The sequence below is a fragment of the Diadema antillarum genome, unplaced genomic scaffold, assembly GCF_040938485.1.
Source record: "Diadema antillarum isolate AM-2024a unplaced genomic scaffold, OU_Dant_1.0 seq00001787_RagTag, whole genome shotgun sequence".
NCBI lineage: Eukaryota > Metazoa > Echinodermata > Echinoidea > Diadematoida > Diadematidae > Diadema > Diadema antillarum.
The window spans coordinates 113441-185529 of record NW_027272465.1 but is presented as its reverse complement, the minus strand read 5'-3'; the positions used below and the strand labels follow the sequence as shown (position 1 = coordinate 185529).

At 38.0% G+C, this 72089-nt stretch overlaps 2 protein-coding genes across 2 annotated transcripts in view; one reads left to right on the top strand and one right to left on the bottom strand.

Annotated features, from left to right (window-relative positions):
* Window positions 1-4562, bottom strand: part of LOC139712293 (nuclear cap-binding protein subunit 2-like) — a 4951-nt gene extending 389 nt beyond the window's left edge. The window contains exons 1-4 of the mRNA XM_071624131.1: window positions 4467-4562; window positions 1512-1693; window positions 855-993; window positions 1-74 (exon numbers count right to left, since the gene is read on the bottom strand). The exon at window positions 1-74 is cut by the window's left edge and continues 389 nt beyond it. Of these exons, the coding sequence (XP_071480232.1) occupies window positions 1-74; window positions 855-993; window positions 1512-1693; window positions 4467-4526 (455 nt within the window). The 5' untranslated portion in view covers window positions 4527-4562. The remainder of the gene's footprint in view (window positions 75-854; window positions 994-1511; window positions 1694-4466) is intronic.
* Window positions 4563-20476: 15914 nt separating this feature from the next.
* LOC139712290 (uncharacterized) lies at window positions 20477-47062 on the top strand. Its single transcript, XM_071624129.1, has 4 exons — window positions 20477-21054; window positions 43113-43276; window positions 44575-44695; window positions 45834-47062. Exons 1-4 carry the CDS (start codon window positions 20808-20810, stop codon window positions 46256-46258), a joined length of 957 nt encoding a protein of 318 aa, XP_071480230.1. The 5' UTR covers window positions 20477-20807; the 3' UTR covers window positions 46259-47062.
* The last annotated feature ends 25027 nt before the right edge of the window (window positions 47063-72089 follow it).

Here is a 72089-nt window from a genome sequence, read left to right as displayed (position 1 = left end):
GACAGCTGCTTGATGGCAGCCTTGCCGTAGCCGCCCCGTCCTCCGTCGTAGTCAGTGCGATACTCGTCACGAACCTTGGTTAGGGGAGCAAATATCAAGCGTGAGAATAATCAGTATTGATTTGTCAGTTTGTCCATAGGTGATCTCATCAATTTATTTTCTGTAAGGCTGATCAACACATCTGTTGATTACAAGTATCAGTAAAGCTACTGAAATAGTTATATCTTTGTGAGCAAGAGGTAGGAAAATGACTCCCAATGGCGCAAGGATCACTAGATGCAGTCATCGAACTACAGACTGGGCTTGAAAGTAAATTGAAGATGCTGCTACAGACAGATTTGACTGTAACTTATAATCTGCGGACACAAATTGGTTTTTTTCTTCTTCTTTTATGGGCAAACTTGGGGAGTTCCTTTACATGTACGACAAGCAGTCATAATGTAAGTGTGATTTCCTGGAAAATGAGCACTACTCTCTCCTTTCCATAAAATATCACAAGATAATTTGTGAAGCTATATATAGTAATTCTCAGGACTCAGTTCATAACACATCAAAACATCATCTTGTGTAATACCTGAATTAAACACGAATCCTCTGCAAGTCTCCATTTCAACAAATTCACAACATATTTCTTACGCAAATATGGAAGGTGTGTTGCGCTGTGCATGGTATTGACACCACAATTAATACGAATATACAGATAACACTTTTGAGTTCTGATATCTTACAACAAACACATTTATAATGGAATTTTTGTTATAACCGAGTTTGTTATAAAATAACAGGACTGCACTGTATGACCTCAAGAAACTTGGTTGATGTGTGATCTTCACTTGACTTGTTTCTCATCTCACCTGCCCTCCACTTTTGCCTCTGCCATACTGGCGACCTTCTGAGAAGCCCACATCCCAGTCTGTACGGATGATCCGGTCGTCCAGGCGGGTGCCGCTGACATACCTCATGGCATTGCTGGCATCTTCACGATGGTAATACCTTGCAAGTCAGGGGGTCAAGGATTATGAATGAAGTTGTCTATGTACACACTACCGGACTGTTATCCCATGATACCTCCAGAAATTCACCCCATTATATTCTGACGAATCTTTCTCATTTCTTTACCATAAATAATTGAGAAATATTTTGGGAAGAACTCCGGGAAAGACTGTTTCCAGGTTTGTCATTTCTTTTTATTGTTCAAACAAACATTTCACCAGTGACTTGCACGAGATATGTTTGCTTGCCTGTAATTCTTAGTCACAATCAAGGAGTGCATGGGTTTAGAGCTAACACATGAAATATGAGATGCATGAAATTCTGCTCTGTTGTAATCTATTTCTTTTGTTGTTAATGGATTCATTAAGCTGCCAAACTACAATAAAAATGAATGATAACTCTGTGTTAGATAAAAAAGAGAGAGGGGGTTAAAACATTAGATTCTTTGAAAAAGCGCCGACTGCTACATAGTGAATAATAGAGAACACATCTGGATGACACTGGACAATCAAGGATACTCCACGAAACAAAAGCCACAGGGCGTCCGTTTGATCTTGTCGAGCCCCATGACGACTCGTTTGAGGTCACCGCACTTTGCAAAGACCTCGTAGATCTGCTCCTCTGTGGTGAAGAATGACAGATTTCCGATGTACAGGGTGGCGCTCTTCTTGAGGCGTTTTTCTTGCTCCTGCATAGAACCCTGCAAAACAAAAAAGATATGTTGGTTAGTTGACTTTCTAAAATCATGAAAAAAAGAAATGTATAGTACACAGGAGTACAGGACAAATGTGCATCATGAAAACAGCAAATATTGCTTCCATGCACAAGACGTAATTCTGCTTCGTTATGAAGGTAGGAACGTGCTTTTCATCTCCTTCTTGTTTGTGTAGAATACAAATATTTTTATTTCCAGTGATGTACATGAGTGTAGGTGGGTGGGGGGCACAGATAGAATTAGTCTCACCATAGGGGACGAACCAACTTTCATGATTATGATTGTTTATTTCCTTGACATTTTGCCAATTTTCTGAGATCTGTTACTTCAGTTTCACTGCTACAAGTGTAAGTGCTAAGCCTTACTTGTAGATCTAGTACATGAGAAACTCGGTATAACGAACACTGCTATAACGAGATATCGGTTATTTCGAGGAAATTTTCCCGGTCCAGAATTCCCTTCCGCACAAGTCTATGTAAAATGCTACTCTTATAGCGAGATCGGCTATAACGAAATAACTGCTATAACGAGATAAATTTTGTGACTTCCAAACAAAGAAAAACATAGCCAATCAAACCTGTTATAACGAGGTAAAGCAAAATGTCTTCGGTAAAGCCTTACTTCGCCTGTGCTATCATCTTCAGAGATTGTAAAGCTCGATGCGCCAAAAACTGTCTTGTACACACAAAATTATTTTCTTCAGTGCACTCCAGCTAGCACTGCATGTTGTACGTGTATGTGTGTGTGTGCGCGCACACTGATACATGCAGAAAATGTGGTGGGACGGCCATATTATGTATACATGACATCATCATGACGTTTAGCAGGTGTGAGGCAATCTGATGCTGTGATTGGCTTTCTACGTAGGGAAATCCCCATCTTCACACACACGCAGTCATTATGTACAATACATACAGAATGTGTCACATACACACACAGCATTGTGCAGACCATATTCAATCTTTCCACACAACACACACCCATACTTTAACCACATACATGTGTACCAATCCACAGACAATCTTGACACAATCGCAAGCTATATAAATTTACAAATTCAAACACCTACAATTAATAAGAAACACATTCTTGATATTGGATTTCATTGGTGAAAAACATCTTCTTACCCATAAAGGCGAGTAATTCCCTCACACGCAATATCAAGTTATCAGTATTGATTGAAATATGATGGGTAGTCCCACATGTGGAAATTAATGTCTTTATGTTATGCTCTCTTTTATGCCTACTGATATAACGAGATATCGGCTACATGTATAACGAGGAAAACGACTCAGTCCCGACCATCTCGTTATATCGAGTTTCCACTGTAGTACTAGGCTATGGCACCAGCACCAAGGTTCGACCTCCTGTGCCAAAGGTTCGACCATACACAAAAATAGGTTTCTACAGTACATGTACATGTAAATGTAATTTTAGCTGGCAGTCGAATTTTGGACAGTGTTAACTGTTATGGTGGAATCATGGGTGGCTTGAGTTTAAGTAGTACTTAGGGTGTCTAGTAGTACACTCATTCATTGCATTGCTAAGTCATGTAACTGAAAATACACTGGTAGACTACCGTAGTTATGGGTAAACTTGGCCTAGCGGGTAAAGTCAGCCCCCAGCACGCACATTACAAGTAGTTGTACTGTGCGCGCTGGGGGCCGACTTTACCCGCTAGGCCAAGTTTACCCATAACTACGGTACTTGTAGTAAAAAAACAACAACAACAAAAGGATGAGTATTAAATTTACTGGTAAATATTCTTTTTTTAAAGTTCAACCTTCTCAATTGACAATTCAAATTCTCCTGTGGCTATAAAACTAGAGTCTAGCGACTCTAGATACACGGCCCTGTTGCTGTTTTGGTCGGACTACTGTGGTGGCTGTAGTATAGATACATGAAACGTTGATCCTCTAGGGATTTTTCTGATAAGTAACATATTAAGTTAAAAGTATAGCTAATGTCAATGATACCAGCTGTCAATTATCCAACACGTAAAGTGGTTATAGGACTAGATCTACAAACATTGATATTTATTTTTATTTTACAGCTAGTGATCTACCAATACCGACTGTGTAACTGTTAGATCTAACGTTAGTATGGTTGTGTAAGAATACACAGCCCAGCCAGTCGCTGTATAAAGTAGCGACAGCGTACTAACCAGTGGCCCGTTGCATAAAACTTACCGTTGAATTTCAATAGTAACTACTGTCAAAATTAGGTGTCACAGCCAATCAGCATCAAGGATTATAAAATTTACCACTAATTTGAAGACTTACCACTAGAAAGGAGCGGTAAGTCCAGCGGTAAGGATTTTATGCAACAGGGCACAGGTTAAAACGTCTGGACTCTGGTCAGGCTAATAATAATGTGTAGATTCAAGATCATAATTAGCTTCTAGTCTAGTCTAGACTATTTTCTATATGTAGCATGAAACGTTAATCCTAGATTTTTACAGTAAGTTAAAAATTGTTGATAGCTACCCATCATTCAACACGCAAAATGATAAATGATAAAAATTGCAATGTATTAACAAACATTGGTACAGTTCAAATATTCTTAAGAAGAAGAAGAAATTTGGGGGACATGATTACTAGCGGGTGGGACCACAGTAAAGTTATTTTATAGAAAATACAATGACGGAGACACGGGGCTGGCTCTCACTCCATAAAGGTCCATCAGGAAGGGATACAAAACTCCTTAAATTATACAAAATATAAGAGACAAAATCTTCTTAATGTAACAACACACTTACCCTAAAATGTTGGTCTCTGTATGAGCTGAGCTCAGCCATACGATCCGTTTTGGTCGCCATTTTTCTTGGTCTTGTCGGGTACGTTGTAGGAACGCACGGTGATCCGTGAGCACACGGATCCGGAGAGATGAATACAAAAGAGAGCTATTTTGTACATTACTTCGTAGGATGCACGCACGGCGTCCCATCGTACCAAAAAGCGTTCCCAACAAGCGTTCCACTTTTAGCGATTACTAGTATTATATGTTGTACTTCTCCTTCTTTCTTTCTTCTTCTTCCTCCTCCTCCTCCTCCTCCTCCTCCTCCTCCTCCTCCTCCTTCTTCTTCTTCTTCTTCTTCTTCTTCTTCTTCTTCTTCTTCTTCTTCTTCTTAATTCTTCTTCTTCTTCTTCTTCTTCTTCTTCTTCTTCTTCTTCTTCTTCTTCTTCTTCTTCTTCTTTTGTTATAGGAACGCGTCAAGGAAGAAATACTGGCGCGGGTGAATGAATGAATGAATGAAAATTACTAAATGTTGGGACGCGGGCGGGGGGGGGGGATGCACCCTACAAGCTTTGAATTGCTTCTTCAGCATTCCTCCCCATCTCCTGCATTTTCCTAACTTCCGATGTTTTTTTGTGCTTTTTCTTTTTCACCCTGTCATTTGTATATCCAATTCCATTTATCATTATTTGTAATACTGACATATATGTAGGACCTACTTATATTTTATGTGGAAAGCAAAATGTATTTACAAGTTCTGTTGGAGATGGGAAAAATAAATGAAATGAAATGAATGAATGAATGAATGAATGGATGAATGAATGAATGAATGTATTTTAATGAATGAATATTATTTCTTAAATGGCTCCTCAAGGGGCATGGAAGAGAATTACAAACATAGGGCCTACACTGTAAATATTATAAATGACAATACACTGTAGTTGACATATCATGAAAATAGTTACAGAGAATGATTTAATGAATGGCGGTTTCAGGCACGGGCCTACGCGAACATAATGGAGTACAGTGCACCTTCTGCAAGGAGTGAATACATAATATGAGAGATGTATAGGGCCTATGAGATGTGATTGGCGAAATCGCTTGAGAAGAAACATACTCTTGTTGTTGTTTTTTTTTTCTCTGTGCGTTGCATTGTTCATTTAGATATCCTTTTTTAAATCAACTTGAAAATCAGGGTCTTTAAGATAACAGAAAGTGAAACCACCAAAGTGACACTCTTTTATTTTTTATCAAAAAAATTCCTCTAATGATTTGCTGCAAGAACAAGCTGTAGAATGGATAGGAGAGCATGTGGAATGTATTGGCCAGCTATAACCACCAAAGGTAATCGAAATGATAAAATCTTAAACGAATACAGTGAATTTGCTGTCAAGGAGAAGGTTCTGAGCGAATGGTTCAAGATGAAGACGTGAGTCATGCAAGGTGACGTCATGTCCAGTTTCATCTTTCATATTGTGCAATGGACTGGTATACTATACAGAGGAAAATAATGCCATGATCCGGGGTAAATTTATGTAAAAGTTAGAAGATTCAGAGATTTGCTGATTACATTGCTCTTTTCTCATCAAACATTCAACATTACGCAGTCCAAAGTTTAATCAAAACTAAATAAGTTTGCAGCCCAAACTGGGCTCATTATTGATTTTTAAAAAGAAGAAAACAGACAGGGGTACTGAGAATACAGTAAATATAGCAGCAGTATATTCATAGGTGGGCAGTAATTAAACGAAGTAGATCAGTTCACCTATCTAGGCGCCAAAGTAAGCAAACACAAGATGGAGTGGAAGATGATAAAAGCTATACAATTCAAAAAGCAAGGATGTTTTTCATCAAGCTCAAGAAAATTTGGCATTCTACAAAGTTTGCTCTAAGAACCAAGCTATCTAATCAAATCACATGTCGGTTCTTTTATATGGATGCGAGACAAGGAAAATTAATGAAAGTGATGACAAGTCATGAGGATGGTCATATTTCAGTCCAAATTTATGAGGAGAATCTAAAGGAAAACAAAATCCACAGAGAACATTAATGTGGATTGAGTGAAAGCAGCAACATTAGTAGAACACATGAGTGAAAGTTTGAGGAAAATCGGATAATAGATGCAAAAGTTATGAAATGTTAAAGTTTTGGTGGTGGAACCGCTGGATGAGGAGACTACCTGAGTTTATGCCATCATGCCATAAAAGCATTTCTTCAAGCTTTCACTGATGTGTTCTACGTTGCTGCTTTCACTCAATCCACATTTCTCATTGGGTTTTGGTTTCCTTTAAAGTCAGATGGCCATATATGTCATAATTTCCAATGATGACATATTCAAGAAAACCGATACGACACGGATCACTGAAGTCACGCAGGAGATGGAAATAGATTGGCCACGTGCTAAGAATGAATGAATATATTTATTTAAGAGGAAATTGAAAGTTTCTTTGTTGCAACCTTATTCTACTGAATAGAATTAACCAGCTGTTATAACTTCTTTTCTGAGAACCTACGTTTTCACATATTGATTGCCAAGTATACTCTAGCTCTTGTATACTACATTCATATAATGCTACGATATTTCTCCGATCATAGGCATGTCTATTGCCCTGTTCTTTCTTGCGTCACTTTTTCTCACCTTCTCGACATACTTCTTACGAGATCGCTGTCTGTAGAACGTTTTTGTCTGTTCTGTTCTTTTCTATTATGTTAGCTTTGCCTCATTTTGTCTCGTCTCATAGTCAACTCTCCACTGTATTGTTACGCCTACTCCAGTCTCATTTCATGTTTATTTGTTTGTATATCTGTCTGCTTTTGTTGATCTATCTTTCTAGTGGGCTTCCAGACTATTACTTTTTTTCTCAACTGATGTTTTTCCTCTGAGGGGCCCACAGTCTACAAGCTTTGTCTTTTTAGTGGGTCCCTCCATTTTTCGAATTTTGCATACTGTATAATTACTTCTAGTCACTTGAGTTATAGCTCGAAGGTGGTACAATCATTGTATATACATTCTTTCATGTTATACTTTACGCACCTTAATTTCTGTTATCAAAAAAGTGATGTTCATATCTTTTTTGTCGAAAAATGAAATAAAACATTGAATTGAATTGAATTGACAACAGTCGCTGTATTATGGCAGCCCTCATATGCATGGTACTATTTTTTATCTATAAGTATGGAAGAAAAGTAGGACGCCCTTAAAGAAAACATGAAGACAAACGAAAGGGAAGGAAACGGAGTCTGGAGGTTGGGGTGGAAAATATAATCATGGAGCGCAGACAAGCCAATTACCGAAGACAAGATGCACTGGCGATTTGATTATATTCATGTTTTCTTCTCGAGCTGCTTCCATGTATAGCTGTGTATTAAAATGAACGTATTTGTAAGAAAGTTGAGCTACAATAGGCCTACGAGCTGCTAAAACAATGACAGTTTTCAGAGAAGGGATAGATAATTCAATGTGATGCAGCCCTCTGTCGTCAAAGCATATAGGCCTACTGATAATTCTATGTTATTGAATGTCGTCCTGTCTTGCAGTTGGTTTGTTTTCGTCATTGTTTTTTATTCAAAACCATTGTGTGTGTTTTTTTTTCTTGATTTGTTTGTTAACAATAATGTCAAGAAGTGATTTTTGTACAAGCAAAATGACCCTTAATCAAGTTATTAATTATGATTATTTTGAATTAAATTGAATGAGGTCAAGATTATCGATAAAATCACTGATGATCGCTTACAAAGTCTTCTAAGCTAAATCAAACTTTGGGGGGAAAGACAGTGATTCCTATATCAAACTACCAATGAATCCCCTTAACAAAACCCATGGCATCCTATATGAACGCTTTAATTAATTCCAAAATCTTGAATGGATAGTCACACAAGTGTGATGGCACTGGTCCATTACTCTTCGTTCATTATGCACATGGGTTTACACCAAGTTTAAAAACTTTGTTTGAACATGTTGAAGGTGCTACACTGCAAAAACAGTGGTGTTAGATTTAACACCACTGGTGTTGAATCTAACACCGGCCGAACTTCAATAAAGGACCACACCATCTGGTGTTGAAGTAACACCGTCTCTGGTGTTAAAATATCCAACACCCATGGGTGTTAAAGGGTGTAAAAATATACCAACACCAGCCTCGGTGTTTTTTCAACACTTAAGAGAGTGTTAAGAAGTTGACACCATAATGGTGTTCATTTGACATCCCAACACCAGTTATGGTGTAAGTTCAACACCCGTGGTGTTAAAATATACCAACACTAGCTTTGGTGTTGCTTAGATTATTGATAAGTTGACACCACTTTGGTGTTCTTTTGACACCCTTTAACACCAATGACGGTGTAACTTCAACACTATTTGTTGTTAGAATCTATACCCCAACACCTGTCATGGTGTTATTCTAACACTTCAAAGTGTTATAAGTTTGCATTATTTGGTGTTTATTTGACACCACAGAAGTGTTGATTCAACGCTTCAGGGTGAGAAATAAATTCCAAGTGATGCCAACTTATTAACAATTTGAAGTGTCGATACCTCGACATCATTTCACACTCTCCACATTCAATCGCACAAAATAACACAGTAATGTAAGTAGGTGAAAGACAGTCACGTGCTACTAGGTTGATCAAAATATTTAATAAATTCTGTCTGTCACAACAAAACACAATAATTCTATTACATGTAATGAAAGCCTCATCTCTACAATATAAGTATCAAAATGGAATACCTTTGACCCTGTCAGTTGGTTCTTTGATTATCTATGCAAATGAGATACATTATGGCTATTGTAGGCTAAAATATCAAATTTAAATACTCACTCTGAATACCTTTGGCCTTCTTGGCACTATCAAGTTGAATTTTCAAATGAAATTGATACTAGTATTATATCTTCTTGGCTCTATCATTCAAATGTTCAAATTGAATTGCCTACTCAGCTGTGTAATTCAAATATTCAACATAGATCATCCAGTCTGGTTGTAAAATGTTATACATAAAAAAAAAAGATTGTACTCTTTCTTTTGATCAATGCTATTGCAAGTGATGATACAAGCATGTGAAATTCGGATCATTTGAATATTCAAATGACACACATAAGGCCTTCTTGGGCCAATATTTTCAACTCGAACTGGATGTAATTGATACCCCCACCTAAAACTTAGAGAGTTAGCTCAATTCATGATATTCTTGTATGCCTTTTGTTGAAAAAAAAAAGTACAATGTAACAAAAGTTGTTACCAAAGCAAGATTACTCAACAGTGAGATCAGTGTGCGACTCATTTTAAGATTACACTGGTTACATGAGCGAAACCTCAAGTCAAATGCTAGAAAACTGAGGGAGCTCACCCAATTCACAGTATTTTTTGTTTGATTTTCATTTTAAAAGATGGTTGCCATTACATTAGCACTCTGTTCAATATTTCAGGCCAGATGCTCAGAAACTGAGGGAGATTGCATAATCAACTGTTGTGTAAGTTTTTAATTTGAAAATGTCACTGCCATGATAACACTTTCTTTGACCGATACAAAAGATGACATTTGCACATTAGCGCACTACAGTGGTCACGTGCCAAATTTCAAGTCAAATGCCTAAAACATGAGGGAGTTATGAGTCAATCACAATATCTTCGATTGCTTTGTATTAAAAAAAAAAAATAAGTTAGCATGGCAACGCATGGTTTAACATTGACGAGAAAAGTGTTTTGCACATCTAGAATTTATCTTGTCACAATATATAGGTGTCATATCTCAAGGTTATTGCTAAAAATTGAGAGAGTAAGCTCAATCCACTTGTAGTTTATACGATTCTCATTACAAAATACCATTAACTTGACAACATACTATTTGACAATGACGAAAAATAAAATTTGCACAGGTACATAATACAGTGGTCACATGTGCCAAATTTAAAGTCAAATGCTCAAAATCTGAGGAAGTTAGCTGAATCCACATCGTACTTGTGGATGATTTGTATGAAGATGCTGTTGCCATGGAAACGGATTTATGACCCCCACAAAAAGTGTCTTGCACGATAACATATTATCATAGTGACCATATGTATCAAATTCAAATTTAAATGCTAAAAAAAAAAGAAACTAAGAGAGCAGCGTGATCCACACAATTTTGTATGATTTGTTTAAAAACTGCAATTGCCATGGCAACAGATTTCTGGACAATCGAATTTCAACAGAATTGATTTAAAATTGAGTAGCTTGATCCACATTCTGTATTTGTAATCTTTATGAAAATTTGATGTTACCATGGTAATGCATTACTCCATACTGACACATGTAAACTAGGACATGTAAAAATTACAAGGTCGTTGTTCAATGTCCTCTTGACTAAAGGTAATCACCTCCTCATCAAAAACTGTCATCGACTAATGGAGAGTACTGCTTCATCAACTGTATACAACTTGTATCATCAGTCTCTATCTCGGTTCCTCCATAGAACTGGACTTGGAGTATCTTCACAGTTTCATTGTCACAATGATGATTCTTCAAGTATCTTCTAAAACCATTGAACGAATCAAATTATGTCCGTACACAGGCCCCCTGGGCGAAATTTATTGTTTGTCCATCACTCAGTCCATGTTCGTATGGCAAACAGTGAAAAAAAGCAGTTTCAGTGGGAACTCCTAAAGAATACATCACTTCATTATCTATTTGAAAGTTTAGATCTCGGTTCACGAACTCGGGGTAATTCCAAATGTCCAAAGGTTGATGAGAGGTTTTGCATACCGTAGACAAAACACATATTTAATGTGCTTTGAACAATGTGTCGAAGGCACTCTGAATGATATCACCAGGGCAGGGTAGTACCAAGTGGTCAACAATGAAGTAATATTGGTACACATGTATGTTATCCTTCTGACGTCCTCTGTCAAGCAAGCTGCATCTTCTGATCTTCAAGCAAGCAAGCTGCATCAAGAGCTGCATCTTCTTCTGCTTTCCCTCTTCAAGTGGTGATCAAAACTAGCATCAGGCTGAAAATGTAAGGAAACAATGAAAAACAAACAGACATTGTATGAATCTATTACAAAGAAAAACTAGACAAATTTGACTGTGACCTTTATTTCGATTCCATAATGCAATTTGATAGACTCAGTCATACATAGGCTTAACACATTTTATTCACATTTATGATTATTTTAACAGATTTCAAGCTATCACACACACGGAGGGATGGACTACTCAAAACCATAACAATTCAGGCACCACTTCTTGGCAGAGGATAATAAATGGATCTTATTCCATTTTACTTAAAGATCACTATAATTTCACAATTAAAACTCACTTATACCTATTTTTTTCTTAAAGAAGCTTTGAAATTTATCACTTTTCTCTTATTCGTGACTGATCAAAAAGCAACTTCAAAATTTCAGCCTACATATGGGGAAGACAATCTTTAAAGTTCAAGGATCGACTTTGAAGCATTCATGAGTAAAGTTCTCGTCGACATCAGGACATAACCCTGACAAAGGCAAGTGCGCAAAAATATTCACAACATCCAAAAAAAAAAGTTAACCTGTGAAACATGGAAAAGCAAGTGATCTTAATAAATTACATAGTCCAACAACACAAAAAAAAACCCCAGAAAATTTCCCTTGACCTCTAATTTCTTTTCTAATACAAAAACAGATCATAGAAAGTAGAAAATGCAAAATCAATTAAACTCGTAAAAATCAATTTCATTTTCAGAATACCAAAGTACTGTGAGTTCTAATTGCCTGTCCAAAATGACTCATAAAGGCTTGTTCAGATATGATGAGTCAAACTCCGGCAACATTTTAGTGCACAAATCAATGCGATATGAGATGGTAAAAAACAAATAAACAGATCAAAATGCAACAAAACAAAACAAAAACACTGAGGCAAGAGGAATATATTTTGCCACACAGTGGCAAGAAGTTATGGTGCAATCAAGCTCAAAAGTAAGTGAAGATACAATGTCATGAGTTTATCTTTATCTTATTTTTTTTTTTTTGAGTCATGTGCATTCATAAACATAATGAAAGTGGCGTGGTTCGGCGCACCATATCTGAACACTAAAAATGTCAGGGGGTTTGTCGCATCATATTTGAACAAACCTTATAGTCATGTAGACTTACCTTTTGAAATCGGATAAGGTAGTCTATAGCCAAAGCCACAGCAATCTTGCACAATCCTTGCGCCCTGGTTCACAGGTGGAAGCAGATAGAGTACAAGAAGGATTTGCAGGTTACTTACATTCTATGCTGTGTTGTAAGAAATGCATGTTATATACAATATATTCTACGACTCATTAACAAAGTATCCAGGTATCAACAGAAATTATCAGTGAATTGCACTGCATAATCAGGGAGCATTAAGTAAAACATATGATCCTTCATGTAGGATGAACCCATGGGTTGTTGTGTGACTTCTTTAAAAAAAAACAAGAAAAAAAAAACTCTTCTTTATTTCATCAGCATCTCCAAAATAACAAAATTACATTACATATTGATTTGTGACTGTGAACTTTTATATTACAATTGAGTTTGGTGAAATCCATTCATCTGCCTTTGAAAAATCAAAGTCACAAGATATTTCCTGCATTTTTTTTTCATAATGAAGGGCTCCTGACCCTTGATTATTGACCTCATGACCCTTATCGACTCCAGGGAAACGTTTGATAAAATGTATTGTCAGATGCAAAGATTTCAGCTACTTATAACAGTTGTCACCAATGACAAGTTTTGTGGAACGCCCCCTGGATTTACATAGCCTTACCAAGTTTCATTCACAGATGATTGTTTTCAACTTGCGGCATGATACACAAGAAACGATATTGGATGGATAGACATCTAGAACATAAAAAAAGGGGCTTTCAAAACCTATAGTATTGTGCATACCCTGACTGCTACCAGGTCTGGTGGTACACTATTTGATGATTGCTCCAAGTCTCATGAATCCACATCAGTTTTCCGCATGTGTTCTCCCAGCAATCTCAACAGCTTGACTGTGGTTTCTGAAGGCTTTCCTCTTGCTAGCTTGACAAGACCTTCCACCAAAAACTGGCCACTGCTCAAAAAAGCTTGGCATCGTTGCCTGGGAGAAGGAGTGAGAAGTACTGTTCAACCTGCAAGTGTAAGGACCATGAACATACATAATTATCAAGTGGCTACAAGTCCACAAACTGTCAAACTGGTGCGCAAGGTGTGATGCACTGGCTTAGGACTCAAAGTACTGAACATCCACATAACTGCACTAGTGTATTTACTGTATACAAGTGCATGAAACAGATTTATCTTGTGTGCATGAAAGATTTGATCAGAACTGCAGAAAACAAAGGGTTTTGTTCAGGTGGCTTCAGATTAATTCAGTCGGTGATTCTATTATATATACCTACTTGAGATATGCTCATAATTTCAAGTTCGTTTTAATTAGCCACCGGGGGGGGGGGGGGGGGGGGGGGGGGGGGGGGGGGCAATAATATCCTGCTTCCAGGTATTCATCATCTTTATGCAGTGTACATTTATGCAAATATTATTTGAGGAGAAATGGAAAAATCAAATGCCATTTTGCAATTGATCTACTCTCATTTTCAAGGTTTTTTAGATAGATAATAAAAGGTCTTTTTGCAATTCTGTCATTTGCAAGATTCTCAAGTGCACTATTGCCAATATCATTAAGTGTGGCAATAACATAAGTATGGGGAAGAGGCATATTCCAGAAGGGATTTTTTTTTTTCAAGAGATTATTTCAACAAATACTACCATCAAAGTAGACGTATATTCCCTCACCTGAATCATGAAAAAAGCGATGATACATGTATTCCATTTTGACTCATTTGTGAAATTTAGGATCAGTTCTCAGACAGAGAACAACTGCCAGAGATGGGCTGTGATTCTGTTTCTCGCTACCCTTGAACTCGCACCTTACAATTAGATCTAGAGTCTAGAGTCTTAACATGGACTCGGTGGAAATACCGGTTTTACATGCATGTGACGTCATCAACTTTATAAGAGCATATTCTTATATAATGTAAATTTGTAAGCGGTTAGCAAACTCATAAATAGTAGTACTCATATTAGAAACTAGTTAGTAGATTCTAACGTAAGATCCACACGCAAACACTAGCATCCTATATAGGCCCCTACGTTCCTACGTGTACACTGTAGCTACTGAAAACATCACGTAACCTGTTGTGATAAACAAAAATCGGGTCGGGAGAACCCCCCACCCAGCCCCTTTAATCGGGTATTTACGCTCTTTTTAGAGCGATATTTGCTACTAGTACCTAGTACTAATTCACACCTAACAGTTTGGACCTAGAACAGTTACAGTAGGCCCTACAAAAAATATAGTAGGCCTAGGGGCCTACCAGCCTACCAGTATACCTACGAACATGTACACACAAACATTGTTCGAACTTCGTCTTCGTGCACGTCAGTAGCGGGTAATGATTTGCGCGCTAACAAAGATCCGCACCAGAGCCTCAGAGGTAAGAAAACTACATCAATAACAATACAAAATGCCACGGAACCTTTTATATTTAAAATCTGATGATATTTTTAAAATGCAATTATTGGACAAAGGAACCCTCAGCGAAATTCGGACTCAATGCACCGCTGTGCACAGCGCGTTGGTGTTATGGCCTATTATGTATGGCAAACACTATAGGCTACATGTACTTAGTATGCTGCGCTACATAGTATACTATAGTATTACGTGCGTGCAAAGACAAAGTTGTCTATAATATGCGATGAAATCCGTGAAAATCATGCACATCGTTTATGATAGAAAATAACTGGTACAGGAAACAATTACCTTAAAAGATACTTATCCCCGTTGACAGACTTAGCAAAGTCACCATCATAGATTTAATGTCATTTTTAGCCTCAGGCGACATCGAAAACCTGACTATCGCGATGACAGACGTTGACGACTCCGCGCCACAGCAACAAATTTCAGGCATTGGCATGTGTAACCAATGAGATCATCGGACTGCGAACACGTGACTTTCTCTGGTGGACAACTAACACCGATACGGTGTTATTAGTGAAAACCCCCTTTTCATGACAAAACTATAACACCACTTGGGTGTCATTTTAACACCGAGAATCTAACACCTAATGAATGAGAGAATGTTGGTGTTAAATTAACACCGAAGGGTGTCAAATTGTGTCAATTTAACACCAAATTCAACACCCACAGTTTGACACCCGGTTGGTGTTACACTTTTAACACCGCATTTTTTGCAGTGTAGCTTTCTCTAATGTTGCGCGTCCATTGTCTCCTATCATACGTCGTTTATGATATACTATTTCTGAGTATTTTGTGGAGGAAAACATCCTAAAAAAGAAGGCCCTATTTTCTTCTGAACATGATCTAAAGTATTGTTACTAATTGTACTATTAAATCCAATCGATTTGCAGGTGTATAGACCGACAGAATATGCACCATAATTACTGTTTGATAAAAGGTGTCCGTGCGAATTTTACATAGTTCTTTTGTTATCTCTCTAAGTCGTTCTCTCCCCCCCCCCCCCCCCCCACCATCCTCAGTGGCGGATCCAGAGGGATCACACCGAGCGCGCGAACCCTCTTTATTTGTTGTTTTTAAAAAAGAAATAAAATGAGAAAAAATGAAATTAAACCCGGAATTAGCACCAGAAATATTGTTTGCCCCCCCCCCCCCACCCCTTTACGGAATTCCTGGATCCGCCCCTGCTACTCCTCTTCCTCTCTCTGTTTCTCCGCTATACCATGCCTTACCATCTACTGTCTACCCACCTACCCATTGCATTTCCCTTTTCTGTCTTTCTGTCTGTTTTTTTTTTTTTTTTTTTTGTCTATATACCACCACATAATTGGTATTATACTTGCCTAGCCTATTTTGCAGAATGGGTGCGCTCGTATATAGTATGTGTGTTCCGGCGTATTTGCCAAAGTGTAATGCGTATATAAAACTCAAACAAAATAAATGATCGACAGTAGTATTGTCTGATGTCTGCAGTTGGAACTATTAGCTGGATCGGTGCTCCATTAACTATGCTCGACTAGTGGTATCTTACATTGAAATGAGAGAGAGAGAGAGAAAAAAAAGAGATAGATGAAATCTTGCCGCCCACTCTATGGTATGTGGCCCCCTGATTGCCCACCTGTATCTATATTGTGAATCCATTCATGGTAGCCATGACACGGAAGACTGGTCGATTAAATCGGGTCAGTACTGGTGATTTTATATAGGTGAGCCTCTTTTAAAAGAGACCACGACAATACTTTTGCTGCTGTTGTTGCCGTTTGTGATTTTAATGCATTACTGACTACGTAGCTTTAAGTTATAACTAGTTGTCCATTTTATGAACATTTATGACGCTAAGTGGATCGATAGAGGCGCCTGAAAGTCATAAGATTATTGTCCTAATTATATATCATGTATGTTAATTATGATCGGGCGTAAACAGTGAATGTTCTGCAGGTTCAAATCAGTGTCCTATATATTGTTAATAATGAAATAATGTGCCCCTTTATATGCTTAGATTACGTGAAGAGATGGTCATATTCAAGATGCTATATTTTACCTACGCTGTTCAGCAGATACACATAAGTATATTCTAATGAGACCATAGTCGAAGAAACCACACACTATTACATTAATCTATGTAACAATGAGAAAGGGTGTCCCATTGGGCCTATCAGCTGCCTATATGTGGAATAGACAAACTAGAGGTGACTCAATGATCTGGTATAACTCATACACCTCACGAGTAATTGAATCTAACCCGTTCCAATATAGAAATCCTTTAAGTCCTCAAATTTGCACATGACCCACACCAGTTCCCCACGGGACAGAGGGGTTATACAGTTTGTTATTCCGACAGGGAAATTTTGTTATTATAGAAGTTCGTTAATCCGAAAATGAATTAAGATTCGTTTTTCCGAAGATTCGTTAATCCGAAAATGAAACAAGGGTCATAATTCCGAAGGTTCCTTTAGTTTGAATACGCACGGTCTGTTCGTTTCGGATTAAGGAAACTTATTTCATTTTCGGATGAACAAACCTTCGGAATAACGCTACAACCCAATGTTCGGATTTACGAACTCCTTCTTTTTCATTTTCTGATTAACGAACATCTTGGTGTAGGGAATTTGCGTGTTTCGGAATATCAACCTTCGGAATAACGAACTTTATTTTTCTTTTTTTTTTTTCATTTTCCGATTAACGAACCTTCGGAATAACGAACATCACCCAGGCAGGGAGTTAACTCAAGAAGATGAATCCACGTGTACCATCAGGACATCAAGAACTCTTTCAAGACACACATCCACGCCTGGTGCAACGAACGTAAACGTGCGGAAAACACATTGATTCATGAACTATCTCAAAGCACGAAAGAAAATATCATAATAAGAACTAGAGACCAGTTAGACCAAGAGACCACGGAGATCGCAATTTCATTAACAATAATAATGATAAGAATACCATTGATTATACCAAACCCGTAACTGGGATTCTTACGGGGGGAGGGGGGGGGGAGTCAAAATTAAAGATATTACAGAGGATCTCTTATTAAAAACAAACAAACAAACAAACAAGCAAAAACAAATAAATTATATACATAGATAGATGTACCCCCAGTAGGGGGTATATCTTTTAAAACGTCAAACTCAATCAAATAAATTAATGCTTACCTTTTCTAGTTGAGTTTGACGTATATCTGTATAAGCCATAAAGAAAAGTCTTAGACTTTCTTCGTGCCTAAACTAAATCATTCTAACCTATTGCCTGTACCAAGTTCAGCATCATCCTTCTTGGATTAGTGTTGATAAAGATGTATTAACCATGACCTCTTTCAGGTTGATCACTTCCGGGTAATGAATGTGAAGGATTTCGAAAGACATCAGTCGAGTTCGTGGCAGTATCACCATTGTAATAAATACCCAGAATAGGTGGTGGTGCAAAAATTATGTTCAATATTTGTAAAAACAAGCAAACGAGAGGAGTGTGAGTATAATAAGGGGCTTCCATCCACTCGAGGGAGCTGTGCATTTTTAGAATTGAAATTCATTGATCTGGTGCATTCTTTCGGAGGAATATAAAAAGTATAAGATGATACATCATCTATATAATCAGGTTGCAAGAAAAAGCGTCAAGACAGACGATCTTGATTATACATTCAAGTTACCAAAAACAGAGCCTGATAAACTAAATTCTGTGATTTTGCGTGATCTTCTCTTTTTACATATCCATATGTATTCGCGCAAAGATAACGACAAATATAATTAGCGAATAGAAGAAAATGCAAACAAAATAAATCTTGTTATTGCTGCGTGATTCTCTTATTTGCTAATCAAATTACCTGAAATCTAAAATCCGAGTCTAAAGAAGCGGGAATTGGAAAACCCTTCCTCCAAACTGGGTATATATACATCCATCGTCGATTCATCGATACTGGCCTCAAAATATCTCGCTCTGTAAGACGTTCACCTAAAGTCAAGACTCTCAACTATATGAATATGAAAGTTGATGAAGTAATCAGTTTGAGGATGAATTCGATGTATCAAGATTATTTGTATGGACTTGGATTTTTTTTTAATTAAAAAAACATTCCTCTGTGCATTTGATGCTTTAGGAAGACGTTTTCACCTTTATTTTCTTTCTTTCTTTCTTTCTTTCTTTCTTTCTTTCTTTCTTTTTGTTGTTGTTGCTCGCCCAGAGGGGATTCGTTCGAACTCTCTGAACACCACACGGTTCAGTTACGGGCCTGAATACTAAAACTAGTACTAATACTTGTATTGATATCAGCATTAATATCAAGCCTTATACTAATATTAATATTAATGCTAACGCTAATGTTAATGCTAATGCTAATGCTAATGCTGATGCTAATGCTAATACTAACAACAATTATAATACTAATACTAATATTAAAGGGACTGTACAGTACTGGTTGAGGTGGGGATTCAGGTTTGTAACATTCCTAAGTGAGATAATGAGAAACCTCTTATGAATATGAAAGAGCATGCAATTCTAAGAAGGATTCAACATTTATTTGATGAAAATTGGTTTTCAAATGGCTGAGATATCCCCCAAAAAAGTGATAATGATAAAAGGCGACAGGCCACGCCTTTTATTAGGATCTCTTTGTTTCCCCTTGTTTTTGGATATCTCAGCCATTTCAAAACCGATTTTCATCAAATAAACTTTTGATACCCCTTAGAATTGCATGCTCTTTGACATCTCATAGAGTGATTTCTGAACATCTCGCAAAACGTTAAAAGCTAAATCCTCACCTCAACCAGAACTGTACACACCCTTTATTGCCAATACTATTTCTAATTCTGTGAATACTTTATAATATTGGTAGTACTTATAATAATAGTAATAAAAATAATAACAAAATGACAATAACAATGATAATTAAGGGATAACAATGTCAACTTTTAGAAGCCACATGGCGCTTGAAAAAGTTGTTCTCTGTTTTGGCCTACATCGAAACAACAGGAGAGGAAGCTGGGCGGACAAGTGAAAAGCCTACTTTTTTTTAGGAGGCCCAAAACTTATTTTTTGATGGCCCCATTTTCTGGAGGCACATTGCTGGCTACAAAGAGGATACTACGCATTTAACACGTCTTCACTGAACCACTGGTGAACAGTCCCAAACACACATTACACTGTCGCTATTTTGCATGTGGAAAGATAGTTCACCCCGGCTCAGCGACCCCTTTGAGATGCAAATTGGTGTGTGGTTTCAATGAGCTTCCTCATCCGTACACGATTGCCGCTGCTTTTGTGGAGAGCCTCGCTGTGAAGTGAAAGACTGTCCAATAGAGCATAGCTGAAGAAAATTTGACGTGAAATGCCTATGCCACAAGGTGTGTATGTGTGTCTGTGTGCGTGTGTGTGTGTGTGTACTGGTGTGTGAGTACGTGCCTCATAGGTGTCCCCTTTTTTTCTCAAACAAAAAGAAGAGGTAATTCGGTTTCTGAACAGGAACAAATCATAATAGAAATCTTTGGGTAGAGCCACGCTGCGTTGGAATTGTGTGTGCTTGCATCTACGCGAGTGAGTGAGTGAGGGATTGTATGTTTTGTGTGTGTCCACATTTTGCTGAGTGTGTGCAATATTCATATGCTCGTTAAATAAAGCGACTAACCGTGTGTATTGTGTGTGCATGAAGTTATTTCAAGTTCAGGAAAGGGCGCGGCGATCGTGAAGTTTCCAACGCCATATGCACTGGAAGCAAAATCTGGCTTCGTGGCTTCACCTTCTCGACGTGAGCGTTACTGATACGGATCTCCATCTACTGCCGACGGAAAGACGCCCTATATCACCCCGCCGAAACAGAGACGAGGAAAGACTTTCGGTGAGGCGGTTTTTTCGGCTGTAATCAGGAATAATGTACCAGGGACACCCAGACTATGGCGTCCAAGGGTGGCTGGCGCACCCCAAGAATGGGCACAGCTTTTCGCGGGTCCACTACGTGAAGTTCCTCGCCTCACGTAGAATGGGCGAGGAAGAACCCAGTCCACAACAGGTGCTAAACGAGGTCAGAAAAGTCATCCACGAATACAAATGTTTCAAGTACAGACCAAGGAAATACTCCATCTGTATATCTTCACGAGACGTCCTCGTCAGGGAACTTGGTATGTATGACTACAACAGGCGACCATAATTATAACCATAGGCCTGTATATCTACAGTGTCAGTGAAGATATACTAACATTACATATTTGATTAAATAGCAGATCCAGGCCTTCATATTCATTACATAAAGACATTTTAAGTGTACACTGCAAGAGTTTGTCTTCATTTTGAATATGTTTGTCTTCAACCCTCTACGTACCACATTGTTGTTACCTGCTCATATAGGTTTGGATGTGAAATTTGCTCATATCCAGTTTGACGCATTGGCAGAGAAACGGTTACAGAAGTAGAGTTTAATATTGTACCTCCATTATTCCACCATGATCAACTCATGATTTGAAGATCTTTATAGTTTGCAAAAGTTTCGTTGTTGGTGGCATTTTATATAAATGAAAAGTCTGATCATATAGACTGCATGGATCACAAGATTATGCAATCAACTTGTACGATATTGTACGACATCAGTGGACATTTATTTGTACACTGAGACGCCATCAGCTCTGCATGTGACTAATTGGCACTCAGCTGTCACAGAAAAAGAGCCATTGTCAAAGAGGTAACTCCACGCCCTTGTTAGGTGTGGTCCTCGATCGGTTCTCTGGGAAGTTCACCCATAAATCAGAATATTACTATGAACTTTGACCTTGGTGAACGATGACTTAATACTGCTTGGAAGCGAGAAGTACAGTATGACTGTAGGCCTACAGTTTCGGGCGCCAAACGGGCGCTTATAGAAACACCACAAGACAATAGTTGAATGCATTATTCCCCTTAGATCTTACCCAAATTCAAATTTTGATGTCAAGATGAAATATTAAAGTCAAGAAGTGAATAATCCAGCCTTGATTTTCACAAAGATTTATTAGACAGACATTGGAGGGGGGAAAAATTTAAAACCTCTGCTCCTCAACGCACATAAAGCAACAAAGTTGAAGATGATTATATTATGTTGAGACCGGAATACTACAGGACCAGTCCTCTACTTCCGTATCAGATGTGATGTGATGTGAGGTGATAAGCACTAAATATTGTGTTCATTACGATCAATACACCATAAATATAGTTACATGTACGAAAAGAATAGAATAAGATTTCAACCTCTATTTCCCAAAGAAATTACAGGGCTGGAAGTCACTTTGAAAGAATGGTATAGGTACAATGTATTGGTTGAGGCGAGCATTCAACTTTTAACTTTATGCGAGATACTTAGAAACTATGCTATGAAATGTTAAAGAGCATACAATCCTAGAAGATGTTCAAAGTTTATGTGACAAAAAATCGGTTTTGAAATACCTACCTACCTATGGAATGGAAGATTCTGAACGCAGGCTAAGCCTCTGTATTCAGATCCAGGTTTAGTCCTTGAGATGAGCTGGGTCATGACCAGGTGGCGTGGCATCGAATTTAAATTTAACGGGTTCATTGTCCAAAAATTTATCCAGACCAACTTCAAAACTGAAGACACTGGGTGCATCTAATCAATTACTTGGTAAACTATTCCATGGTTTCCTGATACGCATGTAAAATGAGTTTCTTCTTATAGTGGTATGTGAACGAAAAATATATAACTTTTTACTATGTCCTCTTGTACATTTTTTTATTAAACCCAAATCAGGCACTACTTCTTGATCATATTTATGAAATAATTTAAAAACTTCAATCATGTCACCTCTCGCCCTGCGGTATGCTAGAGTTGAAAGTCCGAGGTGCCTCAATCTTTGTTCATAAGATGGAGATCTTATTTCACCTACTAATTTTGTGGCCCTCCGTTGGACATTTTCTAAAGCTAATATATGTTGTTGTTTTTTCAAATAAGGACTCCATACCGCATGGGCGTATTCTAAAATGAGGTCTTACCAAAGCTTTGTATAACAATAAAAATTGTCATTATTTAGATAAACAAATGTGCGTCTTATTAAATTCAAAATTTTTACATTGGCTTTGTTTATTTGTTCCTGAAAATGTTGTTCAAACTTAAGTTTTGAATCAACCGTGACTCGTACAGTAGGTCCTTGCATGAATCGACGTGTGAAAGGTGATGTATACTTTTCAATATTCATAGTGTAATCATACAAGTTGTCTTGGTTGCCAACCGTAAGATCACACCGTTTTTGGGGTGACACCTAGGAAGCCACTTATTCGACCAGGAAATAAGACAATCAAGATCTTTTTGCAGAAATGACCGAGATATGCAAAAACAAAGTAAAGCAAAGCAATCCTAATGAAAAGGTGGGTCCCTTTTAATAGGATCGCTTTACTTTTTACATCTAAGCCACTTCAAAACCAATTTTCATCAAATAATCTTGAATTCCTCTTAGAACTATATGCTGTTTCACATTATTAACGAGATGTTTCTAAATATTTCAAGAAATCATCTTCGAAAAAGTTGGAAACCTGAAGCCCCACCTCGAACAAAACTGTGCCACCCCTTTAATTCCTGTTCTGTGAATTGCATGTTCTCATATTATAGAACCTATCCCTTTAATTCCTGTTCTGTGAATTGCATGTTCTCATATTATAGAACCTATGTATGTATACACCACATACCGTCATGCTAATGATTGTGATTACCATGGCGTGTGGACACACAATAAAACACAACGCTTCACATACACTGTACCCCTTGAAAGCAGTCATGTAAAACAGCTGTATAATATTATGTTTAAAAAAAAGCTGCATCGCACACCTAATTTGCATGTCAATGCAGAAAACAAAGAAGCTAATTAGGCAGCATGATAAAGCGATGATTCCACGAGTACAAATTTACTTACTTTAAGCCTTACTTTACGAAAGTTTATGCGTAATTTACATATAAACAATGATAATTTATTTTATGAACAAAATATGAAATTGATATGCTCAAAATGCACAGCATACACACGATACAGATTGAGTTTTACAATCTGTTTTATTATTTGTTTTATTTTCATTTTTCGTCTGACAAGGTGGCTTTAAAGCCTATATTCAACTGCACTAGCTGGTCTTCCATGGGGTCCACTTGTATTTTACTAGGGCGGACCACTTCATCTTTACTTCATTTTCACTTCATTTTTATGATTAATTATACAGTATAATATAGAAACCCAACACGTTTGACTTTTATTCATTGTTAGTTTTTTAGAGGTTTATCTTGTCCATGATCCTTGCTACATGATGAGCATGCAGTTATTGTAAATGATATCGACACTGCTTATTTCTGTTTTATTTGAAACAGATTCCTTAATCTCTGCCCAAAATATAGAATGTCTTGTATACTATGTAATGCAAAATCATGTTGACTTAATTGTGTCGATTCCTGATACCCTCAACATTACGTGAAGAAACAAATATTTGAATACGTTCCATATACCTTATTAAAAAACAAATCTACAATATTTCTTCAGGTTACTTGGATACGCCTACATCGAAAAAAAAACAACAACTTCCAAACAAAGATTCTGCTCGAAAGAACATCATCTGTCAATCAATATTGTCTAACATTACTAACAGATTAAGGCTCGAATTATGATTTGTCTAACAAAAGACGTTGGAATGCACCTTCACTGGACTGAGCATAACCTTCATAATATTCCCACGTTTAACTTACTATAAATGACTAACAAAAGACGATGTAGGAAAACAACCAAGTTATGTTGGGACGGCGCATTTCAACGTCTTTTGTTAAAAGAGAACTTTAGCAATAATTGACAGATGAGTTCACGGGCAGAATCTTTGCATTGAGGCTTTTTTGTGGACGTATCCATGTAATCTGAAGAGAAAAGAATAAAATTACAGTAAAATTTATGGAACGCATTTAGATATTCGTTTCGCAGCATAAGTGATATTGAGAGTGCCATGATTCAACACAAGTAATCACGCAATTCACCGCATATACTGTACTGTAAGGTCCTTAAACGGCTGCCCCAAGTTAAATCTTTGAATTAATTCCCTGATATTGAAACAATGATGATCGAGTGCTGAGATTTTAAATTGGCTAGATCGTATTTTCTTCTCTTAAACGTACTACACCAACAATAACCTATACACCGTAACAGAAAGAAATTATTTTCAATCGGGTATGTGTCTTAAACATTAAAGGGACTATGCCTTGGAAATGCATGTTGACTTTTATTGATTCATAATATCATGATTATCACTTAGTGGCCGAAAAGAATATCTAAATATGTGCTTTGTATTTTATAATAACATTTCTATTCTTTTTTTTCTTCCGACTACATATACTTGGTCCCCCCCCCCCCCATAAAAAGAAAAAAAATCAAAACCTAGATTCTGCTTGCGTCATCATCAGACCATCATTGCTATTCTTGATAAAGTACTATTATGAAGAAAAGATACTGGAAGTAATGCACCTTTCCTTAATACAGACCAAGCATAATTTTTCATGTGCCCCTGCAATGTCTTTTTAAAATAATATTAATAAAACGGAACATGCGAATTATGCTCATTCTATAATTCAGGGGAAGATGCATTCCAATGTCTTTTATCAATCATATTAGTACTTTACCAATGATTGACAGATGACGTCAGTGGCAAAACCTTGGTTGGAATGGGATATTTTGTGGGCATATCCCAGGAATCTATACCCGCTATAGGTACAAAACTGCCAAATTACATGCACTCAACATTTTGGTGCGCGCCTTGGGTGTTTCACATGGTCGTACACACTAAGGTGTCGTTACCTGTGACAGTGTAATTTTGTATAGCTGCTATGATAGTGTTCATGTACATCACGTCTGTCAAAATTCCCACGCATCACACGTAAAAGTGCATTAGTCAGATTGACTAATCAAATTTGCATCGGTTTCAATGTAATGACAACGTTAATCGCTTTCCGGTTAATGTAATGGACTCATTATGTTAATGTCCGAGATGAATATCTTTATATAAGGTGCAGTATGTATACAAACATTTGCGATATATCTCCTGAGCCACCGTCAAAATAACTTCTCTATAACAATATTTCATTCTTTTTTTAGTATTCGCGTTAACATACAATTGTACATGGTACTTGTACATGGTAGCCTGCATGGTATCCGAACTTACTTCCAAAATGTAAAAATAGGAGAATGCTTACGTGTATGTCCTCATACATAATGAAAGAGGGCTGAATAATTCTAGATATTTGCAGATAAATCGATCCTAAAAAAAGATATGAATATTAACGCAATTTGACAGGAGATATGAAATTACCTTGATACAATCTCACGATACAGTACACCTGTCTTCATGGTCTTTCCTGTGTACTTAGGACGGTAAAAGTTTCTATGATGATATACAACTGTGTACACATTTTTATGCATGTAATTTTACAAGCTGATGAATGATGAATAATGGACGCTATCATACAGTGTACGAATTCATCAGATTGATACAGGCCCAAGCTTATAAGCAATGTATGTGTCCTTCATTAGTTATTCTCCAACTTTTCATTGACATGTTTCAATCTTTCGTGAAGTGCGTGGGATAAAAGTGCAGGGAGCAGGCTTCCGTGATTTATAATACATGTATGCAGAGCAAAGCGAAGTTGTCAAATTATTAATAACCATGGCAACAGAGTCATTTTCTTAGGTTAACAATGATATTTGGCGATAGAGTTATAAAAGTAGTCGACAAAATAGTACAAGATTGACTTACAATGTAGTGACGCGAAAACTGATTGAGACATCACATGCAGTTGAACGTTTATACAGCGTCATTTTATTGCGTAATTTTTGGTTTTACGAAATCCCATGGCATCAGGAGGCAATGTATAGTGCCGTACAAATACACACTTCATGACTGGTAGCCTACGCTACATGCTGCGAAGTCACATATTTCCTAATTTTTTTCCCGCTTCTGGATTTTATAAACATGCAGGCGTTTATGAAATTTTAAACAAGAATTCAGATTCAGGAGGAAACGACTCAGTCTTGTATGGGAATGCCAAATGAGTTAATTTTGTTTTTGTATTCTCATATCTCCATCAAGAGCTGACAATGTGCTCGAAGTTAAAAAAGTATTTTTCCTTCCTGTTGTTAAAAGAGCATTCTGAGGAATACATTGTTTTAGTTTGTTCCTTTGGCGGTATTACATCGCTATACAGCATGGCCTCTTCTTTTTCTTAAGAATATCAAAGAAACAGAGAAAGACAGAGTATAGCATGCTAGCAATGAGCAACAACCTCCATCATTAAAGGATAACTGTATAGTGACGATGATGACGTAATCAAGTCGCTGATGATGTCATTGTTTATACGCTATTCATCCATTCTATTGGTACAATTGTATCACGTGATGGGAGTAGGCCTACAGTGTTGCCACTTGAACAGTTCAGAATATGACTCGAAAGAAAGACTCTTCGTTGGGAGTTGAAAACGCGCCATCACCAGAGGGATGTTTGGATCCATCAAAATTGAATCTGCTTTCTACTACCACTAAAAGTTTCATCTTGTCTTGTCTTTCTTTCCATTCATGAAAAATGTATATATTCGTTAACAATAATCTCAGTGTATAGAACAGATATGAACTGTCATGTCTAGTTTTGGTATATGTAGAGCCCGTGAGATAGTTAGAAATTACTTATGAAATATCAAAAAGCATACACTTCTAAGAAGAGTTCAAGTTAATTTGATAAAACTTGATCTAGAAATGGCTAAGATATCCAAAAACAAAGAGGTCCCATAATATAAAGTGGGACCCACCATTTATTAGAACCACTCTGATTTGTTTGGCTTTGGATATCTCAACGACTTTCATCATAATAAGCTTTGCATTCCTCTCAGAAAATATTTTGTATGCCCTTTATAATGTTCATGTAAGTATTTCCTAATTACCTCTCCTAATATATCTCATAGAATATTGAGCTAGAAATGAATGTACAATATACCATATTAAAAGTAATTGGCTATCGATCTGGTAGATCCATAAAAAGGGAAACTTTACGCATAAATGATCACATTCGTTTTAGACACAAAAGTAAAAATTGCAAAAATGATTAAATTTTTATTCATGCGTAAGTAATCTTCCATGAAACATTGACAAGAAAAGACAAATTTATCACAATTGAATATGGACATATTAAAACATGAATTAATTTTCAAAAATAAATCTATGATTTCTTTTATGTCTTCGGAGCCCAAAAGAAAAACAAAGGCTAAAAATGGTAAAAGGAAATGACGAATCTTTTGTCAAATTCAAAATCAAATGGCTGCATGAGGGAAAACCCAATGTTAACATTATTGGTAGACATTTTAATTGTTATTTAAAACAAGGACACTTGATTGTAATAATGAGTACTTGTATTTATCTCATGAATTCTTAATTCCTAAATTAAAAGAAAGCAATAAAGAAATGTCCATTTAATCACCTTCTTTAGCTTTACTCCCTATGCCATTGGAAGTTAGAATTGACAGAAAAAAATCTTGTTTTCCTCTTTTTATTTCCCAGTTTGTTTTGGTTTGAGGCTATAAAGAGATGCAAGATAACGAAACCTTACTTTTGCTATTTCATCCATGTCTCTCATTGTGTTAAACTGGCCTTTTGTTTTCATTGTTATCTTGAAAGGCATTTGCATTTGAATGACAACATGTCAATTTTTGCAATTTTTACTTTTGTGCTCTGGAAGACAAAAACGAATGTGTTCACTCATGCGTAAAGTTTCTCTTTAAATTCACCTACCCCGTTGATAACCGATAAATGATAAATTGATCTTTATCTAAATTTCTATGAGAAATATGAACTTGAAAAAGTGTTTCCTTTGTTGTTGTTGCTGAGCACACATTGAGCCATTCACACTCTGCTTCCAATGTTCAAGTCCAAAGCTATGCACTAAGTCTACCCGTTACAATGTCTTCATACATACATACATACATACATACATACATACATACATAATATCAACGTAAATCAAGACTTTATTCCCAAACCGTTGCAATGCTAGAACTAATATATTGATGATAAGGATGCATTTCCATGCATTCACAGAAAGAACAAATTTTGTGAATATGTGCGTGCAAACGAACGGAATAAAGACTTGGGAGAGCATATAACGTCACCTACGTTTGTATCTCACATGCATATATTTATGCAGTTTTCACTGTTTCATGATCAAATTTTCAGTTAATTCCCTAACTTTCTCTGTTTTTGTACTATTCTAGTAAAAAATAAAAAAAGAATAAATCAATAATCCTGTTCATTCGATATCACTCTATGAGTCAATTTGATCGTCGGGGTGAACGTTTACTTATAACACACACACACACACACACACACACACACACACTTTGTGTGATCTGGCATAGTGTGCACACCTGACTTTCAGACGTTTGGGACAAAATGCAGTGTTAATTTGGACCACTATCTATGACTCATCCATTGCACACCACCATAGTGGACCACGCCCTATACGCCCACGTGCAGTGGTTATCCGTATGTTAACGTTGTATACATGCATACAGGACCTTTGTTCAATGGTTGTAAGTGCACGTTACGGTCAGCGTAATCCAGCGTTTGGTTTACGTATACGAGCGTATAGACTACGGAGAGGCAAATCAATGGTTAAAGAAGAAATACACTCCAAAATTTGTTCAATTTCATAAGAAAGAGAGAGAATTTCCTACAGAACAGTTCAAAAATTGTCAAAATCGGATAAGAAACAAGAAAGTTATGACATTCTGAAATTTCAACATATTTCGGAAAACACTTCTTGACCAGTCGTTAGAAATTAGAATTAGCAAGTTGATGTCATGCTCTCACAAATTTTTATACATTTCATGTACAGAAATCCCCCAAAGTCTCATATTTCAGCTGTATCAATATGAAATGACCTTAAAACCACCTTACATGTGTACTTTTCATGAAAACTGACATTTTGTGGAATTCTCAAACTTTCACTGATGTGTTCTACTAATATTGCTGCTTTCACTCAATCCGCGTTTACATAATGGGCTTTGGTTTTCTTTCAGAGATAAAGCGTTTATAACAAAAATTTAGGGCAAATAATGATTACCACTGATGAGGTCACAGTATTTCTTGAAAAAGCCTCTGGGACTGAAAGAGATAATGAGCACATCATAATGTTTCCTGGTTACGAAAATATCTCCCAAAACATCTGGTTGAAAAACGAGTCAAATAACTTCAAGCCCCTTTCAGTCCATTCTTCATTGTTGATCAGAGACTTACCAGGGAGTAAGATTTTGATTATGTTAAGACTGTAGAATGGAGCATTGTTCCTTCGTTTTTAGACAGTGTTAGAGATGCATTCAACAGAAGTTGAATAATGTCTCGCTTACAATTCTGTACGTCTGGCTCTTTTTATTTACCAATGCTCTTTGTTGTTACTTAAGCTCACTCTTCTATTGAAGCTATCCTCTCAAGAGGACCATTATATTGGTATAATGCTCTACTTCTTAGAATGCGTGAATGTTTAGGGGGTTTTCGGGCACGACAGACGTCTCGGTTGACGATTATCGACAAAATCAGGTTCTGTAACCGAATTAAGATTGTTGCATCCAAATGAATTATTCATGATTATCCTGACCCTATCGATGTCTGTGGAACCTAATGTATAGATTTAAACATAGTGAGGTTGATCATGTTGTCCAGAGCATTAACGGCATATAATATATCTATATATCTATATATACATGTATATATGTATATATATATATATATATATATATATATATATATATAATATTATATATATATATATATATATATATATATATATATATATATATACACATTCAATACTCGTATATTTACATTATCTATATATATTAGCCTAATCATACATCAAGCACCTGATGTATGTATGATGTGCAAGAGCGACGGAATGGAATGCAGATCCCAATGGTTGTACACACTCTAGTTTCTTTCTACATGTACGAAAATTCATCTGAGATAAAATCGAAAGTGACAGTTGTGTACATAAATGTAGACCATTCGATCTATATCATATAAGAGCGGACATATATGATGGTGTGACATTATCTTTTCCTTGTGCTCCCTTTCTCTGAACGTTAAAGTAAAACAACACCAAAGAAGGAAACGCGATTTTATTGAAGAAAGAGAAATCGCCATATTGTTCTGCCTTCTCGAACGATGAAATTACCTATAATATTAAGCCACATTTACCTTTATATATCACCCAATCGCCAGGATATAAAGATCTAAAACTCTAAATTCGTGAACTGGAACACTAAATATGATATTTGTAGACCAAACAGGAAAACTGCAAACACGCCCTAGATTCGTGTATATGCTTCTTGTACATGCCTGTCACACGTCAGTAGTGCATAATATCACATTTCGATGAAAATGCTTAGTCGTTTGCAAATTAAACAAGGGCAATCACATTTTATCATGTTGAGTCCACGAATGATGGGTATTTGTATGGTATTGGTATATATCGTGTCTTATTCTAAGTATATGTCTCATTTGATTAAAAACATACACGCACACGCACACACACACACACACACACACACACATACACACATATGGTTTATTGTCTCAATGTGTGCCAAGGGTCGTTGAGACAAATTGTATAAGAATACTCACGAACATAAATGTATAGGCGTATGGATTTTTATGCAAATGATAGTATTGGATATCATCATTATCATAAACAGATAAGGTAATTATACGTTTCAACTATATAAAATATAAAAATCTGCTGAAGTTGACCTGAGTGGATGTATTTCCTCCGATCAGCACATCTATCTCGAAACATGCGCGACAGTAAAAGGTGTAAAACCGGCTGATATACAAAACTTTAGTTATCGGTGTTTATTTCTGTTACAGCGTGGTTGAATGTCATCTTCTAACGTCAATGTATCTAGATATAAAGATGGGGATTCCCGAGAAAATGAGTCCAAATTTTTTCGAATTATCCACAATGTTTACTTACTTCAAATCACTTGAGTTTTATGATAATGTGTAATTATTGCAAGGTGCTACAATTATTGTATATTCTTTTCATCCTACATAGTTTTACGCACCTGATTTTCTGTTAACAAAAAAAGAAGTGATGTTTGTATTATGTTCTTGTCGAAAAATGAAATAAAACATTGAATTGAATTTAATTGAATTTAATTAGCACTCTCTCTGGATAACGTGATTGGGTTTTAACTTTGAATACGACAATGCGGATTATGCATATATTATCACGATAATCATTAGTCATAGTAGATTAAAGGGGATCAGTGCTATCACCCTCTTCGCCAATATCACGACTACCGTAGATTGTGATGCGAAGAACACATTGAATGTAAGTTTGTCGCTTCTGCCACACCCGCTCGAAGGTCGTGAATCCATCGCATGATTCATTGAAGGGTGTTGCTCTAGAGAAGGCAAACAAAAAATCTTTTCCCCACCCTTCCCAGTGAAAAGAGTTATTTGATTTAAAAAAAAATGAGGCAGAAAATATTATTTAGGCAATAAACAAAATCACTGAATTATACGAATTTCCCCCCAACTAAATTCACATGTTGCCATCTTCTATACTTATTTCAAATAGTTGTATAAAACTTTGAAATAACGTATCGCTTTCTTTGATGTATGATTACAATCATTATTCCAACATGAGATTGAGCCTGTTTTTCTTTAGTTCAGGAACATTAAATTAACAAAAATATATTATCTTAAAAGCAATCAATCTTTATGATTCATTTATGTTGTCATGGCAGTAGTTAGTAAAGCAAAATGTAATATATCGTTAATACTAAGAAAAATATGTATCAGAAGACCTGTGATAGGCGTGGCTCTCATACATTGTAGTTTGCGTATGTTTGTGTAGGGAGAGAGAGAGGGACATACAGACAGACAGACAGACAGACAGAAACTGACACAGACACTCTTACCTCCAATACTGTATGTATGTTTGAATTGTCGATATTTATTGTTAAATGCATGTACAATATACGTGTATTATATACGCCTACATAATGCCGCTATTTTTCACATGTCGAATGGTTAATAGCGTTCCACATTCCCGCAGGATTCTGAACCATTCTAGCGGAGCAGCTACTTGATTTTAAGTGCTCTCGACTTTCTGAGGTTTTTATAGGCACAGTTATAGAAGGGGGGTCAACTTTGTGCATACTTCATATTCATGGGAACCGTCGCGATGGGTCGAACAATCGCAGACGGTTTATCCCCGCGGCAAATACCAGTCTTTGTTGAGGTTCCCCCAAAAGGAACTCCCAGCACTTGCCCAGAGCAAACGAATAATTTAGTCTAGGAATGATAAATGGATAGGAGTGGATGCGCAATGGAGACTCCAGCGAGGGAAACAGTCCATTGTAGATGCGATGATAATATGTAGACATTCATCTATTCATTTTCTTCTTTACATGAGCTTCTCTTTGTGCTGGCTGTGTTGTGCGTGTAATGACCTCGAGGTGGCATATCCAATTTGTTATGTCTAATGATACAAGGAAATACGTTTGAAAGCACGCACGCGCAAACATACACACAGGTGTCTATGTATATATATATATATATATATATATATATATATATACTATATTATATATATACATATATATATATATATATATATATATATACATATATATATGATATAATTATGACCATACAAATCATGTAGTTACACATGAATGTACTTACGTATACATACACTGTTAAAGGTATGAAATCTGTTACGCGTCCATCTATCAAAAATTATAGTGACACTTTTCTCAGGTTTTGCGATATAGATTAGCTTACGCATTTTGAAATTCCCGTCAGCTACATGCAAGTGTAAAATCGCTCTGCCTGCACCAATGAATAACACTCACAAAAAAAGAAGAGGCTATTTCCTTTAATATTGTGTCAAATATACGACGTTTCTCCCATGTTACTAATTATTATTTTTAACAAAAGGCATAACAGGGACACATGCAAGTTGTGCTCAGCATGTACACTTGACGGTGCATTTCAGTGTCGTTTGTTAATCATATCGTAACTTCATGAACTCAGTAGTGAATGACAGATGCCGTTACTGACAGAGTCTTGGTTTGGAAGGTTTTTTATGGGCGTATCGAGGTGGTCTGAAGAAAACTTGTCAGACAAATTATCATGAAATATATGGCACGTACAGTATCTATAAATTCATTTGGCCACTTATACATAAGTAATATTTAGAGTATCATAAATCAACACAAGTCAGCATGCATTTGTAGAGCATAGTGTCTTTGGACAAATCTACCAGCAACACCGCACAATGACCGTGGTCATTTTCTTTTAGTTACACGAGTATGATTATTATGTATGCAAGTGAATTTTTTTAAATGTATGTTTCTTTTCTAAAGCTGGTCAGTTAAAAGGATTACATTGCAGAAGTAGGAAAAGAACAGTCCTTTCTGTCTTTAGAAATACTCGACTGGACTGGGCATGCTTTTAGTGCTGCTCAATTTATCCCTGTGGCCACCGAGGCCAGCTCTAAATGACACCCAATATTGATTTCAGTCTATTTACGCTACAAGAAGCTCATTCATCATTCATTATTTTCATGAAATTGATCGATGGCCCGCTAATGATTACCGTCACTGGTTGGTGATCAACAAGCCATTGATTTTCAGCCGCGCATGCAGTATCGATCAATAGATTTGTCCACACTCACCGTGTCTCTGTATTGATTAATGGAGTGTCCTCGTTTGTGACATGCGAAGGGGGGGGGGACATTGTAATGTGTCGAAATCAAAAGTGGTCAAAGATATGTTCGTCTCAAATTGAGATGACAACATAATAAATTATATTATACATTTCTTTCCTTTTCTGTGTGTGTCTTGTTGCGTAGTTATTCTTGTTTACCGATTGATCGTCATTTCCGCGAAATAAAGATCTCGACAAAACAAAGCAATCAGAACAACGAAGGACTTGCACATGTAAAGTTAGTGCCTTCAGTGTAGCCACATTTTCAAACCCATCACAATTATGATATCAGTGTAAAGCAATATAATGTTGAAACAGTCGCCAGATTGTCAGATTGCCAGATTGCCGTACCTATATACCAGAAATGATGATGTAGGTGATGATAACAAATACAAATGATAATATTCGCTATGTCAACAAACTGTCATGGTAGTTATTGTATCTTCCTTGATAAAAAGGAAACAACTTTATCCCAGTTTCGAGTTTCTTTCTTTTCTCATACTAATGTAATAAGGGGCTCAAGTTTAACGGCACTATTTCATAATGCTGCCAATTTTGAAGATTGAAGCTGCATGGTCAACACACCATCAGTTCCCCTTACATTGTGTAAAAGGATGCTCAAAGGACATTGTTGAAAATTATTGATAATTGCTTTAAAATGGGAACGTCTTGGAGAGATCGGATTGACCGTACTCAATTTTGACTCATCAATAGTGTTACGATAAACCTTTTTTAGTGACGGTTAATGATAGTGATATGTTTTCATAGATACATTGAAAGGAAAAGAAAGCGTTTCGTTATGCTTCACTGTTCCTTTATCAATATTGGAATATTAGTCAGCAAAGTTCAACATTTTTTGTGTTTTTAAGTGAGCCATGACAACGTAATTCAAGGTGTGGTATTTTACCCCGCGAGACTGACTCTGTGCAGGGCGTATAGAGCTCGTCATATCTGAACCATTATTGTTGTTATGCTTTCTTTTCTGCATAGAGATGTCTCATTTTCCCACACAGAAATATGTAGAAAGTAGAGTAGTCTCCTCCTTTCTCTCATTGTGTGTGTGTGCGTGTGTGTGTACGTGACATGTGTTGTTGTTGTTGTTGTTGTTGTTGGATTGTTCTCCTCTGTCGAGGACAAGCTAGCAAATGCGTCTATGTAATACACAATATGGGCGGCGCATTTTGTACGGTGATTGAAATTTAAAAAGAAATCAAATATCATGAGAACTTGTCCTTTCGAATCAGTACCGACGAATCGAGGTTGTTGCTACCTTGTAGGTCACCATCAAAAGAAGCCCATTAGATGTTGCTCAGCATGCCAAGTTCGGGGGAGGGAGAGACGAACAAACACAAAAAGAATACAAATAATGAAAAGGATCCGCAGTCCTGCGCCGCGCTGAAGCAAGACCACGTACCGTCTATTGAAGTCATGAAAATTAATTGAATATCTTCATTGAAAAGGTTCTGTTGTACCGAACCACAGGAGGCCTCAACGCAGTGATTTCAATGCATTCGTAGGCTCCAATGCCTTTTAAATGGCGGGCTGTCCGTCCAGGAAGTTGTTCCATGCAACCCAATGTAGGCCTTATCGTTTTTTGTACAATGACAATTCGTGCTGGTGCAATGTATAAATTTATTCCAGCATTCCACGCTATACAGTCATTAAACCACACTCATCACCATTGGTATGTCAACGTGGTCACATCTGCCTTATAACGCCAATTTGTGTATGTGTGTGTGTGTGTCTATTTGTCTGTGTCTGTGTGTTACAGGTCTCAAACCTGCAACCAAAGTGGACGCTCCCAAGCCCCAACACTATGCAACTCCAAAATGGCGGACCATCGTCTTATTGCATTTTGTATAGAAACAAGGAAATGCCGCCTTGAGAATGTTTAGTTTAATGTACAATGTAATTCATGATCGTAAATTCCATTATAGATTCAACTCCAATTCGAATGTTGGACATGATTTCCATAGAATAAGAGGGATTAAATCCTAAATGTATTTGATAATAAACTGGAAGAAGGGAAACGGGCATTATTTTTACATTATGCATTGAAATATCTTCTTCTATCATTAAATGAGTATGTGGATATTACAGAAAGCATACCAACACAAACTTTCATTTTCTGAGATGTATGTCACCCGACAGAGCAATGTCAGTAGGCCCTACCGCACTATTGTAGTTTCATCCATTCCGAGACAATCACATCTGTGATAGTTACTTTAGTGTCTTGTTCTGTGATAGGAATCGCCCGGGGATATTGATATATTTATATATTTAGACGGTATAGTTATCCTATAGAAACATCCTCTTTTGTCATGGCTGATGGACAAATACGACATTTCTTAAACAACGTCAATCATCACTTCTTATAAAATGGGTCTTAGAATATCTGCGATCTGATTGGTCATCATGCACTAATTTTACTGCTCCATACTGAGCCATGCGTCCTGTAAAATCCGAACGCATGTCTCAAGCCTTGTATAGTATTAGAGATGTACCGGACGCATGATGGGAAAACAGGCTGAATTTCATTAATTTACGGGCACATAAAAAAAAAAAAACACGAATGATACACAGATCTATTTCGTGGATCAGTGAGAATCTGATGCCCTCGTTTAACTGTGGAAACAGTCTAAAACCCACTCGCTGTCTCGTGGCTTTAAAGGGCCCCTGAATGTTTCTGTGATATTAATGTGACTAACAAAAGACATGGCGAGGGAACATGAGGTTATGCTGAGTCGAGGGGAAGGTGCATTCCAATGTCTTTTGTTAAACATTTCAGTGCTTTAGCAATGATTGACAGATGAAGTCATCTGAGGAATATTAGTTTGGAAGGATTTTTTTTTTTTTGGGGGGGGGGGCGTTCCCAAGTAATCTGAAGAAAAATAGAAAAAAAAATCGTTGAAAATATATGGAATGTTTCTAGATATTCGTATCACCGCAAAAAGTGATGTTGAGGGTATCACAAATCAACACAAATCAGCATGCATTTGGATTTCAGGGGCCCTTTAAACAGTTCCAAAATTACTGATAAACTCGCGCATCCAAATTTCACGGATCCACTCTGTCCTGTCCCTGCTTGTGCATCATGTTGTATAATAGACAGTGACCCTCGTGATGGTTACTCCCTTGTCCTGCGTGTAATAATGGATTTATTCAAACGGTAATTTACTCTTTTTTGTGTCATGGCAGATGTTTAAATGATAAAACATTCCTTGAACATCTTCCATCGTCAGATCATCCTGAGTACTTCAACTCTTTCTTTGTCCTCGTATTGATATCCGCAATGGCGATAGATCCTACTTTCTGATTTGACCCGCAAGTATAGAACAATTAACCCACTTGTCTATATATCCATAATTCCCGGAAAGGAACTATTCAGTGTAAATGCATGTTGACTTGCATTTATTCATAATATCCTCAGCATCACTTCTGTTACCAAATGAATATCGAAATATGTGTCATTTCATGATATAATTTCTATTTTTCTTCAGACTACTTGGATACGCCCACAAAAACTTCCAAACCAAGATTCTGCCAGTGACATCATCCGTCAGTCATTGCTATTATAAGTACTAATAATCATAATGATTAACAGAATAAATCGAGCATAAATTACTAGTACATGTTTCCATGTTAAACTAATGTGATCAACATATTGCAGGGAGACATGCAAGTTATGCGCGGTCAAATAACGTGAATAATGTGCATTCCAATGTATTTTGTAAATAATGATCATAATCAGTGCCTTAGCAATGATTGACAGATAATGTCCTTGACAGAATCTTGGTTTGGAAGCTTTTTGTGGGCGTATCCAAATAATTTGAGGGAAAAAGTCAAACATTATTATAAGTCATATAGCGCATAATCTAAATATTCCTTTGGCCACATACATGTAAGTGACGATCGGGTTATTATAAATCAGTACAGGTTGATATGCATTTGCACTGCATAGTTCCCTTCACGTGACAATATCAAAACAGAAACAAATAAAGTTCCGTAGTTATCCTTGGGCATATATTATTTTTATCAACTTACGCTATGATAGAAACATTAAAACAATGTCTATAAAACGCGTTATTTAATATTTAATCCAATTGTTATCATAACTCTCATCTTTTTCATTATACCATTACATCACTAATGGTTGAATATCACGTTGAACGGATTCAAAATTCAGCATATATTCAAGACGGTCTAAGGCTTTGTTTTTTTAAACAGACCATGTAGTATGATAGTTTGTGTTTTTAGAATGATAGCGCCTTTCATGCTGCTGTAAAGCAGGAGTTTGTTTGAAGAATATGAGGTATTCATCAATATATGAGCTCCCTCGTGGAGACGTAATGAGCTCCTTTCTGGAGACAATATCAGCTCCCTCGTGGAGACGGTATGAGCTTCCTCGTGGAGACTTGGTATATAATATTTAATATTCTTCTTTATATCTCTCTAAGATTTATACTGTTTGTTTTATGTCAAGTGCTGTCTGGGGCAAATTATTTGTATAGGGCCCCATTTTCTCTCTCTCTCTCTCCTCTTTCGTTCTTTAAAACAACAACAACAATAAAGCAGGAGACCGTGATGTGAAAAGCTACGATATTATTGATATGATAAAACATGGGTTATGCAATAATGAAGATGGATTTCATCTCTATGATGATTTAAACAGCTGTCAAAGCACTGACAACAATAATGAACTCCTTTGTATAGTGGCGATGATTTTTCCATTTTAACGCCTTGTTTCTGATGTCAATGCTAACATTTTACATCTAAAATCTATCATATCTTACTGATAATCTAAGGAAGTCGATAGAGATGTCAAAAATGATGAAAAGATATGCGCTTTTTTTACATCTTTTTAAAATCGTCCTTCCTTTCTATCAAGAGCCCAAAGTATCAACTTTTAGTTCAAACTAAGCCATGTATGACATGAGCTGGGAGGACAAGACCTATACCTCAAGCATACTCCGTTTTCATTGAAGACTTCCAGCAGCTTCAACCTATATTAACACAAATTATATGACAAAGTAACTCTCAATATAACGTTTACGTTGTCGTCATGAATTGTTGAGAGTATGGTTGTTAAACATGCCTACGTGACAGATCTGTTAAATCTGCAATGGTGTCCATTCTTTCGACACCTAAAAACCAATATTTGTTGTCGACGATCTGTAACGTTAAGAAGGGAACACTGAAATTCAGTACTGGTAGCGTCCATGCAAGTTTCTTAAATCGAAATCATTTCATAAAGCTTTGCACAAGAAGTTGTTCTGGTGACGTATCATGGTCACAGATGCATTTAAAAGGCGAGTAACCTGAAATGACCCTTTACGTTACTATTAAATACCATGTCCATAGTAGCCATGATCTATGAGCTTCTGAATTACTCGTCACCTGTCATTTAGTAAGTGATTATCATCATTTATGCACTGTTTATGTTGGGTAAACATAAGAAAAACAAATATTTTAAAAGCACATACTTTACTTAAATTGTACTCGAGAGCACTTATGTAGTCGGGATACGAAAAGGCAAGATTTGGGCGTCTTATACGTGGCAAGCAGATGTCTTTCGTGATCTTTTTTTAACTATCAAAAAGATAAGTCTGCGCGTGACTGTAATATGGCCTACGCGACTTTTCAAAAAGGGGAGAAAAAGAAAGAGCCACTTATTTCATCCGTCATCAATCAAAGGTCATTTTACTGTGTTAATTCATTTTTGGTTGTTGATGACTTTTTGGGTTTGTTATTCTTCGTTTGAAATGTATTTATAATGTAACAACATGTTTGATCATTGCTGAGAAGTATTGAAGACACATATTCGTACACTTTAGTTTATAGATTATGCTTTCTGTTCTGCAGCAGACGTGTAATGTCAGGCTCCTCGACGCATAGTGAACGTTTAGTAAAACCATGTTGATATAAATTTGAAAAAAAAAATCAAAAACCCCTCCTCGATTCAAATAATTTGTAATATTCTGACTAACTGAATGACATTTTGGATTAGTTTCTACCCTTCGCTCGTCATGTTTTGCGATTATTGTGAGCCCCCACTATTTCGTTGACTTCTTAGCGTGATTTGAAGATTAAAAAAATCCCAGAGGAGCGATTCCTACATTTAGAAATGAATAACATCAGCAAAAAGCAATATACGCACTATGATATACTGCTATTTTACATCAACAACGTATACGCCCGAAAAAGCAGGACCTGCGCACTTCCGTTTTTTGTCAATGGTAGTGATCATTCATTTCGATTCTTTTTTTTTTTTTCTTTTGGGCGATGTCAGATCAGCTCTAATACTTTTCTACCTGGGCGTCGCCCTCTCCGCGCCCCAAAGTTTTATTGACAAATCTCCTGACGTTTATGATATCTTATTATCGGCACAGGGTTCTTTGTGATAGCGCTTGTCCTTGGCCGTCCCGCTTTTGCAAATAACTTTGATGGGAAAGGTTTGTAAAGTAAATATGAAACGTCCACACGTTTTTGATGCATGGGTCCACGCATTGGATTTGACAGATTGCAGAAATGATTAAGCGGCGACGTGGAAAAATAAACATATTTGGAAAGCGTCGGAATAATTCCGACGATGTTCTCGATTAGAAATTGTTCACTATAGGAACAGACTGAAACGAATTACTCTTGGAAAGACAACGTGAATCTGCGTAGAATGACAGATAATCTGTGTTATACTCATAAAATTATATTTTACAACCTTAGGAAGTTTATCGTTTATCGTTTATTATGTACTCTCGAAGCATTCACTGATTTCGGAACTTTAACAAAACAAATTTCGAACTGGACCATGAGGTTGCGTGTGTTTCCCGAAGCAACCTGCTTTTGTGACTATGATAAAAATACATTCTTATGCAATTTGCCGAAACTGACGCATATCTGATCTGCTGATGTTGAGATTTGGGCAAGGAGCTGACAATATGAGGAGTTGAACTGACTGCGTGTGTGAGAAAACTAGGTAGAATACTCTTGCTATTTCTATTAATACTTCTTTCGGGATATCAACACCACTCCCTAAAGACTGCTGCCATTGCGATGCTATACAATGCAGATCTGTGACCTACAAATTCAAGTTTATTGTACTCGTTATAATAGGGTACAAATCAACGAGCAATCAGAATAAATTGTCTGGTACCTCCCTCCCTCCCTCCCTCCCCCCCCCCCCCCCTCTCTCTCTCTCTCTCTCTCTCTCTCTCTCTCTCTCTCTCTCTCTATCTATCTACCTACCACTTCTCTCCTTTTCTATCATTCTCTATTTATCTAGCTGTCTATCTATCTATCTATCTATCTATCTATCTTTTTTTCTCTCTCTCTCTGCTAACCCTCTCAAAATAAGAAGTTACAAGACGCCATATTATTATTCATTATTATTTGTCAATTTTTCACATTCTTGATAAAGTATGATATGTTTTTGCCGTCACCGAAACACCAACGGATAGACCTGTAGTTAGGGAAAAAATATAAATACATTTCTGTAAAAGAGGTAAATTATTTACATTTTGAATGTTTACACTTACTCCTTCCCATGCACCCCGTAGCCTATCCATTCCGGTTTTTTTTTTCTTTTTTTTTCTTTTGGCACATATCAACATTGTCAGTGGAACGATCGCAAGTTATATTATCTTAACAGTTTTCGGAAAGTTCCAGACGTGAATTGCGCTTGGCAATGATAAAAATTATAGCATTGCTCCTCGCGTGATTTCTTAATGTTTCTTGTATAGTGATGGTGCAATTCTCTTGTCAACTCAAGATGGCTATATGAATATTAACATTCACATAACCATCTTAGTCATAACCATGGCCATCCGGTCCCGCCATGGCCATCCCCCGCCATGGTCATAACCATCCGGTCCCGCCATGGCCGCATGAACAGGGGCTCTCCTGCCTCTGCTATGCGGCCAAGGCGGGACCGGTTTGGTCTGATATGGGAAAGAATGTTAATTTACGTTTACATGTACCTACCAACCAAGTGGTAGCTAAGTACATATAGCGTAGGCTACACGCTGTATTGATGTATTCTTTGCTAGCGTGTAGGTAAAATTAAAGTCCTTTTTTTGCGGAAATTCAAATATTTCAACATAAAATTCATATCATGTTTCTATCAGGAATATTCTGGATAAATCGCGTGAGATTTGTAAAAGTTTTAATCGCGTTTGAAATCACTTTTTTTTTGCGTCTCACATTGTAAATGCATGCGAATATGAGAGAAGTCCGGATGAGAAATGGCCGCGGATAATCGAGGTCTGACTGTATAATATTATCATGTATCATGAAATGAAAACATCTAAATACAATTGAAGTCAGAGGTAAACTCGTTGGCACGTCTTTATTGTCCCGTGTTTCTCATAGCACTCGTAATAACATTGGAGTTTCGTTTATTGTTTCTTTTTTTGTCCTGCTTACAGATACTTTCCAAGACGAATCGATCCAGACAAAGTACATCCACTACTGCGTGCACGATGAAGAGTACCCCAACATCTTCGTTTTCGTAGCCTGGTCGCAGAGTCAGGGTATCTTCCTCTGCCACATGTTCTACTGCAACTTCGAGAGTGAGGCGGCTAACCTCAAGGTATGACCCGGAAGCAGTAAAGTCTTTATGAATTCATTTATGAATTCACTCGGTCTGGGATTTGAAAAAAAAGGATATAGTTTACACGTATATATAGAAAATAAAAAGAAGAATTTTTACAAACTTTAATGGCTAGATGTATACGCCTCGTTTGTTGCTATGTCATGAATTTAGTAGAAAGCAAAAAGGTTAGGTTTGGTGGAGATTGAAAAGTATAAATCAGCAATTTTGAATGAAACTAACTTTCAAAAGGGAATATCAGGGGAGAAAATGCTATGATAGAGTTTATATTAATATATTGTTCAAAAGTATTATAAAACTACCACAGACATAATATCATAGCCGTGGTGTAAATATAAACACTTCAGAGGGAATGGGACTCAAAGTTAAGATGCGCAAAAGATTGTCAAAGATAAAGGAAGCAATAGTTCAGTTTGAACCAGTAAATTGCTGTTTGTTTGTTTCTTTCTTTGTTTTTTATATGTGCAAAAATTATTTCGAAAGTGCGTATCTCTTGTGTGTTTTGTCTGTTTGTGTACAGACTTCTTTGGAATTGACAGTTTCCAGCCATTTTTGTGCGTGTTTTAGTTCTCTTCTACTTTGGAACAAACTTCAGAAATCAAAATTTAGTAGAAATCAAGCATTCAAGTTTTTATTCTTGTTTGATTCTATGACATGGATGCGAGGAAGTTCAAATATAAATCTTCTGACTGCCAAACAATATTCTTATATTGTTGTTTGTACTTTCATCCAAAGAGGTATTTGACTATTTGCTCGCATCTTAGGTGACGAGTTACGATGTATCGTGAACTTCGAAAATTCAAAAAATTCTAGTTGAGTGCGTGTGTGTGTGTGTGTGTATGTGTGTGTGTGTGTGCTTGCGTTTTGTATGCCATCAGGGTCATGATTTGACAGCGTTGCTTTATTACTCAATGTTACTAGAGAGAATATATCTCTCTTTCTCTTTATCCAAATACAGGACAATTCGTGCCCTTTTATAAATGATATTTGATCGTATTAGATAGGAATGTTCCCATTATGTCGCAGAGCATTCCATCCTCATTGTTTAGCATTCCGTTTGTGATCGCCATATCAGAGTGAGTTCTTTCCAGTGGCGCAAAATCCAGCCAATTGAGCAGTTACATGCTTAATGAAACGTACGCCAGCAAGCGTAAACCGCAACCCTAAAGTTGGAGACCACGCCCTCTATCGGCAATGCATTAAATTTCAACCCGTACCACAGAAATGAAGAGTAACACCGTTTTTGTTTGTTTGTTTCATGGATCATTTGAACACAGGCTGCATTTGCCAATGGCTTCCAGGCAGCATACAAAGAATGGAAGAGTGATGCGAGACCACCCCCACGGAGACAGCGAGAAACCTACTCGGAGTACGCCCCAGCCCGCCTCACCCGTGGAGGTATGATCTATGGACTAACACGAGGAAATAAACGGAATTCAATTCAGTTCAATTCAATTCAATTCAATCTAATTCATTTCATTTCAATTCAATTTATTGAAATTCAGTGCAGTTCAATAATTCATTTTAATTCAAATCAATCTGGTTTAACCTGATATAATTTAATTCAATTCAATATAATATTATTTAATTCAATTCAATTCAAATCAAATCAATGCAACTCAATTCAACTAAATTTAATGTAATTCAGCAAATCTTATTTCCAATCACCAAATGTAACATCATGCTCACAAGACCGATAACTGAGCACATAGCAAACTACATGGCATTCACGTTAATCTTTAACCCTATAATATGATATTTGAATAACAATTTTTTAAAAGAAAATATTATGTAAGGAAATATCAATTATTAGCGAAATGTATTGAAAATGAAGATTCTGCTTAAAATTATGCACTTGCTGTCCTGATTATAACGAAAAATTACACATGCAAATTCCTCATATTAAATTCGTTTGAAACACTCTGAACTCACACCCTTGATACAAATATTCACAATGAGACGATGTATACAGTCAAGATTTTAAAGGCATGATGTCAAGAGCCTAGAAATCTGGTCATTTGTATTATGCAATGGTATTCACACTCTCACTTTCTGCCCATTTTGGAGAATTTGGCAATAGCACAGAATTGTCGTCACTGTTGTTGATCTAAGTAATAAATGTAATGACATTGTGTAATGACCAAATATTCTCAACTATTTGAACAAAAGAACAATCAATAAACCCTTGACCAATACAAGTAGTTGCACCACATTTCGAAAATAGGTCGTAATGAATTTGCTCGAGGGCAATCTTGACTCGACCCCACCCCCGCTCCCAAGATTGATCGCAAGAAAATAAACTCCGTCCACTCGTGTGAAAAAGGACAGCAAGCTTAATCGTGTTCAAAGTTTTTCCGAGCAATTTTTCGTCGTTCATGTAAGCAAAACAATGTTGAGATGCATTAAACCTCTAGGGTAAATTGCAATTTAATGTGAAAGTGCCGAGAAAAAACGAATATTTTTGCACTTCGAATCTGTACATTATTTTTCAGTCTTCAGATGTGTCAAGAGACTCGTGGTTTGTCTGTTTTGATAGCTTTAGATTTCCATCGCCGGTCGTATGAAGCACCAGCGGTCATGGAACGTGAGCAATACCGACCGCCACGAGCCTCCGGCCGATACGGTAGCCGACGTCCCCGACCACAAAGCGGCCCTCGACCAAACCAAACCATCGAAGTCTACGGCAACCCGCACCAGGGAGGTTACTACTACGACGACGACGACGACGATTTCCTCCCCGATGCCGCCCCTGCGCCGCGGGAGAAGGAGGTCGTGTATACGCGTGAGACCTTCCCAGCCCCAGGCGATGCCTACGACAGGCGAAACGGTATGCGGGGGTCCCCGGCGTACGACGACGGCGTTTACGCAACCCGGGGTGGCCTTTACGGGCAGGTGGATCGCGGCCGTCGGTCACGAAGATACGTCGATAGTGGATACGCACGGGATGACATGCTGTTCTAATTCGACATAACTCTAAACGATTGTTTAGATGCTTGCAAAGGAAATTGAGTTTTATAGTGATAAACTCGGTCTAAATTCCAGGCAATAAGTGTGAATACATCGATTTGCACTCCTTTGCAGAATGAAGATATGTAGAGACTTAAAATCGAAAAAAAAAACAGCGGTGTGGTAAAATAATACCTTTTAGCACACTCGATTCGTATATGCCATTTGAATTGTTTCATAGCTTTTGCGGTACACAGCTCACAGTTCAAAGATGAACAATCAAGGTTTCAAACAGAGAAGAGATAATTAATGCCAGGTTCCCATTACGTGACGATATCATTTTCACTGTGCCATGTTTATCTGCAACGATTACAACTTTTTTCAGCGATGGCGGAACAAGTGTGTCGTAAAGAACAAAACTCAATCTTTTAATGATTCTGTAATATCCTCTTCTAGTTCTTTTTCACCGTTTCGATTGACAATGGCGGTACCTAGGCACATTAGCTTGACTTACCTTTCTTCAGAGAACTACAATATGCCTGGAATTTAGACTGCAGCGAATAGCAAAAAGTGTAAACGTGTATGATACGACAGAAGATCAAACATATTTTATATACCATTCAGTAAAATTGGGACGTTTTAAATTTTGTTGTTCTTCTTATCTTACGTTTGTGTACAGGAGAGGTTTATACAGTATATCAGCGCATTAATAGATCACGTTCTTCATAGCTGTTTTTTTTATCTACTGTCATGTTGTTTCTAATCGCATGACAGTGTGTTGGTAGTCCAACTGAACTATATACCGCTTACCAAGTAAACTCTTGCAATTTCATACACAATTTTGATCTAATTCTTACCACAATATTTGACTACCTAACAACTATATAACAAGAACAAGTACAATATTCTTTTAAATAACCGACGCTTTGTTTTCATAATTCCACTTCACTGCAGCTATACCTATGTAAAATTATAGACTCGATTTCAACTGTGTTTATTTTAACTGATCTTGGTGAGCCTTTCATCCGCAACAGATAAATTCAAAATTACCTCAATAGAAGTGTCAAGATAGTTGTTATTATAAGTCTTTCATATATTTTTACAAGGACTTGTATATGATTTAGTGACATAAAATGCACTCCATTCTACAAAAAAGCAAGTCTTTTAACGGCATCTCTTTAGCTTCACAGAGGATTTGTATATGTAAAATTGTGTATGTCAAATAGAATATAAGTGCTTAAGAATGTTGTACTTATTACATACCGGTTCTTAAAAAGCTTAACGAGACGGAAAGTCATGACATAATCCGATTACGTCATGAAATTGTTGATTTTTTTTCGGTAAGAATATGCATGCTACATGTGCGGATATTGTATAGAGGTTTGTATTATATTATGTACGGTGTAAATCATCATTTCTATTTTAACATACAATCACATTGGTTATGAAAGTAGAGTAATTTTATAGGTATCGTCGCGTCAATTCTGAGAACTTAAAGTCTTCAAAGAGAAAGAGAGACAGAGACAGAAAGAAATAATACAGGGCAGGATTCAGACATCCCAAGACATGAAGTGAAGTTGACCAAATCAAAAAAACAAACTAAGTATCTGCCTCGGGTGCCATGCGCTCATACAATCTGCACTACTTTCATGCGCTGAATTCAATCTGCACTGTATACTTCTATGCGCTCACACTATCTACTGGCTTTTTACTCGAAAGGTCAGTCGATATGCCCTTATGCGTCACCAGATCGGTGTAATAACACATGAACTTCAAAGGAGAGATTTCATATTATGCTGCTTTTGTAATTAAGGAGGTAATGAAAGTTCTTGTTCGATGTTATATCAGTGGTGAAGAGAGGATAATATTGTTTATTTTTCATACCACTTAGTTTGCATCTTCCTTTTTACTCCGTCATAAACATCTCTTCCAACCGTCTGTATGTATGTAAATACATATTTTACATTTTTAGTATAAGATAATACTTAGATATGTATCATGTTTGACACTGTGGTATCAATCATGTTTAGACATGCGTTTTTGAGTAAAGTGTTTAATTGAGGGGATGGAGATATACTGTTAACGATCGAAAATATTTTTTATAATGTTGATATTTGTTTGAAAGGCTTCATAATTCGATTTTCGATTTAGTGGCATACCAGTACCGAATAGTCATCCCTGTCTTTGTTTGGCACAACCTACGAAACCTAAGAAATTCGCTAGTTTCTTCAAATCTCTTAGTGACTGAAGAATATCGAAATTCTCAAATATGCCGCAATAATGGCACTAATTAATGCATCGATTAGGTAAGCCGTTATTAAATTTGAAAATAGTATATTCACTACGTGCCATTTAAAATAAATTTGATTTTAATCTGTTTGTGCTTAATGCTGTCTGTATAACCGAAATGCCATAAGAAAATTCGCCTTTCACTTCACGTTTAAAGTAATACCTCAGTGAATATAATCTTTATTTTGTCGTTTAACGCTAAAAATGTATATTTCGATGAGTTCTCATTGTTGTCTTTTATGAATAATGCACTGTTGTGCTCTGTGAGATTTTACAGAGTTTTCTCGTCCCCCGTCATATTTCTAAACAGTGATAATCGTCGTGTATCGTAGATTTTGGCATGTGATTTGTAGCAATAATAAATCTCTGTATTACCATTTTTTGCCACTGCCACTTTTCCGATTGCCTATCGTTGTGAATGTTTATAAGGTAAGGGCTGGCAAGCTTGCTACATGCACTTTCATTCCTGGATCCAAGTATGCTGATGTCCGCTGTCTTAACTTTAGTTTGCTGAAAGATGTGTGGGTAAGAGGAACAGTGGAGGATTTCATATTTTCGTCATGTCCCGCGTTTGCAGGAGTCTGCTGTATCATTAGGAGGGGAAAAAAAGACGTAAAATCGAGACTATGCGACTATAAAGAAAACTATTATTATAATACAGACCGAAAAAAGACACCTTCAAACCTGTTTGGTTTGGTGTTTATAAGCGTGTTGTTGAATTTTGCGCCGCTGGCAATCCTAACAAATATGAATTTCAGGTGCTTCAGGTTTTGTCTCACTATCAAACCCCACTCTCACCTTACCCTTCTTTATATGCAAAACACCCAACATCGATGTTTTGATAATCAGGAAAAGAAAGAAAACGGTAGATCGGCGTTTATTATACGGGAAGGTATAGCTTATCTGAGTAGGATTTTTGTTATGTTTAATTTTTTCCCCTTATAGAATGAGTGTTTGTATCGAATAAACTCGTTATTCCATCAGGGGATAGGTGTTTGTTTGTTTGCTTTTCTGTTAGAATATACTGATTAATTGTAAGTGCCTTAATTTCATAGCTGACGTATAAACAATCATTATGTCTTTGCCTACCAATATTGACCATCATGACAAAAAGCAACAACAACGAAATACTCTGATTCCATGAAAGTGTGAACATATTTCACGATGTCATTTCTCATCGATTCAATGTCGCTGTCGACGTTAATCATCAAACTTCCGAACTACTCAGTACTCAAAATAGAATGAAGGTGAACTCAATAGCATTCTAGGCCCGTGTGCCTCTTACTTAACGATATATGCTTTCACAAAATGCAGTCATATATCAAGTCGTTGAAATTTTCATTGTCAATACAGCTTACCGTAAGTTGTAAATTACGCCATCTTACCTGTATAAAGATGTCTACCGCTGTATGTCTTTCAATCGTCAAGTAAATATTGGCACTTGTTAATGTAGAATATTAATCAATGTTTGTATATCGGATACACGGGAAGTGGTTATTTCTGTCATTTTTTTTAAATATCTTGAATAAATATTCCAGATGTATCGTAAACCTATAGGTAGATCTGCAAACCTGTAGTCTTGCTTAAAGTCCAAACGAACAGGGTGTGACGTATGATTTTCTGCAGTGTGAGTGTTGCTTTTTAGGGGGTGAACTGTAGGTTTGGTCATCATTTTTTGTTTCACAGCAATTTACAGGATGTGAAAACACCGGTTAAGACAGGGATGAATTCAGTTTTCCTTTTATAGTTCGTATTTGATGTTAAGATAGATACATGTGTATTATTTTTTAAGTAGATCATATTACAATGCAAAGTTGAGCCTTAGCAATGAAATACATTGTACTTGTAAAATGACGCAAGCATGACCATGAATGACAGCAATACATCTTGGTATTCTTCTGAGGATGGAAATTACTTCACTTATGATATTCACAAAAACTACGAATACATGATTTGAAAACACAGCACATTCATTTCAAGCTCAAAAACAAAAATACCCGTGAAAGATCAGCGGGACACAGTGCGCGGCACCCTGAGCCATCCTCCCCATACTCTGGAAGACCAAAAAGGAAATTGCAAAAAGAGGAAGAAGTAGGGCCACTTTCATCCGTGTACTGAAGAAGGACATGAACCCTGATAGCATTAATAACTAAGGACAGTCATACTAGATAGACAGGTTGGAGGTGCAACTTCGTTTATGGAATCCGAGATGGCATCGGCTAAACGTAATACAAGAATACATGCCCTCGAATTAGTAGTACATAGTGTAGTATAGTAGTAGTAGTAGTAGTAGTAGTAGTAGTAGTAGTAGTAGTATACAGTGGCGGATCCAGAGCGGGGCGCAACCGGAGCACGCCCCCCCCCCCCCTTTATATTTTGTTAAAAACAAAAGAAATAAAAAGACAAAAATGAAACGAAACCCAGAAGTGGCACCAGAAACATTAGTTACCCCCCCCCCCCCCTTTTACAGAATTCCTGGATCCGCCCCTGGTAGTAGTAGTAGTAGAAGTAGTAGTAGTAGTATAGTGAAAGTTACTGAAACGTTCTGCTGCGAGACGGCTGGTGTGAAAGATTTAAAATCATTGATGATAAATTCGTATGAATACAAGACATATCACAATTTTTGTTTGAATTCTACATAGCATTTTACACTTTCAGATTATGTAAAGCCTCTGATTACGTTTACATTACTCCCTCTGCATTTCTTTCGTGAAACAAAAGCACGGACGCTCAAAGTACGTACACACACACACACACACACACACACACACACATAGGACACATGCATTTAAATACGATATATATATATATATATATATATATATGTATAAATACGATATATTATATATATATTTATAAACTGTATGTGTGTGTGTGCCTGTTTGTCTTAGAAAACTGCATACATGCAAATTCCAACGGACAGTATATAGACATTGTGAAAGTGTGTGTCTACGTGATTAAGTTCCTGTTCAGGTGGTCACATTGGTTTAAGGCCAAATTTCGTGCATTATATCCCTAGTACCGTTGGAGAACACACACACACACACACAAATGAATTGAGTATATGAATATAAGAACGACCCAAGTCCATGGAAGACCATTTCGAGTAAACTAAAAAAAACTTCATATCTTTTTTGTTTGTCCAATAACATTCTATTTAACTGTGATGGGAAGGCAACACTGTATATACAAATTAGAACATATATCATTATGACAATTAACATTAACATTAATTGTGGAGACGCCATTTTGTGTGATGGACTTGGGTCGTTCTTTGATTCATATGGACTTGGGTCGTTCTTTGATTCATATACATGATATTCTACTATAGAGATGAGAGAAGGACGAGAGAGGGCGCTATGATATGAATGTAAGAATGACCCAAGTCCTTCATTCTTACATTCATATAAGATTTAACTCATTTATTTCAGGCACTTCCGGGGGTAATTAGGACTTATCATTTACACACAAGATGAGTCCATGGATAAGCTACAATTTCCCATGTCAAACTGAATTTGGCCAAAAATTGGACTTGGGTCGTTCTTATATTCATATACTTAATTCTGAATGAAACATTACAAAGGTTACACATTTCGTATGAGACTTGCAGAGAATTTCAAGATCGTATCGTTTATTTCCCAAATATCAAAACTATAAGGGTGTACTCTACCAATATACTGCAGAGGAATCCTGAAGGCACATGAAACAAATTAACAAGTTTGTACTCTATTCTGTTCTCCAATTTATCTCTGCAAAATAAGAATTGTTTTTCGCCTTCATACTTTTCCGTTTTCCGCTCTCATTTTAATGAGGCACTTTCCTGCATAAAGGCTTGACGCTGATAGTTGCGCAGATCTTTTAAAACTCAACGATATTGACACTTTTGTACTTTGGTAAGCCACAAGTGAATTCTAGTTAAAAACACATCTAAGTGATATAAAAACCAACGAATATCTTTTTAAGACAGTGTCGGAAGACCTTTTACTCTTGACATTATATCAAAATTTACATACTTCTATACAAGGTAAAGCTTTGCTTTTAATACACCTGGCAGTAAAACTCCGAATCCTAAATAACACCGGTTCTCTATTTCGGCAATCAGTGATTTATGATTCATGATTTTCTTTCAACTTTAATAATATCATTTCGTTATCCGGTACAAAAGGTATCGTGATAGTAACAAGCAACGTTTTCATGATCGCATTGTGAAAATAAAGAAACAACATAATTAATTATGATAATTTATTGCCGAGTTGATTGAGTTAAACTGCCTACCCCTCATTTCTTATCACAGAAATCTTATCACAGTTTTAAGCTTTTTTGATAAATTGATATTCTTCGGCTGATGATATGTTAAAATTAGTCTTGAACGAAGAACATCATGAATCAATTCGCAATGTTCATTTCATATAAAAATGTCATGTTACACTCAAATAACCGTCTGCTATTTCCTTGATATATGTTTCTTTAAAGGTGATAAAATCTTAACAGTACGAGTACATACGAGTCAACGCATATTATTTAGTTAAATACACAGTCATATACCTATGTATAGGATGACAGTCATACTATCATCTTGGGTGTCGATGTATTTAAACCATAACACTGATACTAAAACATGACATCGAAATTCATTTTAATTTCCGCTGACGTTACCGTCGACGTCAACACATCCTTCTCCGTATATGATCTCTTACCTACGTGGTCATCTTGTTTAATAAACAAATATCAACTTGGCAGAATACCACATCAATGTCATCCCATCAAGTTCCCAAATCCACATTTCCGAATTTTTGTGTTGTATCTTTTCATAAAATAAACCTTGCCTCTAAATAAATGTTTTGTGAGCTAAAGTGAAGAAAAGTTCGATTTCATTGAAAACTATTTTGAGCTCTTTGATATTAAAATGTACACTTGTCGATTGCAGAATCTCGACTGCTGATTATCAATCATCGAAAGCCTCTATATCGCTTAATTTGAAACTGATCCTCAAATTGGTAAAATATTTTAGGAAATTCAGGTGAACGTTTCTGCTTCAAATTGACAACTTTTTGTATTTTCATGTACAGATTTAATGTATTTTAGCAGTATCGAGATAACATTTCTGGGGCATATGATACCGATAGTTGCCAACTTAATTAGGATAAGACGATAAATTCTGCGGCAAAATTTCACATGACCTGATGGGTCAAACTGACGTTAGTTTTTATTATTGTTTATAATATAGGCGCTATACGATAAGGCAGTCTGAGGTATCAGTATCAACTGCAAAGCAGTAGAAACGTTTCATCATATCGCCAAAGTGGTCGAAAAGCGTTCGACTTTGCAGCAATTTGCAGCACAGCAACTACGATGATCTGACTATAATATGACATACCCACAACGCATCATATCATGATCTACACAAGTCAATAAATACATCTCTATGATACATTCAAATCAACAGATATGAATTCTCTCTCAAGATTTCCCCAAAAAAAAAAATGGATGGGTAGATATAACTCACTACGGCACTGATAGTCCTATGTCTATAATTATTTGTTATTGTGAATCCCGGTACAGAACTGAAATACATGTACTGTAGTGTGAAGGAAGAAATTGTCAATAAAGTGGGGCGATGTGAATGCGTAGAGCCAAAAAAAAAAAAAATGTCTATGATAAAAGGAAGAGGAAGGGCAGCAGCTCAGGTATACGAGACCGATATCCCTTAAATCAAGTATTATATGTGATATACTTCAATGATATTGTAAAAATATACAAGTATTCGAGACAGTTTTTCGAAAGATCATAAACAGTATGAAAGATATAAGGTACACTCATTTACACGTAGCAACACGACAGTTTTCAACAGTACATAGGCCTACTACTCATATTGATATTGTAAAGACTAATTCCACGTCATTGCCGAAATTTCTTCCCATTTACCACAAACGAGGGTCAGCCATCATGGTTGACATTCTACCGATTGCTAATTCTATCATTATACCCGCCGCTGGAGTTGTTACGTCACGTGAAATATGTTTAAAACTACCATCCTGTCTTCAAATATTCAGATACCCATTTTTTGTTCGTTGAAGACCTAGTTACATAGTGAGATCAAACAGAGGAAAGAGGAATACATTGATATACATGAGGTTAAACATTGTCTAATAATGTACATGATAATGGTTTGTAACTAAGTAATTGGCAAAATTGATGCAAGCGTATAGGTATATTAACAAAACAAGTACATATACAGACAAAATAACGCAGGCTTCAAAGTCAGCACCACTTAGATATTATTAAAAAGGCTCTATTTCCCTCTTACATTCTGCGAAGAAATATTTCGCTAAGAGCGCACATTCCTTAAAAAAAATACACAAGTAGTTGATTTCTGCCAATACATTACACACTCTGCAATAGTAATCTCAAACATATACAAAATAATCATTCATTTCTTCTATACAACGGCAGAGAAAATTCAAAAGTTTTGCATAGAGCAAAGATGAGATAGCAAAACAACTTTCATCATTTCAGGTGAACAGGGTTGTTTGACCTACACCACACAAAGCTAGACCCTAAAAATGCTGAAAGTAAGAAATGACTGCTTGTCGGACGTGCATACATGGCAAGAGAATAGTTTTCAACCATCAATGTAAAGCATCGCAAGAAATCAAAAGGGAATCTACCCAAGCAGCGACTCCCCATTCATCCATCAATAAATCAGCACAAAAGGAATCATGGAAGAGAGATTCATTTAGTGTGCATAAGAGGGACTCTTGTTCATAATCTGCTGTTCTTGACATGTTTATGATCTTCCTATCACTATAAGATGGGTGAGTTTTCATCTTAGAGTTGGAAGCTCAAAATAAATCCCTGACAGCCTGTTTCATCTGGTACCTGAAGTGTTCCGAAGTTTATGATTTACCCTTTCTCATGTTGCTTTAACTGGGTTCTTTTGAGTTCAGCTATAAAGTTATCTCCATCATTTCTTAAGTCCCAGCCATTTTAAAAAAGCAAACATTCTTTTCTTCTTCTTGGGGGATTTCTCTGGCACATCATTTGTCTTGGATTTTTCGGGGGTCTTCTTCCTTCGGAGAGACAACCTCCTCTTCCATGATGATCCCTTTGTTCTTGCCGCAAGATTTGGATCTGACCTCACCAAACGCTCCGGCTCAGAATCAGTATCCGATGAAGATTGCTCAAGATTAAACCCTACCCGATGTTCCGCTTTCAAGCCACTAGTTGGTGTTGTATTTTCAGCGCCTCGCGGTGCCGGATTGCTGCTGGCCTTAAAACTATCAACATCATCGCCATCATGGGCGTCGTCCTGGGGAACACGTTTTCTGCTGGAGATAAAACGATCTCCTTTTCTACAAGTAGATCTCTCTGCATTTTTGCTCTCCGGCATATCCATTGAAGACGGTGCGACAGTCGGTGCTTTCACTAGCGTCGTAGAAGAAATGTCATGCTGTTCCCGTGCTTGAGGCTGAAATTGTTCTCCATCTAAGTCATAGTTCGCTGAGAGTGCAGCTTCACTTGGTTCCCAAGCATACTTCTTTCTAAGGTGTTTCGGTACTTTGCCATCAACTCTCCATCTCGATGGCCTTGGAGATGTACAAGTAGACATAGATCGCGGTGTTGCGTATCCGGGTGATCTAGGTGAGTAGTATCCCTCAGACATAGTAGGAAAATCCCAAGACTCCTGTGAAGAAGCTCTGCTGAGGAAGCACGTTTCTGAGGGAGTAGATGGACAGGTGCTTGCCTTAGGTGCCCCTGCAGAGTCGAGAACCTTCTTCAGGCGTTCCCATTCGGGGAGAGGGACTATTGCACACTCTCGAGGTTTGAAAGGTGGAAGAGGCTTTGGTTGCTTATTTTTCTGTCGGAGACTGTTATATCTTGGCGTTCCGGTCGGAGTAAAAGGTGAACGAGCCTTTTCTTGCATAAAGCTGTTGAGACGATCGAAGCCATCGCTAGCAAGGTCCGGGGTTGATGAATACGACCAAAGAGACCCTCTTGGTCTTACTATTTTCGATGATCGTGTCTTTTCTCGGACACTTTGCTTCTTGAGTTCTGCCCCTGGAGTGGGATTAGCAGGTGAAAGTACAGGGATTTTTGAGCGGGATCGTCTCGAAAGAGTGGGAGTTGTTGGCATTGAACGTGTGCCGCTCCGCGGTATGGGCACGATCCGTGCAACTGATCGTTGCTTTCGAGATTGACTGCCCAGATGATCTTCATACGGGCTGTCGTCTCTCTCTATGTCTGCTAGACAACTATGACTACGCGAAATTTTTCTGACTGGAACTGGTATACGTGATTTTCGTGAAACTCCCAACTCACTAGAGACACTTTCACTTGAGTAAAGCCTTCCACGCCTTGTAGGCTCGACGTCGTCTTCGTTTATGTGTAAATTGTTTATGATATCTTCATCGATGATGAGCGAGAGACGATTCTCTATTGAATCTTCGTCCATACACATCGCTTCCAGGGCTAGGAATTCGGAGTCATCACTTGAAGGAAATTGAGATGACTCTTCATGGCTCGATGCAAATCCGTCCTCTGTCAATTCTGAACGGAAGGCTTGTATCTCACGAGACAGCTTTCTAAGCTCAGATTTATAATTCGCCTTGGATCGGAATGACAAGACTGCATCGCTGTTTACTTTTGAAGGTTGTGTAACAGGGTCCACGTCACTTACACGGTGTGTTTCGATCTCACTGTCAGCCTTCAAGAGAGGAGCAGAATCTATTTTTTCAGCGTCACTGCTGGATGCGTTGACAGAAAGGAGTCTGTTACTATGTTCATCAATTTTGGATGAATCATCTCCATCCATTTTCTCAGTGTTTTTGCTAGAAACATCGGTTCTATCGTTGGTTTCATCGTCTGCCGTTACGAGTGGCGTATAGCTTTCGTTTTCAGTGTTTTCAATGGAGATTCTGTATGAATAAGTCTCGTCGTCGTCTCTGTTAACATTTGACTTATCTATATCTGCGCTCTCAGTACTTTCGATTAAAACACCATCAGTATCATTAGAAACACCATCTGTGACATTGGTATCTTTGTTATTTTCATCGTCTGTAGTCAAGGGAAGTGTACAGGTAGCAATTTCTGTGTTTTCGCTGCAGGTTTGGTCAGAATCAGGTCCATTAGCATTTAAAGAATCTCCCAATCTTTCTGTGTCTGTTTTTTGATCTTTTTTGTCCATATCATGGTGCAGGTTAGGGTGCTGGAAGTCGGAAATCATCTGTTGTTTATCTTGTCCTTCTACGACTTTATTCTCGCTCCTGTTTTCTCTTTCAAACGTGGCTTCATAGCTTCGCAGCTTTTTATCACCGTTTCCGTTGGAAACATCCCCAGCCATATTGACATCTTCGTTGCCTACATCGTCTGTCGTTACGGCAGGTGTACCGGTACGAATATCAATGTTTCCACCAGAGACTCCGTATGAGTGGGTAATGTCATCATCTCTAATTGTGTCTGACGAATCATCTCCATTTATATTTTTAGTGTTCCCGCTTGAAACATTGTCAGTCAGAGTGGCATTTTCGTATGTTTCATCGTCTGTCGTAAACGGAGGTGTACACGTAACGATTTCGGTGTTTCCGCTGGAGATTTTGTCAACATGGGTCTTGACATCATCTCCATTAGTATTTGACGAATCTCCAGTGCTCGGTCCGTCACCATTTTTCAAGAGCTTGTCCATGTCATCATGCACATTGGGATGCTGGAACTCGGAACTAATCTGTTGTTTATCGTTTTCTTCAAAAATTGTAACCTCTTCCCCGCTTTCTCTTCCAAACGTGAAGTCAAAGCTTTCCGACGTTTTAGTAGTGTTTCCTCCGGAAACAACATCAGCCGCATTGACATTTTCTTTGTTTTCATCGTCTGCCGGTAACGGATGTGTACAACTCACGTTTCCAGGGATTGCGCCAGATGCATTGCATGACAGGGTCTTATCTCCATCTCCAGTAGCATTCGATGAATCTCCAGAGCTATCCCTGTCAGATTTTCGATATGTCAAGAGTTTTTCCGTGTCCGGATGCAGGTTTGAGTGCTGGAGTTCGGAATTCATCAGCTGTTTATCTTTTTCTTCCACGACTTTAATCTCTCTCTTGCTTACTTGTGCGAATTTGAAGTCAAAGCTTCTCAGTGTTTTCCTTCCAGTCTTTCCGATATCAACTTTTAGTGCATGCAGGTAACGTTTCGTAAGATCAGTTCCCTTTACTGGCTCAAGCTGGTTTCCAGAAAGTTTTTTGCTCTTATCTTTCATATTTTGAGAGTCGTCTTTACAGCTAAGAGTATGAGAATTTTTATCAGGCGCACCTACACCATCACAAGCAATGACATTGCTATGTGGCAAGTCAGATCCAGAGTACTGCTCTGGTGATGGACTTGTTCTCTCACCATTCATCTTCTCACTATTTTCTTGAAGTGATGATACACTATTGGACGAATCGGCATTTTTGGCAAAGTTGTCATGGTGGCTTGCGTCTGTGACATTCACTGACATCTCTTCACCTATGGAATGCGAGCTTTGGGACAGTTCTAATTCTACGTCAGTTTCGCTCCTCTCTATCTGGTGACTGGCTATCTGATCCTTCGTCATTTCCCATTCTGCACTGCTTTCCGCCGTTTCTTCTCCCGGCATTGTTGTTCTAAGGGACCCCACCGAATCGTCTTCCTTTCCAGAATCCATTCGATGTTGATGGTTTTCTGGCAAACTCTGAGACTTTAATTCAGGCGTTTGTGGAGAAAGAAGTGAATGGTCTGAGGAGAACGCCATTTCTGATCGAGGATCTACCTCTTGACTTGTCTCTGTGAGGACGAGGTCAACATTTGGCACTGACTCATCGGCGTAAACGACTCCCTCATTACTTTCAACAGAGGGAAAGAGGAACGTAGGTTCGTCTGTTGCATGTTTAGAAGGCGATACCGTTTCGGAGATCTCCTGCAAGACAGAGGGAACATTTGACTGCTGATTACTATCTGACTGCGCTAGATTAGTGTCTGTTCTTGATTCTTCACTGGTAGCACTGGGTTCCCTGTGTTCTAGTTTTACAGCTTCGCACTGTTTGTGCCGCGGGAATCCATATCTGTTATCCCTCTCATTACTGAAAGCATCATGGATACCACTTGGAAAGCGTTCAGAGGAAATATTTTCACCGACGACGTCTTCAGTGGCAAGGTTTATCTCAGCTAATGTTGTGACGGAGCAATGACTTGTATGTTGGTCGTCGTCTGAGTGTATTTTTCCTTTCTCGTCTATTGGCATTTCATCATGAGGACCAGGAGATTCTTCTAGGTGCAATACTTCGTGTCTTACGTCTTTACTTGCAGATGAAGAAATCTGTTCTGAAGTTAACCGCTCTGACTCTCTTGCATCACATGGATTTGCGTCACAAAGCGCAGCTGAAATACGGACATCCAATGGATCAGCATCATTTGTACGATTTTCGTCATCTGATCCCTGTAATTCGGCATTCCTTTTCACTCGTGTTTCATATGTGCCTTCATTTGGGGATGAAAGCGAAGCTAAAACCGATGTAATTGGCGTGACGATTTCATTTCTGTTTGTAGGGTCGACATGAGACTGTACAGACTTCGGTTCTCGAATGATTAGCTCTACATCGCTCGAGTCATTATCACTCGCCAATACCTCTTTCATACCCTTTTCGGTATCAGTCCCGATATTATTAGTTTCAGAATTGAGGATTGCATCGTTATCTGCCGTTGACTGCGGTTCACTGTTCTGTGGTTTCTGTACTGTTATCGTCTCTTCTGTTATTTGAAGCGACGCCATATCTTCGAATGCAATTATGTCGGCCGAATCTTCCTCATGAGTTGAAAACTCTGACTGTTGTGCATAACCATTCGAAGAGAACTCCTCAGCTGTCTTAGTATGACTGGGCTCTTTAGCTACTTTGCTCTCAATCGGCGAGGCCTTCAATCCAGGGTCATCCCCCGTCAATGGTCCGTCAGAATCTGTCTGTTCCTCTGAAATGCTCCTTAGGTCGACTCTTGCGGAGATAATTCCTGCATGCTGTTCAGAGAGTCCTGGTGACTGTGGGGGTGGTTCACAGACTGTACTAAATTCTGTCAAACGTGTATCATGTGTGGCTTCATCCGAGTCATTCAAAGGGTGATCACTCAATTCCTCATGTACTTTCTGATCAGTTTCCAGGCCCTCGGAAACGTGAGTCCCCTTCTGACAGATAAATGCTGGCAGAGAGGCCGCGACAGGTGAAAGTTGTGCTTCTGTACTTTCACTATTGTCTTCAGGCAATGGTTGGACACTTACGTCCTCCGATATATCACCAACATTGTCCATTTTCGTCTTAGAATGGTCCTCGTTATCTGGCAAACCGTCACCATTCTCAATGGCCTGATTCTCCGTTTCTGCGCATGTGGTACTGGCAAACATTTCTTGCGCAGGATCGGCATAAATGAGAACAGGATCTATGACCAACTCGGCATTTTCGCATTTCAATTCGTTTTCTTTGATATCTGATGCTGGAATCTTTTCTCTCGGTCCACTCTTTCTCTGATCAGAAGAGGTCATTTCCCTGGATGACTCATAAGACATTTGCTGGTCAGGCGATGACAGGTCTTCAGTGGTGTGTTCATGAATTGGTGCATAGTTTAAAGGTTCGAAAGCGCCCTTGTTATCTGCAGCCATCTCGTCATGAACCACCGTCTCAGATGTTCTCGTATCATAGGCAGGGCACGGAGTCTGGAATTGTATTTCGGGTGAAGCCATGTGATCTCCTGCGCGCTGAATGTGAGGGACAAGATCTGCAGCTGATCCTGCTGCGGTAATAGAGCTCAAGTCTTCACTACCCTGTATCTCAATCGTCGATGTGGATTTGACGTCCCTCATTTGTATTCCTTTATCTGTTTCTGAATCGTCGTGATTTACCTCATATGTGGCATGGGTGCTAAAAGGATCAGCGGATACCAACGCTTCTGGTAGCTGTGCCCCTTTGGCCCCTAATGTGAGATTTAAATTGTTTGGATCCGAAGGATTTTTAAGATTCCCCGTCTCAATATCATTAATAGACACATGGTTTGCTGTGTGATGAACTTCATCCACGTCACCAGAGGACTCTGTTGATATCATGGGTGTTCGCAGGACATCGTGAGTGGCAGATATGGAAACTTCAGCCTTGTCGGGAACATTGACTTCGTCTTTCTCTTCAATCTGTTGAACTGATAGACACTTGTCTACAGCTGTGTTTTCTGTATTTACTTCATCCTGAGGTGGAAGTGTTTGAGTGATTTCTTGCAGAGCATCCGCATCCGAATTATTCAGTTTGGTGGTGTGCATAATATGCTCAGGTTCGGGGATGGCTGTCATATCAGTCCTGTCACAAGGATTCTGTGCAGCAGGCTTCCTAGCAGCCATTTCGTGGGGAGAATTTTGAGCTGTGGTGGTGGAAATGGTGACTTGGTTTGTCTCAATGGTTGCACTCTCTGCACTTGGTAGATCAGATCCATTGAAATATGTGCGTTGTGGATTTGACTCCGATATTCTTGAAGAGTGCATTATAGCCTTCGGTTCCTTTTTGAGACCTTCAGTCATGTCTTTTTCAGAGTAAGAAAGCTCTGCTTTATGAAAATTAATTATTGTTTTCGCTTCCGATCTGTCGTTGATTGCCCACTCGGGCTCGCCAGTCTGTCTAGAGGTGTCATACGAAGAAGTATAATAGGATTCTTTGCTAGCGTCGCTTTGAACCTCACTCACAGGAGATGTCGGTGATTTTTCAAGTGCATATTGTGTCCCTTCGGCAAATCCTTTACTCATATTCTCATTTGCAATACAATCTGCAGGAAATTCTGACGGGTCTTTCCTGTCGGTTGTAAACACCTGTGAGCCTGGCATAGGACCAGAACTAGCGTCCTTCGTTGCTTGCTGACAAGGTCCTAAGTCCGTCATAGACCGAATGGAAACATTGCTACGTGATTCTTGTGAGTTTGAGTTTGAGCTTGAGTTTAAGTTTGAGAGTTTTGTTTCAACTTTGTTGCCATGGCCCAGATCCGGTGAGTATATATTTGTGGAAGTCAAACGAGACAAAGGATTTGCATGCGAATTAGAAACCAGTCTTGGTGAAATGTTTGACTCTTCATGATACTCGGTTATAAATTGCTCTTCATGATCACCTCTTTCCGTTCTCGTGAAAGGCTGCGACTCCGGGCCAAGTGGACTTTGGTAGGCCGACTCTCTGGGTATTTGTGTATTGTCTTCACCAGAAATAACGTAGTTCTGATGCGTAGGACTCATTTCAGTTGTCGCCGATGCTGTGGACAGGTTTCCTTGGGATGGCTGACGGTTTGACTTACCTACTAGCAAATCGCCGTGGTTATGAATCAGCCTATTTCGATCATTTGATCGGTTGTTCATGTCTTCCTGCGGACGGGAAATCGTAATCCTCGGTATTATCGGTGGACCCGAAGAGGGAGCATTGTTTGTAGGAGGAGGTTCAGTCATTCGTTTGTCTCTATTGCTTTGACGTAGTCTCATCCAGTCCTCCGTGCTAATGATGCCGGGTTGCAGATTACTCGCCGCTTGTGGCCTCCCTAGAGATACCGGACGCCCCGAATGGTCGAAAACAATCCTTTGTCCCGCATGTGGTTCGGGTTGCATGCTACTACTCTTATCCGGCCTCCCTTGAGATACCGGACGAGTCGCATGGTCTGAAACAATCCTTTGACCCGCCTGTGGTTCGGGTTGCATGCTTCTAGTACTATCCGGTCTCACTTGAGATACCGGACGACCCGAATGGTCGAAAACAATCCTTTGTCCTGCATGTGGTGCGGGTTGCATGTTGCTACTCCTATCCGGCCTCCCTTGAGATACCGGACGAGTCGCATGGTCTGAAACAATCCTTTGATCCGCCTGTGGTTCGGGTTGCATGCTTCTAGTCCTATCCGGTCTCACTTGAGATACCGGACGAGTCACATGGTCTGAAACAATCCTTTGATCCGCCTGTGGTTCGGGTTGCATGCTTCTAGTCCTATCCGGCCTCCCTTGAGATACCGGACGAGTCACATGGTCTGAAACAATCCTTTGATCCGCCTGTGGTTCGGGTTGCATGCTTCTAGTCCTATCCGGTCTCACTTGAGATACCGGACGACCCGAATGGTCGAAAACAATCCTTTGTCCCGCATGTGGTTCGGGTTGCATACTACTAGTCCTATCGGGCCTCACATGAGAGACCGCAGGACGAGAATTATGGAGGCCAAGACTCTGGCCCTCATGTCGATGGGATTGCATGTTACTAGCCACTTGCGACCTCACTTGAGACGTGGGAAGATTGAAATGGTTGAAGCCAAACCTTTGTCCTGTGTGTGGTCCCGGTTGCGAACCACTTGCCATTTGTGACCTCCCATGGGACACTGGGAGATGCGAGTGAGTTACGCCAATCCTCTGTACTTCGGGTGGTTCTGGTTGCATGGTTCTGACTATCTGGGGTCCCACATTAGACACAGGAAGACGCGAATGAGTTACGCCAATCCTTTGTACCTCGTGTGAATCGGGTTGCATGGTTCTGACCATTTGTGGTCTCACATTAGACACTGGAAGACTCGAATGAGATACGCCAATCCTTTGTCCCTCGTGTGGTTCTGGTTGCATGGTTCTGACCATTTGTGGTGTCACATGGGTCACTGGAGGATGAGAGTGGTGGGGAATCATCCTATGACCTTCATGTGGTGGGACTCTGACGTGCGGAATCTGTGGATCCCCCATACCTATTCTGTTCCAGCCAGGAGGCACATGTTGCGGGATGTCACGAGGGTCATGAGGTACTTGCCTCCTATGAGTTCTTTGATGCATCGTGTGTTGAGTATTTGATGTGGCGTGGTGATATCTTGGTGATGTTGCACCAGGCCTCGATGGAAGCCCTCCCCGGTTGTCTTGGGGGATGCCCTCTTGGGGCTGGGCGGCGGGAACATTTCTACTTTGGTCGAGATCGATCCGATATTCCATCAAAGACTTGATCGCCAGTCTGCCGGAAAGGTTTTGTTCTGACATTCCCTTCTTGAGATCACTCTCGGCGAGATTTTCTGGGATGCGTGGTAAAGAGACATCTTCGTGCGATCGGGCGGTTCCCGGATTTCTCTGACCTCTCGGCGGTCTCCGACCAGCCTTGCTGTTATCGAACTGCCACTTGCCGTGCTGTAGTCTCAGTTCCGTCATTTGGAAGTCTGCTTTTACTCGGATTATAGCATAAAGGAGGATGGCGAACTTGTCATCGAGAGGCGGTAGGTACTGTAGGGACAACGCACCATGGAGAAATATAGGTGGAAGGACGATTGGCGATGGAATGTTACCCTCAAATTCAACCTGTTTGTCTTCACGACTTCGCGTATCGTCAGTCCAGAGATCCCTGCGGGATAGCTCTTCCCAACGTTCGATTTGCCTGAAGTATAATGAAAGAGAACACAGATACAATGACCATTAACAGCCACAATGTTCAGGAATTTCCCCTTTGAAAAAAAAAAATAGATTCAGAGATATTAGTTTTCACGAATACGCATATAATATTATTTTGATATATGTTAGGAGATTTTATTATGCTCTGGCGCCAAAGAAAAATAACAAGGCAAGTGCCATAATGTGTCTCGCCCATTCGCATACAAGAAATTGTACGCAAATGGGACATAACAGATAAAAAACAAGAGATATAACAGATAAAAAGAGAAATAAAAGGATAAAAATCTATGGCAAAAAAGAAACGTGCCATAAAAACTTAACATTGGGCCCTTAAAATTCATTGACCCCTGCCTGTGACCTTTGACCTTGTGGTGACCATCCATACTATCCAAGTTTGGTCACAAACGGACCTATGGATCAAAAGTTATGACCCATAATAGAAACAAGCCATAAAACCTTAACATTGGGCTCTAAAAGTTTGTTAACCCATGCTTGTGACCATTGACATTGTGACCATCCACTCCTCAAGGGACATCTACCATCCAAGTTTAGTCATAAATGGAGTTATGGATCAAAAGTTATGACCCGTAATAGAACACGCCATAAAAACTAAACATTGGGCTCTAAAAGTTCGTTGACCCATGCTTGTGACCATTGACATTGTGGTGACCATCCACTCCCCAAGGTACATCTACCATCCAAGTTTAGTCACAAATGGAGTTATGGATCAAAAGTTATGAGCCATTATAGAAACGCGCCATAAAAACTTATCATTGGGCTATAAAAGTTCGTTGACCCATGCTTGTGACCACTGACCTTGTGGTGACCATCCACTCCCCAAGGGACATCTACCATCCAAGTTTAGTCACAAATGGAGTTATGGATCAAAAGTTATGACCCATAATAGAAACGTGCCATAAAAACTTAACATTGGGCCCTAAAGTTCATTGACCCCTGCCTGTGACCTTTGACCTTGAGGTGACCTTCATATACGGTAAAATGTGAAACTTTGTATGACCCCTCTTCCCTCGAAGTTTGATTGCAATTGAAGCCCAGAGTGAAGAGTTATTTAAGTTTTGTAGCGTTACGGACAGACGACGCAGGCGATCCCTTAGTCTCCCCTCACCTCCGGGTCGGCTCGACAAAAAGCAACCAACGAGCATAATTACATCGGGTATCTGCGTGGAAGAAGGTAAAGTCATTCTATACATTTTCCGCGTACATTTACCTGTATATATGATTTGCTCTGAAAAGTGATAGAAACAAGGAGCCTTATATTCCGTGTGATATTAAAGTGTATCTCTGTTATTCATATAACTGCTAGCTCTACGACTTTTTACAAAACAAAACACCAAAAAAAAATCATTAAGACACACAACCATTAGATTTGAACAAGCATGGAATAGTTTATAGGATGTTCACAATCTCTCGGAATTTAGCTCTGGTAAGAAAATATAGGTCATTATACCTGCTATAAATAAGCAAAATGATTTAATATCATCAATTTTGAAGTTTATCACCAAGAATGAATCATGTTGTTCAAGCAAACTAGTAAAACGGCAAAAGTGTGTGCCAGTGCAGTTGAAATTAAGGTGCCTTAAAACTTTAAAAATGCAATGAAATATGTGTAGGAAAGTCATTCGACTTTGCAAGTGCTTTTCTGGAACGTTGAAAAACATGTTTATTTCAAGTAACAATCCAGTGTAAATAGGTAGAGTGTAACTCGCATTCAATAAGCAATATTCATGTGGTGTCCACCATGAACCCAATTACAGATTTTTATATCCCTTACATACGGCACAATCCAAGCGAAGCGAAGTCTGAGTGAAAATAGTCGCAAAAACGTGACGGCTTGGTGTTGAAATGTACATCGGTAAAGTGAAAGGAATATTATCATATTTTAGTCGCTGTAATTTTAATCTCTATAATTTCCACTCAATAAACGATTCCACCATCATCTGGCAATAAAATGAAAATAACACGACTCTATGCATGTATACACATTATGCTGCAGGAAAGAAATTGAGTAAAATTAACAAAGAAGAGTATGACGATGATTGGGAATTCCAAGAGAAGCCATGTCTACAGATGGGGTCTCAAGAAACACACGCTCTGTTGATATATTTATTCTGGTTATAACTGTCATAATCACCATAAAAATCGACATAAGAAATACCTCCTCTGGTCCTTTTAAATTCATGCAACACCTGCTTGGCAAACGAAACCGACACATTCACACCTGCTTAGTAGTCTTATAAAGCTATGGCTTTTGAGTAATATATTATGTTTTGCTGTTTCTGTGCGTTGCACAATTCCGACACAATAGCATGTATCAAGCAAAAGTGGTTGGAAACGCATGATGATGTCTACTAACTCTTCCACTTGACTTTAATCCCTCCGATTCGACGCAATCCACAAATTCGCCCACTCTTTCGGATTCATGTTTCAGTTTTGATTCAAACCACTCCTCACAACTTGCCAGGAATCGGAATGCTACGGTAATGAGGCACACTGACTTATCTTGTTTTTGCCTTGAAAGTTGGAAAGTACAAATCCCTTTTTACACAAAAGCGAGGGCGACTCGGCCATTGTTGTCGCGGTAGTTTTTCCCCACCAAAAACCTCCTTTGCTCTGACGTTTCCATTGAAACTGTACATTTGGGCAAGGTCAGATATATTTTCCTAAGTTTCCAGGCGATGAGAATTCTATGGAGGTGTGTATTTGACTTCCAGACTCGGCAAACCACCGAGGTATGAAATTTTTGTCACGAAAGCACTTCGAAAAGGAATTGACGTTTAAAGCTTTGCCTCAGGGAGAGTCAACCCTAAACTGCTGTAAACTTGATTTATGATTTTTTTTTCCTGAATCTGAAACAGGTTGCTATCTAACATCTACTTTGACAATGAAAACTATATAAATCCAACTGTAAGAAAAACTTGGGGCCCTCTCTTTTCGTTTTAATAAAATGGAGGCTTAATGCTATTTCGCATTCTTAGGAGCCAATACGTATCCATGCACAAGCGTTAAACCATGTAATGTAGCGTTATCTAACTGACTAAGGAGGTTTCAATCCAAACTCTAAATACACAGGAACCTGCTAATGTATGTGTGTGTGTGTGTGTGTGTGTGTGTGTGTAAGGGTGATGTGTGTGCTATATCCTGCTCACGACAAATTGCAGGTCCCTAACTTTGAAGAATAGATTCTTGAGGTAGTTTCAGCCGTCAAAATGTCAACTCATCCAACACAATCCGTATATCTATAATGCATATTCGCACACGCACTTGTACAACCCTGACGCGTATACATCTATTGACAAAATTCCTATGGACAGGCAAAGTTGTACTACTGATTAAAAGTTTAGCCATGGTTAAAAAACAACAACTATGATATGATTAGAAAATTTCACTACAATAACAACTTCAAACTTTGCCGGAAATATCAGTATTCATGAATTTCGCTTGATAAATATTTGTTGCTAAAAACCTTGCCAAGTACTGCGGTAAGTATGCATTCAGGGCACAAACTCCTTTCTGGTAAGAGCACGACCTAAAATGGGCCCTTGACATCAAGGGGCAATGCTGGGCAGTACTGGCCAATCACTCTAAGGTACTCGATCTTTGCACCTCAAAAATGCACGAAAGCATTGACCAATCAGGATTGAGTAGTGTAGAGTACTAGTATCCATGGTGGGAGAGCGTAATGTGTGACATGAATACTTGTTTTCGTCAATTACGCATTTTAGCATTCTCTCTATATATCTCCTCCTATTGTAGCTCGATCTCTTAAAGGAAACTATTTGTTCAATCTGACTTTCATAAGAAGTGTAAAATCACACAAACATAACAGTAACAGTATCTTAAGACCAGACCACAAATTACACCGTTGATGGGAAAGTTACAGAATTTCGAAATGTTTTCGCTCAGAATTACACATGTAAATCTTACAAGATGACAACATTATGATTTAAAAAAAAGATATCTAACTGATTTGCACACGAAATATTACAAATAGCATTTTAAATGTAAACTAGAGATTGTAATTTGTCATTACTGACAAATTAAGGTGATCCGATTTTTTTTTAATCAATGATTCGAGGTCTGATCGCAATAGGCATGACCATACAGGTTTCGTCTGTGTTTAGAGACATTGGCCGTGTGATGTTTGGATTCTCATTTAAAAAAGGGAGTCATATCTGTCATCTTTGGTACCAAATTCTGTATACACTAGATAACGAAGATTCAGCAACAAATACATAATTTAGGCATGACCATACAGGTTTCATGTGTGTTTAGGGACATTCGCCGTGTGATATTTGGAATCTCATTTACAAAAGCGAGTCAGACCTGCCATCTTTGGTACCAAATTCCGTATACACTGTAACGAAGATACAGAATGAAGTATATTTGACCATTGACCCCACTTTGCACAGCCAGGATGGCATCTAAGCAAAAAGTGGTTATTTCGTAAAATGATTCTTGTAACATGGTCTTTGCGTGTGCAAAATATAGAAGAGATAGGACATGTATTCACTAAGATACAGAATGAAACATTTATGACCTTTGACCCTAATTTACATACCCAAGATGGTGTCTGACTAAGAAGTTGTTATTTTATGAAATAATGTACGTGACATGAACTAAACATGTGCAAACTTTGAGGGTGATAGACGCTGTTTTTCTTGAGTTATTGCAAAGAAAGTTGCAGAAAGAAAGACATATCTCAATACATTGAAGATAAGCTTTAATTTCAACCAAGTTTTTTAACGTGATCCCGACATCGTATGAAAAAACGAAGGGTAAAATACGATAGCCCAAAGTCTCAGCTACAACATATTAAGATCTGGGAGCAATTCACCGAAGCATAAGTGAGCTAGTGCTCGAAAAAGATAGTCATGTCAAATTTCATTTGCAGAAAAACTGCACTCCCATAGAGATAACACGTCATAATGAAGATACAGAAAGAAGAATATATGACCTTTGACCCCACTTTGCACAGACATGATGGCATCTGAGCAAAAAGTCGTTATTTTGTGAAATGATTCTTGTAACATGGTCTTTGCGTGTGCAAAATATGGGAGAGATAGGACATGTATTCACCAAGATACAGGATGGAACATTTATGACCTTGACCCTAATTTACATACCCAAGATGGTGTCCGATCAAGTAATTGTTATTTTATGAAATAATATTCGTGACATGAACAAAACATGTGCAAAATATGGGATTAATAGCCATTGTTATTGTTCATCTATTGCACAGAAAGTAGTAGAAAGAAAGAAAAATAAAGAATAAATTATTTTATTTTTATAGAAATTTGAAGGAGAAGCATGAAAAAATCAGAAAAAGATAAAGTTAGGAAAGGAGATTCAGACTAACTAAAGAAAAAGAAGAAAAAAAGTGTTTAAAAAAATAAAAAAAAAAACTGGCAGGGGTGAGCATCGAACCAGGGACCTTAGGATTACGAGTCGGATGCGCTATGCAATGACCTATTTCATGCTCCATAGGCCCTGTGTATTAAGCAAAATGACGCTGCATCGAAGCCACATGCAATTTTTCAACCAAGTTTTTCGACGTGATGCCGACGTCGTATGAAAAAATGGAGGAAACATTACGATAGCTCAAAGTCTCAGCTACAACATACTAAAATCTGGCAAAAATTCACCGAAGCATAAGTGAGCTAGTGCTCGAAAAAGATAGTCATGTCAATTTTCACTGCCAGAAAAACTGCTCTCCCATAGAGATAACACGTAAACTGGTCAAATTTTACAAGGATACTTTCAATCCATTTTTACGAGGTGATGACGTTATCCAATCAAAATGTTGTTTTCACATTAATGAAAGAACATTTCATAAGCTACAACATACTGAAATCTGGGTGAAAATTGGCGAAATTTAAGTGAGATACGCTCGAGTGAATTTGAAATTTGATGACGTCATTTTGAAAATTTACTTTGTTTACTTTATTAAGAAATGTGATATCTTTTAATCATTTTTTCAGTATCGCCAACCCATGAAATGACATGGACAACTCATCAGCTTTTAGAATATTACAAGAAAATGGGGGATCACCGTCCATCCTGACGAGTAAAATCCGATTTAAAATTGGCGGTTTTTTGGCATAGTTGCACTGTGTATCCCCATTGACGCACGCGCGGAATTTTGAATTTGACGGGCCCGTATGACGTCATATTGAGTCGGATCGACTTGAAACTTGATAGAAATATTCCTTGACATTTTGGACATGCGATCCGTGTGAAAAAACTGAAAATTTCTATTGCATATGAGCTGTGCGTGCGTATATGCGCGCGCGCGTACGCGTCCGTCCGATTTTTTCAATTTTTCAAAAAATGCTCCAAATGGTCTGAAACGTGTGCAAAAAAAATTTGAGCTCGATTTGAGCATACAAATATTTCAACGCGCGCGTACGCGCACGTATCAAGAGAAAATGTGAATTTTGAGAATATGAGTAAAATGCGCATAACTTGAAATATATGTGACGTAAATTTCATTGAAAAACTTCATTCCATTAATGAGATATGATTGAGAATGTGTTTTCATATAATGACGTCATAGTGACGTCACGGTCGACTGATCACTTTGATTTTAGTTCGATTGCCGTCTTTGGGACACGATACATACATGGTATAAGTTTGAACTTGATAGACATAGCACTTTCTGAGCTAACCTCTGCACAACTTTTGGGGAGAAATAAAGAAAGAAGAAGAAGAAGAAGAAGAAGAAGAAAGAATCCGTACAGATACAATAGGTGATCCGAGAGGATACTCGGATCACCTAATAATACAACTTGAAACTCTCGTCATCGTTAAACAAAATACAACAGAGAGGCAACGACCCGATCACAGTACCAGCTCATCTAAGTTGTACACGCAGTGTGACTAGATATCAAGCCCTATTGTGCTATGGAAACATGAGAAAGATTAAAATTCCATAAATTTCTTAATATCAACCTATTATCGTGAAGCTCCCACTGTTCTTTTAGTTTGAGTTTATTTTATTTAGCAAAGTCGACTTAAAAAATAGAAGCACATTTTTTACTTTCATCACCATCCCCTCTGCACAGTTAGACTGACAAATTCATCGAGTATTTGAAACATTCTCTTTCAACTATAAAGCACGAGCATTTA

What these genes read in the sequence shown, in the direction of transcription:
- LOC139712290 (XM_071624129.1), top strand. Translation starts at nt 20,808, where the DNA reads ATGTACCAGGGACACCCAGACTATGGCGTCCAAGGGTGGCTGGCGCAC. An exon ending in CGTCCTCGTCAGGGAACTTG is followed by an intron (nt 21,055 to 43,112) that starts GTATGTATGACT and finishes TCCTGCTTACAG; the next exon opens with ATACTTTCCAAGACGAATCG. An exon ending in AGCCCGCCTCACCCGTGGAG is followed by an intron (nt 44,696 to 45,833) that starts GTATGATCTATG and finishes CTGTTTTGATAG; the next exon opens with CTTTAGATTTCCATCGCCGG.